This window comes from Rosa rugosa, chromosome 2, assembly GCF_958449725.1.
Source record: "Rosa rugosa chromosome 2, drRosRugo1.1, whole genome shotgun sequence".
Classification (NCBI taxonomy): domain Eukaryota; kingdom Viridiplantae; phylum Streptophyta; class Magnoliopsida; order Rosales; family Rosaceae; genus Rosa; species Rosa rugosa.
This window is the reverse complement of record NC_084821.1, coordinates 60,106,500-60,177,781: the sequence shown is the minus strand read 5'-3', so window position 1 is coordinate 60,177,781 and position 71,282 is coordinate 60,106,500. Positions and strand designations below refer to the sequence as shown.

Below are 71,282 nucleotides of genomic sequence, written 5' to 3'. Positions count from 1 at the left end.
TATGGTGTGATCTGTGCATCAGAGTATAGCAAGCTAAGCTGCTAATGTAATCAAATAGATGATAGTGGTAGTGCATCAAGTACCAAGGTATGTGTCAGGAGGTTATATACTTAACTAGTAGCATATGAAGACATATGGTGTAGAATTTGAGAAAGCTATAGTACGTGCAAATAACGGTGGCATCACATTGAAAGTTGAAAACTGAGACTCCTGCTTATGTTCACAAGGAAGCATGTGGTGTGCAACTGTGCATATCAGTAAAGATAGGATAAAGTATAGAGTGAAGGAAGACTCAGCTTTTTGACTGTTCTGACCACCACAGATCGCCGAAGCGCGAAGCCATGATTGAAGGGAGGTGCCCAGATGACCGCCAGTTGATTAATTTGAAGGAGAACATAGCTTGATGGCCAAATCAATTTCTCAGGTATCAAAGTAAAGTGAGCTCCAGAAGGCGAATTAGACAAGTTTAAGTGGGTGGAGATGATGAGTAGATATTGATGAGGGATGACGGTGAAGACCCCGTCGAGTTCAGTTGACCGTGGTGAACCCGTCAGGTTTAGTTGGCGGTGGCAACGCCGACAAGTTGGCGAGCCCGTCAAGTTTAGTTGACAGTGACGAGCCTCTTGGCGCAGTCAATTGGCGGGCACTCCTGGTGGAGCTTTGTTTAGCGGAGGTGCCAGACTTGGCGGAGTTTTGTCAGCGGAGCGGAGCCTTGGGCAAATCAACGGATCAGCGGTACTTGGCCAGCGGAGCTTTGGGACATCAGCGGTGACCTTGATGCTCCATCAAGATTTCTTTAGCGGTGGTACCTAGCTTAAGGTTGATTGATTGGCTGTTCAGTTGATGCTTGATCAAAGTTTCATGGGTAATGACTGAGCTTCATTCTCCTTGACGCTGATCGAAGAAGAAGATGGAAGTTGTCATGGGTGTCCAAAGTAATTAGCGGTTGACCCGACAAAGATGAACTGGATGTCGGCCGCGACAAGTTCTCATGGATAGCTACTGGCGGAGGCTCGTGGTCGGAAGCTCTTAGCGGAAGCTCAATCATGTCGGAATCTGTTTAGCGGAAGCTTGATCATGTCGGAAGCCGCTTTTTTTTTTCTCAGCGGAAGCTCGATCATGTCGGAAGCTTTTGCTCTTGTCGGTGCGATCTTGACGCTGGGCCTCCGGCGTTTGACGGTTTTTCTTGCCTAGCGGAGGTTGCCTTGGAAGATGACGGTCGACACTGTTGCTTGGTGTTTAGCGGTTGACGAGCCGCCAAGATTGCAAGGATTGATCAAACTTGACAGGTCGCCAAGGGACCTTGCTTGGTGGAGGTTGGCTTGGAAGATTACGGGTCGCCAAAGCCGCATTGGATTTTGGTATGGCGGTGGTTCTTGTTGGCGGTGCGACGAGAATCAAAGCTGCATCATATGTTAGGTGTTGACGCATCAAATGTTGGAGCGTCAATGCTGATGATGATGCGCAATGAGGAGAATGTGAAGCTTGGCGGACTAGGCCCATTGTAAGTTGAGCGGCATGTTGCTCGTTGAAAAGGGTTAACGAGGACAAGATTGAGCTTAGACATGTAACGCGAAATTTTTTTTTTTTTTTTTTTTTTTTTTTAGCGTTTAGTCAGTTGACTTGACACTGACCAAGTATTGTCTTGGCGTTGACTAGGCAGAATTGGCATTGACCAACCCATAGATTGGCGTTGACCAACTTGTCTTGAATCTTGACGCCTTGCGCTGAGAGATAATGAATGCTTTTGTGTGCCTTTTACCGCTAAGGATGGAATGGCGTTGACTGATTTTGAGTTGGCGTTGACCTAGCTCATGTGTGTGAAAAAGTGACGGAGCCTTTGTGTTGGTTTCCCACAGACGACGCCAATGTTAATGTTAGAAACCAAAGGCTCTAATTAACGTTAAAGAGAAAAAAGAGAGAGAGAGAGAGAGAGAGAGAGAGAGATAACGCCGACAAGTATAGTGGTTCGTCTCCCACTTTGGGGGAGACTACGTCCACTTAAAGCTTTACTATGTGTCGGGCCTTGAGGCTCAACAAGATTACAAGAGTTGTAATGGGATGGTGAGTAAGTGGGAAGGAGTCCCCTTTTATAGGGAAGGGAGGCTCCTTCCTTCACTTGTTTTCCAATGTGGGATACAAAAACAACTATTCTAGTCTAGAAAGCATGTTGTGAAGGCAACTTGGCAAGGTTGGGAACTTGGCTTCCCGACAAGCTCTTGAACACTTCCGACCATCGTGACATAGCTTGGACGTCGGGCTACGGGATGCATATCGTCGTTGGGTCCCACCATGGCTTGTGGGCCCCCCACGAGGGTGTTGTTTATGCTTGGTGACATAGGTACTAGCCTTGCAGTAGAGGTATCTACACTAATGGATCTCCCCGTGCTTCTTTTCCCCTGAAAGCCTATACATTCCATCCAGGCTGTCAAAGGTAAAAAACACGGGGTTGCCTAAGATTACACCATAAGGCCTAACCCAGGCTTGAGATTACGCCATAAAGCCTAAAATTTAGAGGCTAAAAGTCATTTCATGAGGGGAAGATTTGTGAAGAAGGAGAAAGAGAAGCAAGGACTGAAAGGCCATTTCTTGAATATTTCAGAAGATTTGTTGTGAGTATTCCCTGCCGAAAATACAACTATTTATAGGGACTTCAGGCAAATCCCCACCCTTGGATGAAGCTCAATTTCAAAACCAATGTCAGTAAATCGAGATTAGGGATTCCAAATCTCGAGAAAAAGGGACTAGTAGCATGTGAGAAGACCGAGCGGTTTTTGAGGAGTTAGCTATTATTAGGGGATTAGTAGCACGTGAGGAGACTGAACGGTTTTCGAGGAGGGTAGTCTATTTTCTGCGCAAACACGCCAAAGAAACTACTACTATACAAGGCTACAGAGGTTGGCCAGCGAAGCTCAATTTCAAGCAAAGTTCCTCCACGCGGAGGTTCGCTGCAATGGCACCAGCTTCTGCCTGAGTGGCCCGTTCTCTGACACGGGCCAGGTTGCGGCCCATTTCTTCAGAAGCAGCTAAAGGTTCATCGAGTTGGGCTTCTTCTGCAGCAGTCGCATTCTCAACAGAGAGCTAGTGAACAAGGCAGATACTTGCTGCTATACACATGGCGAAGCTACCACCAAGGAAGAGAATGATCCTCATTCGCGATCAAAAGCAATCTCCTTCGCATGGGGGGCACGCTAAAGTTCTGATCTCCTACTGTTTGACACAAAAACCAGTATGGTACAAACTGTCCCTTTTGAGTGCGCGAGCGTGCCAGCACCGTGGGGTGCAGTCGTCGGGGAGTCCCTTGACCTGACTTCTTGATCAAGCGTTGCGGACGAGGAGAGCACCAACCTCGTCACAAGGCTCTTTTCTCTGCCTTCCAAGAAAGGACTTCTTGCCTTACTGATAAGGGCTTTGGTTGTGATCTCTTCGCGTCACCGAATCGATACTTAGTGTTGTAGACTAAGCAGAGCAATCACTGGGAAGTTTGGAGAAAGCACAGGTTTTGCTAAAGCGTGACTTTAGCTTCCCTGGGTTGCGAGGGCGTTACCCTTGCTTCACTGGTAGTATCGGTGGCAGTAGCACTAACAGTCAGCTCTTGGAGAGACTGGGACTGGAAGTACGGTCGCCGGGTTTCAACTAGGTTGAAGGTTTGCTCCGGGGAGGCTTCACTACTATAATTTTGGCCTTAGACATCATGACAATTACATCGGTGAGGAATTCAAGCGATGTAAAAAAATGTCATTAACATCGATTCCTCAAATACCGATTTCTATGCATATTACTGACATCGATTTTTACTGTTGACCGATGTCTACGAATTGATTCTGTAAATTAAAAAAAACGCGGAAAAGACTAAGTTGAAAATTTCAACACGGGGGAACAAAATTTTCCTTTCCCTCACACTTAGGTCAGTTTTCCCACTCTCTCTGGCAGCCCATTTCATCCTCACTTTATCTCCGAAAGAACTGGTGACCCATCTCTCTGGCTCTTCCCCGAAACCCTAGCCCTCTCCTCCTTCCTCTCTCGCTCTCTTTTCACAGCCACCACCGCCTCCCTCTCCTCCGCTCACTCCCGCTACTGTCTCTCCTGCGCCATTGCCTCCGCAAGCAAGCTCTCTCTCTCTCTCTCTCACACACACACACACATACACTTTCTCTCTCTAAAACCCTCTCCGTTTGGTTTTAATTTGGGTTATTCATGGTTTGATAAATTAAGACCTGAATTTGGATGCAAATCCTTTCGGTGGGTATTTAGTTCCTTCTGATTTCTCCTGGTTGCCCAAAACCCCAATTCCTTCTTCTCAAATCCTAGCGAAATCCCATCAATCCCCACAACTTATGATAGTAAAACGGTGCCGTCTAGCTCCTCAAAGAAGAATCTTTCTCTATTCAGCCATTAGAGCTTCGAACGCAAGCACTGCCGCCGAGTCTTCTTCTGCTTCTCCGGGACTCTACTCGGCCAAGCAATTTGAGCTCACAGTTCCCAACATTGACTTGGTTCTCGAGGACGTCCGCCCCTAGCTCATCAACGATGGTGGAAACGTCGACATTGTGTCCGTCGAAGACGGCGTCGTTTCTCTCAAGCTCCAAGGTGGGATTTCATTTCTGTTTTGTTTTCCCAATTCTGAGTTTTGGGTTCTGTTAATTCCAAATCATACATGTAATTTGATCATGAAATAAAGTTAATGTTTTAGTTTTAGTTTGTGGTAATGAGAATCTGTAATTTAAAGGAATTGACCTGAAATGTTGAAACAGAGGCTTGTGGAAGCTGTCCTAGCTCAACAACCACCATGAAAATGGGGATTGAACGAGTGCTTAAAGAAAAGTTTGCAGATGCACTCAAGGATATTCAACAAGTCTTTGATGAAGAAAACAGAGAGACCACAGTTGAGGTGAGAGCTTTTGATTTCTCGACATGTTTATACAGTGTCGATGGATTTTCGTGAGGAGTGAGTTTATGATTGTAAGTGCAGGCAGTCTCGACATATTGAGGACGGCGAAGAATTTTGAACTATTGATGCTATATGGTAGCATGTTGCCAATTGCAATACGTGCAGTTTTTCTAACTCAAATAGGTAATCACCATGGAGAGTTGGTTTTCAGCGTTGTCAGATGTGCTTTTGTCCAAGTGTTAGTTTGGGTTATTGTATCTTCCCATTGTCTGGTAGAATGATAGAGGACTCAGCTGTATACTTTTTGGAAATTGATTTACATTTAATGTATTGCAGGAGAGGCACATTCCTTGAAGATAGAGAAAATTTTGTTTCAAGCCAAATCAGACTATCAGAATGTGATGGTCTTCCATGTAACTTGCACTTTTGAAGATGTTATTGGCACTTTGTTTCTAGTCATCTGAATATATTATTGATGATATATATTTTGTTTACAGTTATCAACCTATGGAAAGGTTCTCATCCTAGATAGGGTTATTCAGCTGACAGAAAGGGATGAATGTGCCTACCAGAAATGATTACTCATCTTCCTCTCTGCCCAATTCCAAACCCCAAGAAGGTAATATTATTATCTGGGAAACATAGGACTAAACTAGAAATATGCATTTCTTTCCTAAAGAGTAAAGACACACACTGACACAATTGTCAAATTATTTTGTTTTTAGAACATTACGAATGGGTTGAAGCTACTTTGGTGAACCCTGTTTCTATGTCTTTTCAAATATTCATTAAGAAGATGATGTGCGATATGGTGTAGTATCATTCATTTTAATTTCTTGTCAACTCATTATCTTTTTAAAAATTGGTGTTGTTCAGGTTTTGGTTATCGGTGAAGGAGATGGTGGTGTAATGAGGGAAGTGGCTCGTCATTCTTCTGTCAAGCAAATATATATATGTGAGATTGATAAGTTGGTTGTTGATGTAAGTAAAAAAAAACATAGAAACTTTTGGATTTATTCTTCGTTGGCTGTTAAAGAATCATATTATCCCCAGTAGCTGGTGGAATATTTCATGCATGCCTAGAGACGTCATATGTGTGTGTGTGTGTGTGTGTGTGTGTGTGTGTGTGTGTGTGTGTGTGTGTGTGTATTTATATGCACTGCTACATCACTTGCAGTAATTCAATTTGTCTAGAACATGCAAGTGATCATGTGATTCTCCTTTGAGGTACTAATGGACTGGGGAAATTGTAGGAGAAATAATAATTTATTGTTCTTGGGTCAGCTTGGACTGGGGATGTGGTGAGGGATGCCGGCGGAGAAGAAGTTGAGTCAGCTTGGGTTCCACGCCGGGGTTGATCGGTGTGTTGAATAGTGCACGGTTAACATTAACCGCTGGGTTAATGTTAATCGTTAGGTTGGTAGGGTGGGGGTTGGCGGATTGATCCGCTTGCTCCTCAGCGTTTCCCCCGCTACCGTTAGTCATGGTGGATGTTGTGGTGGGATGGCCTTTTGTTCAAGGATTCCCACAGACGGCGCCAATGTTAATGTCTAAGATTCAGCGGTAGCTAAATCTTAGTTAACGCTGGTCCGATGGGCAGACCGCTACTTGTGATATTCTCAGAGCTTCCGCTACCTGTCAAGTAAAATACACAGGGCGTCAGAGGGAGACCGCGTTGGGCGGTCTTCTCTTCTCCGATGCCTAAGTTAGTCAATTATTTATGTTGACAAAGTAATAGTAGGTAAGTAGTAAATGCGTAATTAATGAGGAGAGAAGAGAGAACCTTTTATAGGTGAAGAAAGAGCTGATCTTCTCCATGTTTTCGATGTGGGATTGATATGCTTCAGTCCCCAGCTTCTGATGCTGTCTTGGCGCGGCGCGTGGCTGCGCGTCAGCGGTGATCTGGGGGTAAGCCGGGGCTCAGGCGGTAGCCTGCCTGGCTGTGTTCCCGTAGGTCACACCTTTGGCGGGAGTTGGTACCGCTGGCAGTAGCATAAGCATGGCTCATTATGGCTAATTATGCTTGCAAATGCCTATGTAAGTACACTTAAACATATTATTTATTTTTTTATTATACTCTTTATAAAAAATAATTTAATCCACTTTTATTTATTTATGTTAGGGAATAAATATAATGCCATGTCATTCTCATACTTAATCTAAACCATTTAATATTTTAAAATCTAAGGGCTCATAAGGAGTGTAAAAAATTGTGTACAATTATATGTCCCTTGATCCGGACCCCTCAGTCTTACTTAATAAAACTTATCGTCTCTCTCTTAAAAAAAAAAAAAAAAGATTATAAATCTTGTGCAACTTGTAACCAAATTCAAAACAGATGAAATATATCCCGATTATTGATTTATCTTTTTATTTTTTGAGAAAAGAAAAAATCAGTTTATATAAAATGATATATAACTAAATGCATCTCCCAATAATAAAATAAAACTTGCAACAACGAATAGTGATGCCTCTAACCACTCGAATCAACCATGATAATGTGTATCTATAAATTAGTATTTAGTAATGGGGTCTTATTGGCTTCAAAGTAGACGAGTACAAGTCCCCTAGTCCTAGTGGGTTAAAATCGATTGTGTGACCCAGCCCCAACCAGCTCCCAAGTTCTAAATAGCGCTCCAGCTCCTCCAAACTCATCGTCTCCACCACTCCTCCGCCGCAAACCGACCAGCTCCTCACCGCCATCTCTCTCCTCTTCCGCAATTCCAAGCTCTCCGGCATCTTCAGTAACCGCACATCCAAGGTCAGCTCAATTGATCTTTCACACTCTCTCTCATAGTCTCATTCATATAATCAAAATACTTTTCCGTTGTTTTGCCCGGAAAATCTTTAACTCGGGAATCTCGGCATCGAGATTTTGACTCAAGGTTTTTCCGCAGCTGATTTTGCCGCGAAAAATGGGGACTGGCGGTTGTTTCTCTTCACTAAACCGACGTCTATTTCTCACCGTAATACCCCTCCTCTTCTCTCTTATTTACTGTTCTATGCTTTCTATATGTGGCGCTATTAGATGGCAGATTGGGAAAGTTAGATGATTACAAGGTTTATGATAAATGTTTAAGCGTTTAGATAAGAGGAGTCCGGCAATTAAGGCTTTCTAAACGGAAATCGATTTTCTATTAATAACCTAACTTGAAGCCCAAGAAACTCCAAGGCTCTATTCTCCTATATATTGGCCGCTATATCTCCTTTCTTTTTCAAAGAATACCTTCTTCTCCATTAGAAAACATCATGTCGTCTCAGGATGCATCTGCTCAAGTAAGTAGTTTTGTGATCTTTGCAACAAAAATTCTGGGTTTTAATGAGTTGTATAGATTAATTTTGGGTTTTGATGAATTTGCTATAGATTAATTGAAGTTTTGAGGTTTTTAAATTTTTATGATGAATACACTTCGATCTTAATATTTGTGAAGATTCACTAGACGTCTTCTCTTTTTTTTGTATACTGTTGCCCTAAATATGTCTATATACTTTGTTTTGGTTGGTACGAATTTTTCATACGTTTACAGTTCGGTTCGATTAAGTGACACTACCATGTTCATAACAACTTTTGAGTTTTGACTGAACTTAGACCGGAACTTTTTGTTATTAGATCGTGCATCCACAGTATCATGTTCAGTTTTGTCCATCAGGATCATGTTCATTCTTTTGTTGGGATCGGGGAAAAAAAAATTTCCAGTGATATCGAAGAATATTTACTGCTTAATTTGGCCTTTGCGTGATTGCTAATATTGTATTAAATTGTTGCTTTCGTGTACAGAAAAATTGCGCAATCTGCTGGAGTAACGTGACAACAGGGCAAGGCCAAGCCATCTTCACTGCTGAGTGCTCACACTCTTTCCACTACCCTTGCATTGCCAACAATGTCCAGCATGGAAATCTTTGCTGCCCCATCTGCCGAGCAAAATGGGATAAGAATAATGTTCCTTTCCAAGTTCCCCCGCTTCAACAAAACAACTTGGGTGCACATGGTGTCACGCCCCGAATTTTAAATACAATTAAAATCCGAAACATGAATTATACAACTTAATAGAATAAACGTCCTGAATTTTTTTCTCACAAACAACCACACTTCACACCTCTCAATATTACAATAAATCAAATCCTCAAGTTAATTATTACAACACACTCTCACCAAATCAAATTGTAAGGCTCAATGAGCTTAACTCACCTCACTATTACAAATGCTGTAAAACTATAACAAATACTCTAACCCGCTCGATCACCGCCCTGATTCTCCTGACCTGCAGGATTACCCGCTACACCGTTTGAATAGTGTACCGGGATTGCAACAATACAAACCCGGTAAGCTTTTTGCAAAGCTCGTATGAGTAAATGAAAGGATTGCACGATTTAAAGTAACCAAATCAACTCATGCATAAATTTAACTCAAGTATTTTCTTTGCATAATAATTGAAGTGTACAATGTCACTTCAAGCATCAATCAACTCACATCTCAACATGACTACTCAAAAACAAACAACTGTTTACTCAATATATACTCACAGGCTTATGATTTATTTATATAAATCATCCCATGCAGTATATTATACTTACAGGCTTATGATTAATTAGATTAATCACCCCATTCAGTATATCATACTTACAGGCTTATGATTAATTATATTAATCACCCCATTCAGTATGTCATGTCATACCCAAGGGCATATGATAACTCGTTTATCCCCCAAGCAGTATGATGGCAGACAGACTAGAGCTCTAACTGTATCGTAAAGTGTCACCTGGGCCAAGGTTCACCTTACGAATGACTGCTTTTCTCAATTCACTCGACTCCTCATTTAATTCATCTCAACGACTCAACTATCGCACTTTACTCAATTACCCATTATCATAGACAACACAACATCTAAGATAAATCACATATTCCAAGGGTAATGCTCAAAATATAACTCAGTAAATCACACCATCCAATATATATTCCACGTAAATATATATATACGTAGTCACCCACACAAGAGTGACCACTAATACCAACTATAGTTCACATGCAATAAAATCTAGAAATTCATTTTTATAGTTTAAATACATTTTACTTACCTATGGACCGTAGTCGATCAAGTCCATATAATTTAAAACAAATATTTATTTTCGTAAAACAATTTCCACAATTTCTCAATTAAATAAAATCACCGAATTTCGGTTCGTGAATGAACCATGTGCGATTTACTCACCTCGATATTCCCGCTGCGTCTTCAATTCAACACAATACACACCGAAATCGTTCACCCAAGGGAGACCGTCAATCACCTAATCACACATGACCTTAACTTAGCCAATAGCTCAAAAACATACTCAAACGACAATCCAACGGTCGGATCGAAATTAAATGATGATCCAACGGTCGGATCCTCACGGATCGCCTTTAGGATCACCCCCCAAAAATCATCACGAAGATCCAACGGTCAGATCTTCCTGAATCGTCCTTACTAACATCTTCACAAATTTATACAAAAATCCGACGGACGGATTCTCACGAATCGCCTCCCTAATCACCGTTTTGCATTTATACGAAGATCCAACGGTCGGATCTTCGCCCATGACCACACAAAGCCACTGGGACAGTCATAAGATCATCGTATCAAAACTACAAGTCCATCTGACGGTCCTAACTTCACATATCACAAATCTAACGATCGAAATCGATCGAAACTTAAAAATTCATAACTTCATCATACGATATCCAAAAATTATGAATTATATATGCAAACGATCGTATCGACACGTAGAACACAAAAATGGACAGAAACTGTCCTTGGGGTGTCCGGAGGTCGCCGGAAACCACCATCACAGTGGCGGCACAGCCACCCATCCGAAGTCAAAATTAGACAAAACTCCCAACATCAAAGTCCTTCAACTCAACTCCAATTTCACTTTTCATAACTACACCAAAGTCAGATTATAAGCCAAAAAGTAGAATTTTACCTCGCAAGTTTTGAAACCCGAAGAACCCTAGTTTCCCAATCTTCAAAATTCGATCACCCCGGATCAAATCGCTGCAAGCCTTCTTGGGGATAGCTTCTACTTCCTCTGGGCTAGAAAAGCCCTCAAAGAACTCGAGCTATAGTGGCCGGAGCTGGGAGAACCAAGGTGGCGAAGGAAGACGATTTCCAGCTCGGCTGTGCGGCTTCTCGGTCTTCTAGCGGCCACCACGATGGTTATCTCAAGTCGATGTCTTCTGGAAAGTTGTAGAAAACTTCACGGTGAGAAAAATTGCTTTTGGAATCAGGTCGATCGGAGGCTTGTAGAGGAAGATATGGCCAGACAAAGTAGAGCCCAGAAAAAGTGGGGAAGAGCGATTTCGTCTCCGACGAGGCTCTCTTCTCGACCTTGTAGAGCCTCATACAGCTCGTATTTCACTTCGATTTCTTCTACAAACTCGTAAAGGGGGTCGAGACCAGAAAAACCCACTTTGTTTCACATCAATCGGTGGCCGGATGAGGAAGAACGAAGGTGACGAAGGGAGGGGGTCGCGGCTGGGCTCGGGAGAGAAATGGGGAGAAATTTCTGGAGTTCCAGAAATTCTGTCCTCATTTGCAATATTCGGATTTTTTTTCATATTTATAGAAAATCCCAATTTTCAAATATTCGTAACTTATTCATACGAACTCCGAATATTACGTTCCATATGTCCACGAACTCGTATCGACGCGCTCTACAACTTTCATGAAGGAAGTTTTCCCAATTTCCCAATGTATAAAAAGTCAACTCCTTTGATCCCCCTAAAACGTTCAGTTTTCAAAATAAAATCGCTCGAACTAATTCCACACTCCTCTAAGCTTCGTACTCGTGTCCACGACCACGAAATCATTTCCAAAACGTCATCGGAAATTAACTTGAATTTTTCGGGTATTACACATGGCTTCGCTGATGATGAACCTCTCCCGTTCACCTCACCTGCTCAATCTTCTGGCCCCCAGAATGTCACAATCAAAACTCATACAGAGACCTCTGCTATCCCTGCTGCCGATTCACGCCCACAATATCCTGTTCTAGTCAGCATCTGTGCACCACCCCTTCAGGATCCTGATGGCGAAGTCCGTACACCGATTGACCTTGTAACAGTTCTAGACGTAAGTGGCAGCATGCAGGGCCAAAAGCTTGACCTTGTCAAGCAAGCTATCAAATTTGTCATAGAAAACATGGGGTCTTCAGATAGACTTTCTATAGTTTCATTCTCAACAAATTCTAGAAGAGTCCTTCCTCTTCGAAGAATGACAGTTGATGGCCGTGAAAGTGCAATTGAAGCTGTCGAATCTCTTGTAGCAGGTGGTGGAACTGACATTGCAGAAGGACTCAAAAAAGGAACACAAGTCCTTGAAGATCGGAGGCAAAGGAACCCAGTTGCTAGCATCATTCTCTTATCCGATGGCCAAGATAACTACTGTCGAAGCCCAAGCCAAATGTTGAAGAAATTGCCTGCTTCAATTCGTTCCAGCGACATGCAACATGAAATCCCTGTCCACACATTTGGGTTCGGCAACGACCATGATGCAAAGATTATGCATGCTATATCTGAGGAATCCCGGGGCACCTTTTCATACATTGAATCAGTTGGCATGATACAAGACGCCTTTGCTCTGTGCATTGGTGGTCTTCTCAGTGTTGTGGCTCAGGAACTTCGCCTCACAGTGAGGTCAGCATCACATGGAGCGAAGATTGTATCAATACCATCAGGGAGATATGTGAGTCAGATTTCTGATGACGGCTCGCAAGGTTTAGTTGATATTGGAAATATGTACGCAGAAGAGGTGAAACAATTTCTGGTGTATCTCTTAGTTCCACAATCCTCAGCTTCAGAGACCAAGACATCACTGATGGACGTCTTATGCGTGTACAGAGATCTAGCTTCAAATGAGTTTATCCAGCTCCAAAGTGAGAGAGTAGAGATATCAAGACCTGAGTTTTGTTCTCCTACAGAATTGGCTGTGTGTTTGGAGGTTGATCGCCAGCGGAACAGACTTTTGGTGGCTGATGCTATTGGAGAGGCTCAACGCTTGGCTGAAATGGGAAATTTGGAGGGTGCACGCGAAATTTTGACTCAACGAAGAGAAACTCTCTTAGCATCAGCAGCAGCCAAAGCTGGGGATAGTCTCAGTAATATGTTTGAAACTGAGCTTAAAGAAATCAGGGATAAAATGGCAAGTATGAAGTTGTACGAAGAGGCGGGGCGTGCTTATGCTCTGGCTGGAATGAGTTCACATTCACGCCAGAGGGCCTCTGCTAGGGGTAACGCAGAAGGCTCGTGCCTGGCCATGAAGGGTCGCAAACAACTTGCTACAAAAGCAGCGGGTCGTGCTTCCGGGGGTCGCAGTGGAGCAGCGACTCTTGCTGCCGGGGGTTTTGGTGGCAAGGGTGGTCCCAAAGGCAAACGCTCTGCAATGGATCACTTAGTGGCTGCTGCGGGAGACTCTGATGAAGCTGATGATATGAGCTTTGCTTTATTTGACGGAGGTTCATTTGACGGAGGCAATGATGTCCATCGAGGTGCTTTTGAAACACCAGCAATGGTAAGAATGGTACAGAAATCACAGCGGAAGAATCAATCTAAATAAGTCCAAGCTCTAGTCGTTTTGGCATTATACTAAGTATTAGCCTTGGGGCTACTTGTTGGTTCAAACCATGATTTGTTTTTGTTTTCCAGCTTATTATAGACTGAATTCATTGGGATTATTAATATTAATATTACTAGAAGTTCAATATTAAGACCCTGTGCTTGGATTGAGATGGTTTGCCAGTGCTGCTCCTTGCATACTTATTTGTTCATTTTTCTTTTGGCGTGCCTATATCTACTGTAATTTTGTTTGGGAGAAATGTCTTACATATTTTTAGTCACCTATTGTAATAACCTGTTTTTTTTATTCAAAACAATTTGGTGGCAAACACCTTTGTTAAAAGGTAAGGTGTACCTTGATTCAAGGCCGGTTGTTCTAATCATCATACATGTCTGCATAATTGAAAGAAGCAGACAATTCTCTCTCTCTCTCTCTCTCTCTCTCTCGCTCGACCGAAACCGAAAAACAGAGCAAAGGCTCTTCGGTCTCTCTCTACCTCCACCGGCCACCAAACGGCGTCGAACCACTTCCTTTTGCTTCGTCTCAGCCTTGCGCAGCTGCCAGAGGCAGCCTTGAACCGTGACACGGCCACCAGCGGCGGCGGGAAGCTCCGCCCGGTTTGAGCTCGTTTTGGAACCAAGCTTGATATCTCAAGCTACCGGTCACCAATCCTCACCAAAATCCATCCACAAGCTCGCCTCAACTTCCTGAAGCTCCCAGAAGCAGCCTCACACGGTGGCGTGGCCCGTAGCAGTGGCTGCAAGTCAAACCCAACCAAGAACGAAACCGGAGCTATCGATCCAGATATCTCGAGCTACAGACCATCATTTCTTGTGATTCTTGAGCTGGTGAACTCAGATTGAAGTTTTGAACAACTTTAATGAAGGGATCGAAGCGAGAAATTGAAGTTTTTACGTCGGAATTCAAGCTCGCCGGATTCTGGAAATTTTCCGGCCACCGACGCTTTCGATCAAGATATCTCGAGCTGTAGAGCTTCGTTTTGAGTGATTCTTGAACCAGTGAGTTCGTCTTTAAGTTCTGAACAAGTCTCCTGAAGGAATCGAAGCGAAAGGAGGACATTTTTACGTTGATCGGAGCTTCGCCGGTTTCTGCAAATTCTCGCCGGTTTCTGGAAAAATTCCGGCCACCTCGACTGTTTTAGGTAATTTCAACCACTTCCGGTCATTTTCAGCTTACATGGTAGTTATGAAAGTTGTTAAGCATGATGAGAGGAAGAAGAGCAGCCCGGCCCCGACACCATTGGTGGTGGTCGGCGGCGGCTCTGCCACTAACTCCGGCGGCCCTTTCCGGCCACCTCCGGGGATCAAAAATATGGTTTCTGTACATTTTCAGATTCTATATTTCAATACGATCATTTTGGTATATTACACGTAATTTTTGGATATCGTATGATTAAGTTATGAATTTTTAAGTTTCGATCGATTTCGATCGTTCGATTTGTGATCTGTGAAGATCAGACCGTCTGATGGAATTGTAGATTTGATATGTTGATCGTATGACTGTCCCGATGACTTTGTGTGGTCACGGACGAAGATCCGACCGTTGGATCTTCGTATAATTGAGAAATGGTGATTCGGGAGGCGATTTGTGAGAATCCATCCGTCGGATTTTTATATAAGTTAGAATCCGACCGTCAGATTCCCGTATATGTGTGCTTTTGAGTTGTTGGCTAAGTTAAGATCATTATTGGATTAGGTGATCGATGGATTTATTTGGCGGACGATTCGTGAGATTGTTAATTGAGCTGTTAAGAAGACGCAGCTAGATCAGAGGTGAGTAAACCTCACGTGGTTCATATTACGAACCGAATAAATTTAATTACTTTATTTTGTCGTAATTGTGTGAAAATATTTATGAAATAAATATTTGTTTTAAATCATATGGGCTTGATCAACTACGGTCCATAGGTAAGTAAAATGTATTTAAACTATAAAAATGAATTTCACGATTTTATTGTGTGGACTATAGTTGGTATTAGTGATTATCCCTGAGCGGATAATTACGTATATATATATATTTATGTGGAATATATATATGGATGGTGTGGCATTGTGGTATGTGGATTATTGAATTGAATATTTACATATGTCGGAAACATATATGTATTGGTAGAATTGTTGTGATGCAAACAATATTTGTGAGTGAGTTCATATATTGTTTTTGGGTATGACTTTTCGGGAAACAATATGTCGTGGGAAATAGTATTTCTATTGTTTTGAAAAGTGTTTGAGGATTTGGGGAGTTGCAGGTTGTGATTTCTCCTTTTGGGTTGGGAAACATTTTCAGGTCCGGTATGACCATTTTAAATGTTTTAATCTGACGACCGGTGGTCTGAGGATTTGAGAGTCACAGGTTGTGATTTCTCCGTTTGATTTGTTTTAACATTTTGGGTCCAGTGCGACTCGCTTAAATGTTTTGATCTAAGGGTCAGGTTGGCCTAAAGATCCGGGGTTTGCAGGTTGCATCCTCAGGCAATATATCGTAATTACGCCTTTGGCCCGGTCAGTGATTTCGATCAGTTAGAGCTCTAGTCTGTCTGCCAACGTGTCCAGGTTGGACCGGATTTTCATAATGATTTGTTAGGTTAACATTTCCTATGATTTTGTCACGATGTGACTTGTAAGTGTCCTTTTGGTAAAAGGTGTTGAGTTTTGGATGGATTTATTAGTGTGAGTTGATGATGTTTTTAATTAATTTCCTTGTTAATTCTTTTGTTTAAATTTCTATTCTTTTTCTCTTTTCTTCTTTTTCGGTTATATTGTTTATTATCTCTATTTATTTCCTTGATCATTTCTATGGTTCGATTTTCCGTTTATTTCTCGTTTTCATTTTATTGTTTGATTTTAATGTAATCTCCTGAACTAAATTATATGCAGGGATTACTATGACTTCTGATTTTATGCGTGTTGGTTATTTCCTGAATTAATTTTCTATGCATGATTAATGTTCTTATTAGTTTAATTGGGAAGTGCAGTGATGGATGAGACTTGTAGAAAGTTGAGAAATATTATTCCGTATTGTGGGGATAAAGACATCTTGTTAAGAGTAGAGATGAGTGATTCACTTGATTTCTTTGTGTGTGATTTCAAATGATTTGGAGTTAATGATTTTGGTGATCGATTATCGAGATTGTGGTTTTCTTTGTGGATGTTGAAATTGTTGGTTGTTACTTGAGTTAAAAGTACTGTGTTATAATAAATCAACCATTCTTTCTTTTACTCATACTGGCTGTCAAAAGCTTACCGAGTTTTGTGTTGTTGCAATCCCGGTACACTATTCAAACGGTGTAGCGGATAATCCTACAGGACTGGAGAATTCAGGAAGGTGATCGAACCGTGTAGAGTAGCTGCTTTGTAATACTCTGATTTTCAGTTGTGAGGTTTGTTATGCTCATTAGAGCTTTACAATTTACTTTGTACGAGTGAGTTGTAATAATTAACTCGAGGTCTTCGAGTTTTGAATTTGAGCGTGAGTGGCGAGGTTGTTTCTGAGAAAAAAAAATTCAGAACGTTTATTTGTTTAAGTTGTTTAATTCATGTTTCGGATTTGAATTTGTTATTCAAAATTCGGGGCGTGACACCTATATATATGACTAGCCTTCCTGGACCATGCTCGTACGTGCTATTAGGTGGTTTCTTATGAATACATTTATACCACAGAATGCTCATTTGAAGTTTATATATATACACACACATGCGCGCGCACACACGCACACTTAAAATGCGTAATACTTTGTGTGTACGTGCAACCTCTGTTTCAAACTGCAAAGAGTAATCATGTAATTCATGTTAAGAAAAAAGAAGGAGAAAACTATATTTTAGCACAAAATTGGATTCAAAGATGGAACAAACTCGGGATCAGTTTACAAACTGAATGACAAAAGAATATCAAACAAATTCGAAGACGTAAAACATTTACCCAGTTGCCGTAAGATAACATTGATCATATTGAATTATTGATCAATGATTTTAATTAAAAACATTCTTTCTTGCCTTTTATTCAAAAAAGAAATTGAAGGAATTACTTGAAGCGCACTACACAAAGAAGGAAGAGAGGAGTTAGTGATTCAGAACGGCCAAACTAATTTTTTGAGTTCTGAATAGTGCAGAGATTTCGATTTACCAAATTAAGTCAATTCATTAGCTTGTATGTGGGTACTGGATTAGATCTTGCTTATATCTGTGACAGATTACTTCCTACAGAAAAACAGAGCAACTTGAAGGAAAATTTAAAATACAAACTATAGCCATTGGCCCATTGCTCCAACTACTAAACCTGAAAAAAGAAAACCTCCGAAATCAATAACGACCTTCCCATAATCCTCGTCTTTGGGTGCAACTTGAAACTCTAAAATGGGCGAGAAGCGTAAAGCGAATCAGGGATTAAGATCGGCAAAAAATGAAATTCATAAACTCCCTTAAATTTCAAAAGCAAACCTCATCTTTCTTTCAGATTTCCAGTTCTCACTTTCTCCTTTAGTTCGGTTGCATTTTGAATGAAAAGAACCACTTCTGAAGGTGGGAGATGGCTGACTCAAACCATTGAATCACGTTTTGCCCTGGTCTTCTAGCTCCCACGTCTATTTTAATTTCTGAGTTGCTTTTGTTTGACATTGACATCAATAGCCTTCAAATTTGATTTGTTCTACTGTAGGCTTTCTAACCTATAGTAGGGTGTTAACTGTTAAGACATTCTGAAGCCTTTGACACCAACTCCTGACACCAAATAGAACGTCTGGCTTTACAGTAGATATAAATTTACAGGTGAAGTAAGAAATTGGTATACCACTGTACTAAATTGAAAGACAGCAATTAAAGTGATGGCCGGGTTGTGTGCCAGATACTTCTCAAAATGATGTGACAGCAGCCACATAATTAGTTAATTACCATATAATTTGTTTACATAATGACATGGAAGTCTTGGGTTGTTCAGAAAAACATCATATTGACTCTGATATCCTTATACTAATTTGATGAATAGAAAGAACAAATTCGATTCTCATATCACGGCCACCACCGTTATCACTAAATCCTCCTATTGTACGTACATACTACATATCATGATATCAAAAGAAAATCACGTTTGTGTTTATTTTTCTTTTTTGTACCCTGCATGACTCGTTCTTTCCAGCTTGGATTCTCAAGGGAATTAATGAAAAACTTATAAGCAATTCAGGACTTTTTCTTTCCCTTGCTAGACATAAATTACATATGAGAACAAATAAAACTGATACAAGAATCATGACTTATCTGGATGGCATAGATTTTGAAGTAACGAGGCTTGGTGCTTAATATTTACAACTAATTCATTGGCAAATTAAATTGATTTCTTTTCTCCTTTCAAAAAAAAATTGATTTCTTTTCTAGTTTTAGTTTTTATTTTTTGGCAAAAATAAAATAAAATAAAAATGATTCGCCTACTAGTTTAAGTCGGGAAACCCAAAGGCCAAGAAACAAAATCCAACAACTTGGAGGCCAAGAAAACCCAAACGCCTATTCTCCTTCTCCTAGTTAAGGCCAATATATCAATATATATACCTTCTTCAGAAAAGTATCTTGATACATTCATTCTATTCTAAAGAAGACGATAAAATCTGATGCCGAAGTTGTCACTATCCCTTCTTCTCCATCCTAATAAGCATCGACGCCAGGGTTCGGCCCCTCCAAACATGAAGTCCTCTGATGCCTCGTCTGAGGCTGCATCTGATGATCAAGTAAGGAAATTAGGTGATTTTTGGTCAATATATAATTTCGTACTGTTCAAAATCTAGCTCGTTTTAGGTTTTTGTTTCTGGGGTGGTAAAGGAGAACATATACAATCTTCCTTCCCGAAGATTGTGAACTTCAATTGTGTGACATTTTTTAATCTGTATGAGAATTAGTGAACTTTGATTTTATAGACCGATAAATATAGTAGTTTTGTGAGGTTTGTAAGTCTTTATACTAGACAATATTTTCATATTTTTATAGTTTGTTTTTGGTCTTTTGAAAAATTTGTATTTGGTATTGCGGTGTATGAATCTGACATATGAAAGTCTGTCGACCTAAGTATATATATGAATTAAGACTGGTAAAGGTTTCAAATTTCAAGTGAATTAAGACTGGTAAAGGTTTTCTTTTATACTACGTTTATTAGATCACATATCTAAGTTCCTTTGTGGCAAAGTTTTTATTTATAACCACTGCAAGTGGCCTAGTGGTTCTTGCCTAGTTGGGTGTGCTCCCCAACCTAGGTTCGAACCCCGAAGCTGTCAAAGTGGTCAGGCACTGTGCTGCAATGCACAGTTGGAGCATTTCACATACCCCAAAGGGGTTTATCTTGGGCCTAGGAAGCCTAGGAAGCATTTCACATGAATAAAAAAAAAAAGGTTTTTATTCATGAATTCAATCTGGTTGATTGATGAAGTCATTACTTCAGAAAACTGTCCACTCCGTCCAAATATATATCTGAACAGCTTTTGGATTTTTGTTTTTGCAGTTTTACCGAGTTCCCCCTCCACAACAAAACGACCTAGTTCGGAGGCTAGAGCCTTCTTGGTCAGGACCAGCTAAAGCCTTCGCTGACGATGAACCTCTCCCCTCCACCTCACCCACTCAAGCTTCTGGCTCCCAGCAGGTGACATTCAAGACTCAGACAGAGACCTCTGCTATCTGTGCTGCCGAATCACGCCCACAATTTCCTGTTCTTGTCAGCATTCGGGCACCACCTCTTCAAGATCCTGATGGCGAAGGCCGTACACCGATTGACCTTGTTATAGTTCTGGACGTAAGTTGCAGCATGGAAGGAAAAAAACTTGAACTTGTCAAGCAAGCTGTCAAATTTGTGATAGAAAACTTGGGGTCTTCAGACAGACTCTCGATAGTTACATTCTCAACAACTGCTAGAAGAGTATTTCCCCTCAGAAGAATGTCTGTTGAAGGCCGTGGAGATGCCATCCGAGCCGTCGACTCTCTTAGAACAGATTACATGACCAATATTGCGGCAGGCCTCAAGATAGGAGCTCAGATACTTGAAGAACGAAGGGAAAAGAACTCAGTTGCTAGCATCATCCTCTTATCTGATGGCCAAGATAACTGTTCAAGCCAAAGCGAAATGTTGAATAATTTGCCTTCTTCTAGCGACATGCAACAGGAAATTCCAGTCCACACATTTGGGTTTGGCAATGACCATGATCCAAAAACCATGCATGCTATATCTGTTGCATCAAGGGGTACCTTTTCGTACATTGAATCGGTTGGCATGATACAAGATGGTTTTGCTTTGTGCATTGGTGGTCTTCTCAGTGTTGTGGCTCAGGAAGTTCGCCTCACAGTAAGGTCAGCTTCAAGTGGGGTGAAGATTGTATCAATTCCATCGGGGAGACATGTGAATGAGATTTCGGATGAGGGTAAGCAAGGTGTTGTTAATGTAGGAAATATGTATGCAGAAGAGGTGAAACAATTTCTGGTGTATCTCTTAGTTCCACCATCCTCAGCTTCAGACACCAAAACATCATTGTTAGACGTGTCATGCGCATACAAAGATCTAGCTTCGGATGAGTTGATCCAGGTCCAAGGTGAAAGAGTAGAGATTTCGAGACCAGGGTCTTGTTCTTCTGCAGAATTGGCAGTGTCTTTGGAGGTTGATCGGCAGAGGAATAGACTTTTGGTGGCCGATGCTATTGGAGAGGCTCAGAGGTTGGCTGAAATGGGAAATCTGGAGGGTGCACGCGAGGTTTTGACTCAACGAAGAGAAACTCTCTTAACATCAGCAGCAGCCCAAGCTGGGGATAATCTCAGCCATTCATTTGAAATTGAGCTCAGAGAAGTCATGGACAAGATGGGGAGTAGGGAGTTGTACGAAGACGCAGGGCGTGCTTACGCTTATGCAGGAATGAGTTCCCATTCATGGCAGAGGGCTTCAGCTAGGGGTAACGCTAGAGGCTCATGTCTCGCTGCGGGTTTTAAAGCTGCCAAGGGAGGCGCCAAGGGTCACCGTTTTGGTGCCAGGGGTTGTGGTGGAGGTGGAGGTGGTCGTGGTCGTGGTGGCGGTGGTCGTGGTGGCGGTGGTCGTGGTGCCTCCGGGGGTCACACCAAAAGTAGGCTGTTAAATGATGCTTTGTTATACGGTGACGAAGACGAAGCTGATGAGTGTGCTGACGCTGTTGGTGCTTTTGAAACACCCGCCATGGTTAGAATGGTACAGATATCACAGAAGAGGAATCGATCTAATTAAGTCTAAGGTTGAGTTCGTTTTGGCATTAGTAATATTTGTGACAGCAGTAGCCTTCTGGCTGGTTGTTAGTTCAACGGTTTTTTTTTTTTTTTGTTTGAATAAGGGATTAGGCGATATTAGCTCTTCGGAGGCAAACGATGTAGGGAACAAGTCCCACCCTCAATCCCCGAGAATGGTTTAAACAACCATGATTTTAATTTTGTTTTCCTGCCTTTGAAAGATTTAATTCATTGGGATTATTAATATTATCATTATATTACTAGAAGTTTGCTATTAGATTCTGATTGAGATAGTTTAACTTCTCGTTTTATTCTTATAGCATTTCCCGTTCGATGAGTGATAAACTGATAACCATTCAGACAATCCATCGATAGACTTATATGCAAGTAGAGATACTGCTTCCCACTGAAGCTATAAGACACATGGATATATGGTAAAATATTGTTCAGAAAGGGTCCGACTCTTTTCTCAAAAAATAAAATACAAACTAGAAAGCATGGTTCCCTGAGGCATAGACTTTTGTGAAAAACAAGATGGCAATATGACAAATAACAACTAATGATTCCGCCACGACATAATGAAGTAAAGTTTTAACGAAATAAAAACTAATATATTCCATGATTTTGAACATACTGTTGTAAAATGGAAATGTTTCAGAAAATGGAGAGAGTTTTGCTTCAAAGAACTTGAGAGAGAGAGAGAGAGAGAGTTTTGATGCAGAGAGGGAGTGTAGTATTTTCTGTTTTCTCTATCATCCATGGATGAGAAATGGATTACATATATAGTGGAAGGCAAGGAACATATAGCCTAAAATCCTCCATAAAACAAGGACCCTTAAAGTCCTCCTTAAAACATGGATCCCCTAAAACTAGGAAAGAGGAAAGCATCTTCTAATATACAATAATTTACATGATATATCCATAATAATTTACAACACTCCCCCTTGGATATTTCATGTCAATAGTGTTGCCTAGGCTGTGCGCTTTTAAGTTGTCTCGTCAAAAACCTTGCCAAGTAATAAAAACCCTGTGGGAAAAAACAACCTTGGTCGAAGGAGAAAAAGAGCACAACGCGCATGAGTGTAAAGTAGTAATATCACAGCTTCGGAGATAAGTGGAGTCTTCTTATCAGCATCAGAAGTAAGTAGCATGTCTACGAGAGGGATGCATTTAGAGTTGCTACACCAAAACCTTGCCCGGTAAACCCAGTGGGAAAAACCCGTGGTCGAAGGGAAAAGATGAGCAAATGCATATATGTTGAATCAAAAACATCTTCAGGATGGAGCGACCATACTAAAAATGTGCCTCGTTAAAACCTTGCCAGGTAATAAAACCCAGTGGGACAAAATAACCCTGGACGAAGGACAAAAGAGTACACGATGGTCAAGTGGGTATGCTTCTGGATACTCCCCCTGATTCAACTCCTCCTGAAAATTACATGTTAGGTAATTCAGATAATTTACGTAGACCAATACCTTGTACATGCTTCTGGAATGTAGATTTTGGTAGTGACTTAGTGAAGAGGTCTGCACGATTGTCTTCAGATCGAATCTGCTTGACCTCAATCTTCTGATGCTCCTGTTGTTGCTGATTGAAGAAAAACTTTGGTGCAATATGTTTTGTGTTGTCTCCTTTGATGAAACCTGTCTTCATTTGCTCGATGCAAGCAGCATTATCCTCATGGATAGTGGTTGGTTCATCAGTGGTGGAATGCAGTCCACATGTGCTTTGAACATGCTTTGTGATGGCTCTCAACCATATACATTCATGTACTGCTTCGTGAAGAGCTAGAATCTCAGCATGATTCGAAGAGGTAGCAACAAGGGTCTGTTTTGTAGACCTCCAAGAAATTGCCGTATTCCCAATGGTAAAGACATAACCAGTTTGGGAACGTGCCTTGTGTGGGTCTGATAGATAGCCTGCATCAGCATATCCAACAAGGCGAGCATCATTCTGAGGATCAAGGGGGTTTGATCCATTTCTTGATGCATAGGGATAAAATAAGCCCATATCAATCGTACCTCTAAGATAACGAAAAATATCTTTTATACCATTCCAGTGGCGGCGTGTTGGTGCAGAGCTATATCTAGCTAACAAGTTCACAGAAAATGAAATGTCTGGTCTAGTGCATTGAGTCAAGTACAATAATGCGCCTATTGCACTTAGATATGGGACTTCTGGTGCCAATATCTCTTCGTTATTATCTGCGGGACGAAACGGATCTTTCTTAGGATCTAGACTTCGGATGACCATGGGTGTGCTTGAAGGTTTCGCTTTATCCTCATTAAAGCGTCTTAACATCTTCTGGATGTAGTTTGATTGATGAAGCAGAATCCCATCAGCACGGTGCTCAAGCTCCAGGCCGAGGCAGTAATTCGTTCTCCCAAGATCTTTCATTTCGAATTCAGACTTCAGGTGCTTGGCGGTTTCTTTGATCTCTTCAGGAGTACCAATCAGATTCATGTCATCGACATAAACTGCCACAATTACAAATCCAGAACTTGTTTTCTTAATAAACACGCATGGGCATAGTTCATTGTTTACATATCCCATCCCAATCAAATATTCACTTAGACGGTTGTACCACATCCGTCCAGATTGTTTCAATCCATAAAGTGAACGCCTCAAACGAATGGAGAGGGTGTTCCGTGGTCTAGAACTATTTGTATCGGGTATCTTAAGTCCTTCAGGAACTTTCATGTATATCTCTGTATCAAGATCCCCATAGAGATAAGCTGTGACCACATCCATTAGCTGCATATTCAGTTTTTCGGAAATTGCCAAACTGATGAGGTAGCGGAACGTTATAACATCCATTACAGGAGAATATGTCTCATCGTAATCAATCCCAGGGCGTTGAGAGAATCCTTGCGCCACTAGACGAGCCTTGTATCTTACAATCTCGTTTTCCTCATTACGCTTCCTTACAAATACCCATTTAAATCCTACAGGTTTAACATGGTGAGGTGTGGGAACGACAGGTCCGAACACTTTTCTCTTTGTCAAGGAATCTATTTCGACCTGGATTGCTTCTTTCCATTTTGGCCAGTCGTCTCTACGTTGACATTCATCAACAGAGCGAGGTTCGACATCATCGCTAGTTATAATTTCAGTAGCTACTGCGAATACAAATATATCATCGATGATAATCTCATTTCGATTCCAAATCTCACTTAAGCATGCATAATTTATCGAGATTTCTCTATTCTCGAGAGTGGGTTCAAACGTTGGAGCGTCCCCCAACGTTGTCTCTTCTAGGACGGACCCATAATCTGGAATTATCTCGTGAGATGGATCAGTTGAGATCGCGATGTCTAGTGGATTCGTTTGTGCTGGTTTTACCCTCTTCCGGGGATAGGAATCCTTCGAACCTAGTGGTCTACCTCGCTTCTGGGCAGGGACATGTGACTGGTTAGCCGCCATGGTCGTACCTCGTCCATCCGGGACAACGCGTCCTACAGGGACATCTATTCTTGCAGGCACATTTGCAGCAGGTATATGTGATCTCGTCACTTTAGCTAGATCAGAGAAAGCGTCTGGCATATTTTGGGCTACACTCTGTAGATCTAGAATTCTTCGCACTTCATTATCGCATTGTGCGGTTCGGGGATCAAGATGAGACATAGTGGGGACATTCCACGTCAATTCACGTCGTTCATCAGGAACGGTAACGTTCTTATCTCCCCCTAACGGCGGGAAGACTGTCTCATCAAAGTGACAATCCGCGAATCTAGCGGTAAAGAGATCGCCTGTCAAGGGCTCTAAAAAGCGTATAATGGATGGGGATTCATAACCGACATATATGCCCATCCTTCGTTGAGGACCCATTTTTATACGTTGTGGCGGCGCAATTGGCACAAAAACTACACACCCAAATACACGTAAGTGCGAAACATCAGGTTCGTACCCAGTCACCAACTGTAACGCGGAATAAGGTTGGGTGGCAATGGGCCTTAGTCGGACCAACATGGCTGCATGCAAAATTGCATAGCCCCACGCAGATACTGGAAGCTTGGTGCGCATTACCAAGGTCCGTGCGATCATTTGTAATCTTTTAATGAACGCTTCTGCGAGACCATTCTGGGTGTGAACATAGGGAACTGGATGCTCAACATTAATCCCGAGGGACATGCAATAATCATCAAAAGATTTTGATATAAACTCTCCGGCATTATCAAGTCTTATGGACTTGATTGGATAATCCGGGTGGTGAGCCCTTAATTTAATGATCTGGGCAAGGAGTTTAGCAAAAGCAGCATTTCTTGTGGACAATAGTGTAACATGTGACCACCTTGTCGATGCATCAACCAAAACCATGAAATATTTAAATGGTCCGCATGGTGGTTGGATAGGTCCACATATATCCCCTTGTATCCGTTGTAGAAAAAGGTTGGAGTCTTTTTCAGTCTTTGCATATGATGGTCTTATATTTAATTTTCCCAATGAGCAAGCTTGGCATAATGTGTTACTGTACACAAGATCCTTATTGGTAAGGGGATGCCCGTGGGATGAATTTAGGATACGGCGCATCATACTTTGACCTGGGTGTCCCAAACGGTCATGCCAAAGCAAGTAGTTGCTCGAATTGGTTAGCTTCTGGCTGGTTATGTGATTCGCCTCAATCGATCTAATGGTAGCCATGTAGAGACCACTCGAGAGGCATTTTAGCTTCTCCAATGTCCGCTTCCGGCCATACAAATTGGAGGTTATGCAAAGATATTCCACTCCTTTTTCCTCAGTGGTTTCAACGTGATAACCATTGGCTCGAATATCCTTAAAACTCAATAACGTTCTTCTGGAACGTGGAGAGTATAGGGCCTCATTAATGGTAAATTCAGTACCATTGGACAACATAAATTGGGCTTTGCCATGGCCCTCTATCAGGTTGGATTGTCCTGATATAGTTGTCACAGAGGTATGAGTAGGCAATAAGTTTAAAAAAAACTTCCTATCTTGGAGTATGGTGTGCGTAGTAGCACTATCAGCCAGACAACAAATTTCTCCACAAGACATGCCTATTCATATATTTAATTCAATGGATCACATGTATGAAAATAAATAATTTTATTGAATTAAACATCCAAACATAACAAAATTATGCAAAACTAATATTCCAAAGATCACCAAAGATAAACTGAAAAATAGAAAGCATTATTCATAACAATAACATAGATATGGCACAAGTGCCTATTATGTCCATGTCCTCGAGTTTTCAATCCTCGATGTATCCATTAGCTGCTTGGAAATCAGTAATTTCCAAGGTGGTATCCATAGGGAAATCAGTAATCTCCAAGGTGGTATCCATAGCTGCTTGGAAATCAGTAATCTCCAAGGTGGTATCCATAGGGACTGACTCTTCCACAAGGTTGGCCTCTTGAGTTCCGCGTCTGGCGTGATACTCTCCTATCTCTTCATCTGTTGCACGACAGGTGCGGGACCAATGGTCAGTGCCTCCACATCTATAACATAGATTATGCTGATTTTGAGGGCGACGGGCCGGACCAGGGTTCTCTCTAATTTGAGCCTGTCGGACTTGGGCATTTCGGTTTCCACCACGTGGGCCTTGTCCACGTCCTCCTCGACCCCTTGGGCCATTGCCTGGGTGGTCGCGGTCATATGGGCCATTTCTGGGTCCATTTCTTCGTCCATGCCTTGGACGTTCAGACCTTCTTCCCCTTCCACGGCCCCGGTTCCTCCTTCCACGATTATTTTCGTGATGGGCAATAATATTTGCTTCAGGCAAAGGAATTGCTCTAGTACCGGTAGGCCTTGCTTGATCATTCCTCAAAAGTAGGTTGTTGTTCTTTTCAGCGAGCAACAGGATGGTGATTAATTCAGAGAATCTAGCAAAGTTTCTTTCCCTGTATTGTTGCTGCAGGACCATACAGGAAGGAGGGAAGGTGGAGAAAGTTTTCTCCAGTAGGTCAGCTTCTGTGAGCTCTTCTCCACAGAATTTTAGGAGTGACCGAATCCGGCAGATTTCAGAGTTATACTCATTGACAGTCTTGAAATCCTGGAAGCGTATGTTCTGCCAATCGTGTCTTGCTTCCGGCAAGTAGATGGCTCTTTGATGGTTGAATCGCTCTTCTAGAGCGACCCAAAGAGATCGTGGGTCCTCTTCAGCTAAATATTCCACCTTGAGTGCTTCTTCCATATGTTTCCTGATGAAAATCATAGCCCTTGCCTTCATGTCTTCAGGGGTGATGTTGTCAGCAATAATCGTTGATCTCATCTTATTTGCAGTCAGATGAAGCTTGACATCTTGGGTCCACTTGAGATAGTTCCTTCCGGAAACTTCCAAAGCGACAAAGTCAAGCTTGTTGAGATTTGACATTCTCTACAAGGATTTAAAGGACAATAGTTAGTGCTATGGGTAATAACTTCCATAAGCAATCAATAAGAACTTCAGGTTCCATAACATGATACTAAAAATCGGATTAAACATGTATAGTGAATTTGTGAAGGAAACTTCAAGTTCCTTTTATGATACATGTGAACTTCTGGTTCAATATTTATGTATGAATTTTTTGGTTCAATGTTTATGTGTGAACTTCCGGTTCATTAAGTACCTACATTCCTCACATATATATTCTTAATGCAAAGAATTTAAGCGGGTAAAATATTTAAATTTAATATGAGCAGGTAACACCACAAAACATTATCATAATAAATAATGAAGGAAAGATGTATCATTATCACAAAGTCCAAACAAGTATATATAGATATTCGTCACAATATACATGAATTGATAGCTAAATTAAAAGCTATTGATTTTCCTCTTTCTTTCCCTTTTTTTTCAATCATGCCAATTATAATGCAAGAGAAATAAGTGTCTCTCATAGAGGATTAAGTTAAACTAGATGCTTCAACAAAAGTCATAAACTGTGACTGCAGTTCCTACTGAACAACAGTCAAAAAACGAACTGAAACACTAAGCAAAACTACCCAGAAAAATATGAAAATTTACAGAGATGTACTAAACATATAAGGACTCCAGCATACAAAATTTGGTGAATTTTGGAGTTGAATTACTATTTTAAATAAATACTGGAACACAGACATCAGAAGGTAAAATGAAACAGCGAAATTGGTTTTTGTTTGGAAAAACCTACTTGGTTGTAGAGCTTGTAGACTGATGTTGATTGAATGATGAACTACCTCTTCTCTGCAACCCAAGAGTTATTCACCTCTTCTCTTGTCAATCTGCAATCCGAATCCTAGAGCTATTCGTGCTGATAACGTGTTGTAAAATGGAAATGTTTCAGAAAATGGAGAGAGTTTTGCTTCAAAGAACTTGAGAGAGAGAGAGAGAGAGTTTTGATGCAGAGAGGGAGTGTAGTATTTTCTGTTTTCTCTATCATCCATGGATGAGAAATGGATTACATATATAGTGGAAGGCAAGGAACATATAGCCTAAAATCCTCCATAAAACAAGGACCCTTAAAGTCCTCCTTAAAACATGGATCCCCTAAAACTAGGAAAGAGGAAAGCATCTTCTAATATACAATAATTTACATGATATATCCATAATAATTTACAACACATACTAACTTGTAAGTTGCAATAGCTACTAGCTAGTATATATATTGTTTTATTCCTGTTATAGTTTTCACAAGATTGAGAACATGAGATCGAACTAAGCAGGCTCCTCAACTTGTATTTTGTTTGCGGTGACAGAGGGTTATCATGTTTGCGGTGATAGTCGCCGTTGCCGTTATAAGTGCACATAATCTCATGGGTTGTGTTTATGGGCAAATAGTTGCGACAGATAGAAAATGCAAGGTTGAATTTCAATTTTGGAAAGATTGCCTTTCTACGCTTCAGTTACGACGACCAATATTAAGAGACTAAAAAGAAATAACTATAAGTCATGTGAATCAATAGCATTAACCCGAATTATCACGCGTACCATGATCCTACCATGATCCTGCAGGATCATGTTATAATTTCCTCTGGTGGGGTAGAAATTATTAAATGAATACTGCTAAGGCACCAAAAACTTAAAACAAATGATTTTTAGATATAAAATGTTTATTTTTCAGAAAAGATACTTGGGCTATAGCCTCGGTAACCAGTTCATAGATCTACCATTGACTCCTGTCGGACTCCATCTTCTACTAGTGTTCATGACTCCATGTATAGAACTGATTTGACTTGAGATTTTCATAACCGGTTTAGTTTTCACCTACTTTTTAAAGGTTAGTTCGCAAAAAATTAGTTTTGCCCATAGTAAATATTTAGCCATTCAAAATATGCAAACAAACATAATCAAAATATGGGGTTCAGGCTTTATGCCCCCCCTGCATTCTGCAGTTTCATTAATCAAGACTTGAGGGCAGCCGCACAGCCTCATTTCAAATATATATATATATATATATATATATATATATATATATATATGCAAACAAACATAATCATTTGTCACGGATATGTGAAATGTTCATAATGATATCAACAACAAAAAAACAAAAAAAACAAATTGATCACTAAATGTTTCGATCATGTACATTATCAAGAAGGATTTAAAATATTATTGATTTTATCATGATCGTGAACTATAATTTGAGGGGGGAACTTGAGAAGCTTCCTTTTGATGACCCGGATGGCGAGAACCAGAGAAAGCGAAGGAGGCTAAAACATGAGTTGTCGCAGTATGTTACCTTTAATGATGAGATTTGGAGACAAAGATCACAGGTTGAGTGGTTAAAAGATGGAGATAATAATACTAAGTTCTTTCATAACTATGCTAGGGCAAGAGGCTGGAGGAATGCCATTTCAGGGGTTAGTGACGTAAGGGGACAGTGGCATGAGGAGATTGGAGGTATTCAGGATGCATTTGAGGAGTACTTTCAGTCTTTGTTTACTTCTAAAGGAAGTGCTCATGAAGACTTGATTCTAGATGAGGTACCGGGAGTGGTGACCGTGGAGATGAATGAGTTCCTTACTGCACCATTTAGCAGAGTGGAAGTTGAACAAGCTTTAAAGCAAATGGCTCCAAACAAATCCCCGGGGATAGATGGCTTATCTGCATTATTTTATCAGGAATATTGGAGTACGTTGGGGGATGATATTACTGATTTTTGTCTGAGTGTTCTCAATGATGGTGCAGAGGTGTCCTTGCTGAACCACACACTCATTGCTCTTATTCCCAAGTTGGAAACTCCCTGTAGTGTTACAAATTACAGGCCAATAAGTTTATGTAATGTGGTGTACAAGCTGATCTCCAAAACTACTGTGAACAGGCTGAAAGTTGTGCTGCCAAAGATTATTTCTCCTTATCAGAGTGCTTTTGTCAAAGGCAGGCAGATCCATGACAACATTATTTCGGCTTTCGAGATGGTACACACTATTAGAGCAAACAAAAGGACGGAGGAACCTAAGCTCGTGCTCAAGCTTGACATTAGCAAAGCATTGATAGAGTAGAATGAAGCTTCCTGGAAAAGATGATGTTGAAGCTGGGTTTCGAAGTGCAATGGGTGAATCTGATTATGAGGTGTGTCTGCTCAGTGAGGTTTTCAATTCTTTGGCAAGGACAGCCGATGGGAAACTTCGTGCCTACTCAAGGGCTGCGACAAGGGGATCTGCTCTCACCCTTTCTTTTCCTAATCTGCTCAGAGGGTTTGTCTACTTTATTACATAAGGCTGGGCAGGAAGGTATAATTACTGGAGTTAGAACTGGACCTGGAGCACCGGACATCTCCCATCTACTTTTTGCAGATGATAGTCTCATTTTTTCTAATGCCAATATGGAGGAAGTGACTTCTATGAAGCAATGTTTATTACTCTATGAGAGAGCAGCAGGACAGCGGATCAATTTTCAGAAGTCAGCTATCTCATTTGGTCTTGGAGTTTCAACTGAGATGCAGCAAAACATTCAAGATTTCTTAGGAGTTTCGTGTGTTCCTTTCCATGAAAGATATCTTGGACTTCCTACGGTGGCAGGTAAAAGCAAAAAACAGATGTTCAAGAGAATAAGTGATAGATTGGATGAACACATGTGTGGGTGGCAAAGCAAGTTTCTATCGAAGGCTGGAAAGTTGGTTTTGGTGAAGGCTGTTGCACAGGCAATCCCAACATATGCTATGAATGTCTTCAGATTGCCAAAAGGTGTGTGTCGCTCAATTCAATCCAAAGTCTCGAAATACTGGTGGGGTGATGGCAAAGGGAAGAGAAGTATTCATTGGGGAAGCTGGGGCTTGTTGTGTAAGAGTAAAAAGAGAGGTGGTTTGGGGTTCTGGGATGTTCAAGGATTTAATCAGGCTTTGTTAGCGAAAATAGTGTGGCGTATTGCCACCAACCCGGATTCTCTGGTTCACCGGGTATTACAAGCAAAGTATTTCCCGGATGTGAATTGGGTAGGTGCAAGAGCTAGTAGTGGAGATTCCATGGTCTGGAGTAGCTTACTTTGGGGTCGGGATTTACTGTGTCAGGGCTTGAGATGGAGAGTGGGGAATGGGGAAAGTATTAAGGTGTGGAAGCAGGATAAATGGGTTCCGGTACCGTGGAGCTTCAAGGTGGTCTCTCCTAGATCGGGTAAGCATGACATGAAAGTCAGTGAGTTGCTTGATCAGTGTGGTATGTGGAATGTACCACTTATTCAATCTCTCTTTCTTCCCCACGAAGCTGAAACTATTCTCTCTATTCCATTGGCGGGTCCAAGGCAGCCTGACTCAATTATGTGGCATTATGGGAAGAATGGCATTTATTCAATGAAGTCAGGGGCTTGGTTGGCTATGGAGTTGCAAAACAAGGGGAGTGGGAGTCCGGGAAGCAGCGCGGATGGGGGCAAGGGTGTGATAGTTTGGGACAAGTTGTGGAAGTTACAGGTCGCTCCCAAGGTGAAGATTTTTCTGTGGAGAGCTTTCCATGATTTCCTTCCGTGTACCTATAATTTGAAAAAGAGGCATATGAAGGTAGAGGATAAGTGTTGCAGGTGTGGAGCTATGCAGGAAAGCATGATGCACTGTCTGTGGGAGTGCAAATATGCGAAGTAGGTTTGGAAATATAGCTTTCTTGCGAAGGTATATAAGCATTGGAATGAACCAAGTTTTATTGGACTCTTTGACCATGTTACCAATATGGCGTCTTCTTATGAGCAGGCCTTGTTTGGAGTGATAGCATGGATGATTTGGAAGAATATGAATGCTTGTAGATTTGGTGAAACAGTTTCTTCTGGTGAACATATATTATCCAAGCTGGTGAGTGGATGAGTAACTTTTGCAAAGTGAGTTCCAGGTCAGCTTCCTCTCTTCAAGGTGGGACAACTGAGAGGTGGAAGCCACCAAGAAGTGGTTGCCTTAAACTCAATGTCGATGCAGCATGTGACCATAAGAATGGTAAAGTGGGTATGGGAGTGGTGGTGCGAGATGACCAAGGAAACTTAAAAGGAGCAGTGGAGCATACTCTACATGGGGGATTGTTTGTTCATGCTAGTGAGGCTCTGGCCGTTCTTTTTGGGCTGCGATTTTGCATTATGGAAGGTTTTACTATGATAGAAGTGGAGTCAGATGCATTGAATGTTATCATGGCAATCAACTGTGAGGATAGTGATCTGAGTATGGAGGGTGCAGTTTTTGATGATTTTGGAAAGAAGTTGGGTCTCCATGGCTTATTGATATTGTAATGGCAGAAAAGTCTAGTGGATTGTAGGGGTGTGGCTCTCATATTTGAGGCCACTATAGCCCTTGGGATGTATTGTCCAAAAGTATGAATAAAATCATTATTTAATAAAAAAAAATAAAAAAAAGGAAATGTATGTACACTCAACATTTTTCAAACTTTAGTAATAGTAGTTATATACTTATATGTGATAGAAAATTATAATTAAAACGTACTAAGTAAGGGTCATCATGGGCCGGGCCTAGTCAAAGTCAACAAAATTTAGGGTCGAGGCTTAAATATGCTAACCCTTACCCGCCCGAAAGGCCCGAGCCACTAAGGCCGAAATGGCCGGGTCGGGCCGACCTTCCGAATAAGGCCGAAATGGGCCTAAAAGGGCCTTAATTTGTTTAACAAAAAGAAATATATTATTTTTATTTTTTATCTCAAAATGTGGCTCAATGGTTATATATGTAATACAAGACTCATTGTTTTTTGTTGATCATATTTAATATATATATATATTGGAATTAACTTATAAGTTATAACATTTATAAATATTAGTTAAGATGGTTATATTCAATTAACTATCTCTCTAAATCTCCCAAAATTAATTGTTGTTTAACAAAGGAAACAAAAATTAAAGAAAATAAAGCTTAGGAAATCAATTACAAAAAAGAGATAATTAAGTTGTATGTTATAGACTAAAGAGAAACATATTTAAAAAATAGAAAATTATTAGGACTTAATTGGGCGGGTTTAAAGGGTCGGGCAGGGCTTGGCCCTAACGGGCTCAAACGGGCCGAGCCGTAGGGTAGGGCCGGGCTTCATTTGCATGACCCTTACCCTACCCTATTTGAGAAAGGGTAGGGCCGGCCCGCCCTAATGCAAGGGCCGGGTCGGGCTTCGGCCCTACGGGCCGGGCGGGCTTAGGGCCGAAAGGCTAAATGATGAGGCCTAGTACTAAGCCTAAAACGTCATATCTAGCAAGCAAAAGTTTGCGAATTTGGATTGTAATCGGATTATCGGGGTAAACAGCTAAAACCCAATCCATTTCCTCTTTTAATTGGTAAAATCAAAGAATTAGTGAAGTTCTTGCCAAAAGAAAAAATAAAAAATAGTGAACTGGTGGTATATGGGCTTCAAGGTTCGATCCAATATAACGAATACTAATGGGTAGATGGGTTTCAAGTACAGAAGATTAGAAGCAGTAGTGGGTAAGTGGGTTCATCCAACTCCGATGAGTCTCAGTTTCGAAGCTCTCGCCGCTCCAAAGTCAGTTTTATCACTTATCAGTTATCAGTTAGTCAGGACTGAGCACTTTGTTTTTGCTTTGGAAAATCATTTGTCTGATTCATACATAAAATATATGTATATGTGAATATGATTGATCAATTTTTCCGTCGTTGTTTGTATCATATATCATATCTTCATTTTGCTGCCGCTGAGGTTTCAGCTGTGAAACACTTGGAGGCAATATACTAATGTTCATTTTGACCAGGATACTTTACCCTTGTGTTTTATTTACAGTTCATATGCTCTGGATTTCTCGCAAAGACTAAGAATGTCTCTTTCGGTTTACATGTGTATAGATGAGAATTCCCAATCGGTTGATTATTATATTTTACATTCTTATTTTAATGGGAGATTATTTCTATGGGAAATGATCATATCTTGGGGGTGAAGGAAACCCAAAGGCTACCTGGTCTCTTATATAAAGGCTCATTTCTTCAAAGAATTGGTACAGTACACTTTGAGGCGGCTGAAGTTTTCTTTGTTCTGAAAATTTTAGCTGATAATCAATCACATAGCCCTTGTTCTCTCTTCTGGTGTTTGGTGTTTGAAGACTTGTTTGATCACTCATTCACTCCAAACATGAATTCGTCTGAGGCTGCATCTGATCAAGTCAGTAATTTTGTGATTTTTTGGGTCGAAGTTTTTTAATTATGAGAAATATGCTGGAGTTGGTAGACTAAAACGTACTAGTATCGCAAGGCTTTTTCATCTTTTGGGATGAGGCACACAAGAAATCCCCTTTTATATCTATATTGGTTTGTTTTTCAGTTGACAACACGATTCTATACCGCTCTACCTTCTTTATACTACCTTCTAGCCATATTTAGTTCATTTGAGATTTTGTTCTTTTGAGACATGCTTATGTCTTGTATATATTAGTAAACATTTTGTAAACAGTACTTTGTTTTGGTTATGACTTTTGAATCTTGACTGAATTAAGACTAATTATTTGTGTGGTAATATTCCTTTGTTGTTGTAGGGATGTCAAAAAGTTCGTTTCTTCATTCAATGTAGTTGATAAAGCCTTTTCTTTTTTGTTATTCCTGAGAAAACTAACCAAATATATATGTGAACAACTTATTGATTTTTGTTTTTGAGCAAGTCTTACTGGTCTGGTCATCTGCTGACTGACTGATTATTGTTTTAAATTGTTGTTTTCGTATACAGAACAATTGCGGCATTTGCAGGAGTAGCCTGACAACAGAGCAAGGCCAAGCCATCTTCACTGCTGAGTGCTCACACTGTTTCCACTACCCTTGTATAGCCAACAATGTCCAGCATGGAAATCTTTGCTGCCCCATCTGCCGAGCAAAGTGGAATAAGGATAATGTGCCTTTCCAAGTTCCTCCTCCTCAAAACAATAACTCGGCTGCGATCCCTCCTCACATCCCATTCCCATCGCAGCAGCAACCCCGTTGGTATCAGTACCCATCCATGCAGGAACCCGAGTACCCTCCTGAGCCACCTACCTTCTCTGATGATGAACCCCTCCAATCGTCAACCTCACCTATTCAATCCCTTGTCCCCCAGAAAATAACACTTAAGACTCATACAGAGTCCCCTGCTATCTCTGCGGCACAGTTAAGCTCAAATTTTCCTGTCCTTGTCAGCATTTGTGCACCACCCCTTAATGATTCTGAAGGTCATGGTCGTACGCCCATTGACCTTGTAACAGTTCTAGACGTAAGTGGCAGCATGCAAGGCACAAAGATTTCCCTTCTCAAGCAAGCTGTCACATTTGTCATAGAAAACTTGGGGCCTTCGGATAGACTTTCTATTGTTTCGTTCTCATCAGGTTCTAGAAGAGTCTTTCCTCTCCAGAGAATGTCCGTTGATGGTCGTGAAAGTGCCATCCTAGCCATTGAGTCTCTTAGAGCAGGTGGTGCAACTAACATTGCAGAAGGACTCAAGAAAGGAACTAAGGTCCTTGAAGATCGAAGGGAAAGAAACCCAGTTTCCAGCATCATCCTCTTATCTGATGGCAAAGATACATACAATACAACTGCAAACCGACTGTTGAACCAGTTGCCTGATTCGATTCGTTCTAGCGACATGCAACAGGAAACCCCAGTCCACACATTTGGATTTGGCTACGATCATGATCCCAACATTATGCATGCTATATCTGATGTGTCAGGTGGCACCTTTTCGTTCATTGAATCAGTTGAAATGATACAAGACTCCTTTGCTCTGTGTATTGGGGGTCTTCTCAGTGTTGTGGCTCAGGAAGTTCGCCTAACAGTAAGGTCAGCGTCACCTGGGGTGAAGATTTTAGCAATACCATCAGGGAGACATGTGAATGAGATTTCTACTGAGGGTCAGCAAGGTGTTGTTCATGTTGGAAATATGTATGCTGAAGAGGAAAAACAATTTCTGGTCTACCTAACAGTTCCAGAATCGTCAGCTCCACATACTAAGACGTCATTGTTAGAGGTGTTATGCATGTACAAAGATCTAGCTTCAAATGAGTTGATGGAGGTGCAAGGTGAGAAAATAGAGATACTGAGACCTGAGGTTTGTTCCCCTGCTGAAAAGACAGTTTCTTTGGAGGTTGATCGGCAGCGGAACAGAATATTGGTGGCTGAAGCTATAGCTGAGGCACAAAGGTTGGCTGAGATTGGAAATCTGGAGGGTGCACAGGCTCTTTTGGCTCAACGGAAAGAAATTCTCTCAACATCAACAGCAGCCCAAGCAGGGGATTTTCACAGTAATTTGTTTGAAACTGAGCTTAGAGAAATGATGGATAGAATGGCAAGTATGAAGTTGTATAAACGAACTGGGCGTGCTTACGCTCTCTCAGGACTCAGTTCCCATATGTTGCAAAGGGCCACAGCTAGGGGTGACACAGGATTTGCGTGTTGTCGCATGGTTGCCCCTAGGGGGGGCTTTGGAGGTGGCAAAGCCAAAGCCGCCATTGCTTCATCAGGTGATGCTCCAGGTGAATTGCCTGCCGCCGTTGGGGCTTTTGAAATACCTGCTATGGTCAGAATGGTAGAAAAATCACAGAAGATGAATCAGCCTGCGCAAGACCAAGTCTAAATCCACTCCATTCTGGCAGAAATAGCCTTCAGCCTGCTTGTTCTATTTTGGTCTGGTATGCGTGTGTGATCGAATTTGTATACTGTAAATAGTTTGTCATAAATATGATATTCCGTGTTGTTTGGGTTTCGTTATTTGCTCTTTCTGTAGCTGGCTTTTGGTAGTTAGAAAATCTCAAAATCTTGCTGCGTATGGAAGAGCGTGGATTTTCTTAGTATTTCTATACCTAAGCTCTTTCCAGAAGATCATGGCTTTGCTGCCTTGCGATAAAAAATAAAATCGAAACTTTGTCTTACTTCGGTTCCCTACAGGCCATGAACATTCATAATAGACTTAAACTAATGAAAAACAAAATGGTCTTATCAAAAAAATGAAAAACAAAATGGGATTTTGACGAATAACAACTATGTATTCCATGATTTTGAACATACCAACTTGGTAATTTGCAATAGCTATTCATATTCCATGATTAGTAATGTTATATAACGTACCTTTGTGCTAATAAAGTACATCTAAAATGTCACATCTAACGAGTAACATACAAGTTAGGAAATTTTGAATTATATGATTTGATTATAGGAGTGAACTACTAAATCCATTTCTCAACTATTATTATCATTTTTTAGGGCAACGGAAGACAATCCATTGATATAAATCATACGACCTCACTCGTTCAAGCTTGAGAGGTCTGAAGACCCCTCTTATTACATATCAATGCTCAATTATTAAAAAGACTAAACTTCGAAGAATCAGAGCCTCCTAAAACCTAAAATTTAAAAAGAAAATGCAAGAAAGAAAATGCGAAAATAAAGGAAATCCCTACTCCTATACAACCCTAAATCAAAGCAACTGTCTTGACTCCTAAGACCTATCTGGTGTACATCTCCACTCATCAATCCAGCAAGCAGCTTCAACTTAGCAACTGTATAGGATTAAGAGCAGGATACCCCTGAAAGGCCCAGACACAGCCCAACCCACATGAGGGAGAGAAGGGGAAACGATCTAGCCCTAGGCCTAGCGCAAGAGGCGAAGGCCCAACGCCAAAAGCCTTAACCCTTCATCTCCCCCACCCACGCCAGCCTGATCTGAGCCTGCAAAGAAACAACCCCTGCCCATCATTGCTCCGATGGCCGCCACGGCCTTCCCCATCAGGACAGTTGGAAAGGACACCGCCTTGCTACTCGAAACCTTTAGGTTTCGATATTCTCAGCTCAGAGTTTTTCGGAGAAACTCTCAAGTCTCAACTATAATATGCTCTCGAATAACAATTCAAATTATTTCATCTTCAAAATAAAATTATTAAAAAATATCTTAAAAAATGTAAACTTTGTTAATAAATAATAACAATTTAGAATGTGTTATTGCCGGTCTTGGGCACTCCTCCAACACGCCGATCACTTGGTCCAACAAGCTCCCTCTTACTGCTCTTTCTGCTTTTAATTTTGACAAGTTTAGGTCGGGTTGTTCTAGAGGTTTCTGTTTGTAATCTTCTTTTCCTCCAAAAAAAAAAAAATTAGAATGTGTTAATAACGATTCAAAGTCCCATAAACCGTATATGTTCAGTATTAATGGGTATATGGGCTTTAAAGTGTATAAACAGTAATGGGTTAAACCATCGAAGTTTGATCTCCTCTCTCAATTTCGAAGCTCTCCCCGCCTCTCATCACTGGTAAAGAACAATTCTTAAAAGAAAACTTTACCTCCTTCCAAGCTGAAAGATTCAGACTTGAGCCATTTTCAAGAGCCGAAATTAGTCCAAAAATAAAGAATCGGGCTGTTTTAGTTGCTTCAGAAATGGAAAACCAGAGAAATTGTGGTTATCTGAGAAAACTCAGAAGAGATCAGGAAATACATAGTATCCAGCCATCAAGGTCAATCTTATCCCCTTAATTATTATCACAATGGTTGCCATTGTTTACCATCTTTTGTCCTTTGGAAGATCACTTTCTCTTGTTCATATATAAATATGATTGATCAATTTTTCCGTCGTTGTTGTTTGTATTATATCATATCTTCATTTTGTTCGCGCTGAGGTTTTAGCTATGAACAACTTGGAGGCACCTGCCAGTTGTTTTCACTTAGAAACCCATCATCACACTTTGACGAAGATACCCCTGGCTCTACATCTTATTTATAGTTCATATGCTCTGGTTCCTTACAAAGATTAAGAACGTCTCTTTCAGTTTACGTATGTATGTATAGACGTATAGTTAAGAAAAAATTGGGAATTGAGCTTAATCGGTTGATTATTATATTTTGCATTATTGTTTTAATAGGCGATGATTTCTATGGGAAATGATCAATCATATCTTGGGGGTGAAGGAAACTCTCAAAGGCTCACATATAAAGACTCATTTCTTCAAAGAATGCAATACCTTGTGAAGCTGTAGTTAATATAAAACTCTAGCTAGCTTATAATCACAGAACCCTTGTTCTCTATTCTAGTGTTTGGTGCTTAAAGGCTTGTTAGACCAGTCCAAACATGAATTCGTCTGAGGCTGCATCTGATCATCAAGTCAGTAACTTTGTGATATTTTGGGTCAAAGTTTTGGTATCTATTAGTAATATTATTAAAGAACCAATCTTTTCTCCCACACTTCCCCAGAGAGATTGTGAATTCTATAGGTTAAGGTTTTAGGGATGTTATCAATCATTAATTTAGTTTTGTGAGGTTTCTGAATCTTTCTTATGTGAAATTTTCTGGGTATTTTATGTACAAAAAATATAGTATTGCAACTTAGCAAGGCTTTCTCATCTTTTGGGATGAGGCACACTTGAAATCCCTTTCCATGTATATCGGTTTCTTTACACTACCTTCCAGCCGTATTTAGTTCATTTGGAAATTTGTTCTTAGTTTGAGACACTCTTATGCCTTGTAATTAGTAAACATATTCTAAATGTCACGCCCCGAATTTTGAATAATCAATTCAAATCCGAAACATGAATAATAACAAATTACAACTAACATCCTGAATTTTTTTCTCACAAACAACCACACTTTACAACTCTCAAATTTACAATAACCCAAATCCTCAAGTTATTTATTACAGCACACTCCCACCAAATTAAATTTTAAGGCTCAAATGAGCTTAACTCGCCTCACTATTACAATTGCTGTAAAACTATAACCATTGCTCTAACCGCACGATCACCGTCCTGGTTCTCCTGTCCTGTAGGATTACCCGCTACACAATTTGAATAGTGTACCGGGAGTTGCAACAACACAAAACCCGGTAAGCTTTTTACAGCCAGTATGAGTAAACAAGAAAGAACTGTTGATTTATTAAATTACAATTCAAGTAAAATTCAACAGTATTACGTCTGCAAAGAGACATCAACCCACTCATGGAAAACCACAAGGAATACATTTTCACAATCCTCAAATCACAATACACCACACTGGTCCTGTAAACACCCAACCCACATAACACCACTCTGGTCCATCCCAATAACACGTTAGAGCTCTAACTGCCTCGTTACCTCTGACACCTTGGCCTAGGGTCAAGCAACGGCAAAATACTTCGGTTAACACTATAACCGTCGCGCTTTGGACATCCCCGTCCTCAGCACCATATACTTCGGTTAATAATAAACCGTCGCACTTTGGACATCCCCGTCCTCGGTACACAACTTCGGTTAATAATAAACCGTCGCACTTTGGACATCCCCGTCCTCAGTACACAACTTCGGTTAATAATAAACCGTCGCACTTTGGACATCCCCGTCCTCAGTACACAAACACTCCGGTTATCCATAACCGTCAAACTTCGGACACCTCGTCCTCAGAATCCTACATTCTCCAACTCTATACATACTCCAATGTAAATCATGAATATTAACAAGAACTCATCAATCATGATCATCACATATAAATATGATAAGTCAAATTTCAATTCATAGTATTTTAATCATCCCAAATTCCTTACTCTTCAATGTCACACCATTCCACATATAATCACGTAAATATATATATACGTAATCACCCACTCAGGAATGACCACTAATACCAACTATAGTTCACACAAGAAAATCGTGAAATTCATTTTGTATAATAAAAATCATTTTACTTACCCATGGACCGTAATTGATCAAGTCCATATGATTTTAAAACAAATATTTATTTCATAAATATTTTCACGCAATTACGACAAAATAAGGTAATTAAATTTATTCGGTTCGTAATATGAACCACGTGAGGTTTACTCACCTCTAAATTCCCGCTGCGTCTTCTTAACAGCTCAAAAACAACGATCCGAAATCGTTCACCAATCAATCCATCAACCACCTAGTCAAACACGATCTTAACTTAGAAATCATTCATAGACCACACATATACAGAAATCCAACGGTCGGATTCTAATTTAATGATGATCCAACGGTCAGATCAAATTTATATGATGATCCAACGGTCAGATCCTCACGGATCGCCCTTAGGATCATCCTCCAAAATTATCACGAAGATCCAACGGTCAGATCTTCCTGAATCGCCCTTACTAACATCTCCACAAAATTATATGAAAATCCGACGGTCGGATTCTCACGAATCGCCTTCCGAATCACTATTTCTCAAATATACGAAGATCCAACGGTCGGATCTTCGCCCGTGACCTCACAAAGTCACCGGGACAGTCATACGATCAACATATTAAAATTTGAAGTAAAACCGATGGTCTGATCTTCGTAGATCGTAAACCGAAGATAAAACGTAAAAACCGTAAATAGTAACGTAAAAACGTAAATCCACTATTTACCAACTTTTTCTAACATGACCATGTTATATATCAAAACGCTCGTATGGATGCATAGATCATCGCCTAGATAATGAAAACTCGAAATATGGTCTGATGCGCCGCCACAAGCGGTGGTCAGTGGGCGGTCAACGCGGCGGTCAACGCCGGTCAACCACCTCAGATGGCAAAGTGACCAACTACAAACTGGTTCAAAATGAAAGGGTGGTCGACTTCCATACCTGGAGCTAAGCCTGGTTCGGCCTAGATTGTCCTAGATCAAGCGTTGAAGTTGGATTAATCCTGTGCGTCCGATCAGATTTCAGATTAAATCAGGGACGTCGAAAAAGTCAAACCATGATCTAGCGTTCTAGACACAAAATCGTGATGAAAGGCTTACATGGGGATGATCAGCATGAAGAGGAGATCACGAAAATGGGAACGATCGGCCCATGCAACGCCGGAATCGGGGATTTCCGGCCGGGTCGGGTTTGCATGGCTGGGTGTCTTCGATCTCCATCTGGGAGCAGCGGCGATGCAAGGGGAGGCCAGAGGGAGGCTGTGCGTGCGACGGCGAGCTCGGGGAAGGCCGGGTCGTGGCCGGAGGATGCCGGAGGAGAGAGAAAAGTCCGGGTCGGGTCGGAGAAAACCCGCCGGGTCTGACGAGAAACAGAGGAGAGAGAACGGAGAGGGCTGGGGGCTTTTCCGCAAAAAGAACTTTTTTTCGTCCTTAAAATGAAAATAAAATCAGAAAATTTCCTATTTATAGAAAATTCCCAATTTTCAAAAATTCATAACTTATTCATACGAACTCCAAATATTGCGTTCCACATGTCCACGAACTCGTATCGACGAGCTCTACAACTTTCATGAAGGAAGTTTTCCCAAATTTTGAACGTATAAAAAGTCAACTTTGTTGACCCCCTAAAAACGTTCGTTTTCGAAAATAAAATCGTTCGAACTAATTCCACAACTTCTCCAAGCTTCGTACTCTCTCCTACTATCGTGAAATCATTTCTAAAAATCCATGGAATTTAATTTGGATTTTTCGGGGTATTACAATCTACCCTCCTTAAAGAAATTTCGTCCCGAAATTTGAGCGTAAGTCAATTCCTCTCGATTAAGGTTGACCTAACCATAGAATCTCCATCTCTTCCAAATCTGTAGTAATCTACAGAGCCTCAGCTCTTTGTATAAAAATACATTCCTATGGCCACTAAATCCTTTCATCACAAACGTAAACTCACACAACAACTGCTCAACAACACTCCACATCACATACACAAAATCGTCACATGGATCATCTCATAGATCCTCACATAGATCTTCACATAGATCATCACTCTGTACTGGCATACAAGCACAGTAAACACTCCCACAAAGTGTTTCGCTACTCAATTAGCATCACTTAAAACAAATCATCCCCAAAAGCACGCCAATAAAATATGTCACCCAGTGACGATGACTTGGGCTTGCTCAATCCTTGGCTAAGCATTAGGGCTGGCTAATTGAGCCGAAGAAACCGAACCATCCACATTTCGAACCGGCCCGAACCAATTTGGGTTTGACATTTGGGCCTACCATTCGGGCCGAACAATTGGGCTCACTATTTAGGCCTACAAATCGGGCCTAACATTTGGGCTTACTATTTGGCCCACAACTTTTTAGCTCGGCTACGGTATGAAATTGTACATACCGTAGGTATACCGTATATACGTATGCATACCATACAGACTGTATATACGTATGCATACTGTACAACTGTATATACGTATGCATACCGTACAGACCGTATATACGTATGTATACCGTACATACCGTATATACGTCCGTATATCAAGCATATACGAGATCCAAAAATATTTGTAAGAGGTAAGGTTCGAACTCCCGACCTCGAACACGAAGGTTTTGCTCCCAACCACTGAAGCAAGAGCTGCCTTCATTAATATATGCTCACGTGTTATATTTATTATGTCATAAGCGACATAAATAAAATAACGGGGAAGGCAAGGTTCGAAACCTCAACCTGCCGCACGAAACCTTTTTCCCCCAACCACTGGAGCACAAGCTGTGCTTAATATAATGTGTACAAATGTTATACTTATTATGTCATAAGCGAACATAATAAAAATAAACGAGAGGCAAGGTTCGAACCTCTGACCTCTTGTACAAGAGCCTTGCTCTTCAACCACTAGAGCACCAGCTGCTCTCGTTACTATCCATGCAACTTCTTTTATTTATTCTATCATAAGCGATAGAATAACAACAAACTGTCGGTACACTCCACGTGCCACGACACGTCTCTTCCGTGATTTACGGAAAGCAAATCACTTTCGGCTAAAGCTGTCTGCCACAGCGTCTCGAGGTTCGGCCTGTCCCCTTACACGCTCTCCACGCGCCAACAACTTTTCCGGGTTTTCGGATGACTTTAATCCAACGCGTAGATTGAATCTCAGAGATCGTCCATCCAACGGTGGAGATCTGCTCACCTCGTTCTATAAATAGGTGCATCCTGGAGAAAAACTGTTCACACCAAAGAAAAGAAATTTTCCCCAGCCATTCTCTCTCAAACTCTGCAGCCTTCCTCTCGAAACTCAAATCCTTTCTTCATCAATTTCAATCCTTCTCTTCTGATCTTCTCTCCCATCTAGTTGATTCAATCCCATCTTTCCTCTGAACTTTCAGATCTTCAATCTTTTCCTCCAAATCTTCAATCCTTTTTTCTCAGATCTTTTCTTCCATTTGAAGATTCGATCTCATCTTTCCTCTGAGAATCTCAGATCTCCAATCACCAGTTCAACAACTCCAATCCTTCTAACAAAATCTCCCTCAAACACTAAACCATGTATTCCTCGATATTCACATCCTCTCACCTCATGACCCAAGAGCCACGAACTCTGCAACTAATGGAGCTCCAAACCCCGCAACAAATGGAACCACAACAACAGCAACCAACAGAGGAGGGAGGAAACACCCAAGCAGCTGGAAGTAGTGCCAACATGGATTTCTGGCGAAGCCGTACCAGATGGATTCCTACTCCAGAACAAATAAGAATCCTCAAGGATCTTTACTACGTCAAGGGATTCAAGTGCCCATCTACAGAGCACATTCACGAGATCTGCCTCCAGCTGAACCAGTATGGACATGTTGAGGGTAAGAACATTTACTTTTGGTTCCAGAACGTCAGGGCTCGAGAGAAGCAGATGAATAGGTGTAATCAGGCTGCTCCAGTGCCCATGGGAACTAGTTCTCTTGGTACTGGTGGATCCATCGATCTCAATTTTGGGTCCACTGGTTCTACTGGTGCTGGTGGATCCATCGACATCAATTTTGGGCCGGCTGGTGGATCCATTGACATCAATTTTGGGTCCACTAGTTCTACTGATGATGGTAGATCCATTGATCTCAACTTTGGTTCCACCTATTCTACTGGTAATGAAGGATTTCTTGATTTAAATTTTGTTTCATATTCTTCCTCACACTTCAACACTAATACCAGTACAACTCTTTTGGCACAACAGGAGGACAAACATCCCTGCAACAACGAGGAGGAGATCACCAGGAGGTTCAAACTCTTCCTCTGTTCCCCGTGCACGGCGAGGACGTCTTTGGTAACCTGAAGGCTACTTCCGAGGAAGGTAGCGCTTTTGGTTACTATTCTGGTGGCTCAGGCGGTTACCACAGTGGCTCAAACGTTTCTCTTGAGCTCAGCCTCAATCCATCCGGAGCTGCTGACTAGGCTTAGTATAGCATAGTCCTCGTTTTCCTTTTTTTTTTTTTTTTTTTTTTTTTTTTGTAATGTAAAATCAATAAGATGGTGTGCATGTTTTCTTTTCTTTTTGTTTAACCAACAACAACACCAAGGATCGAACCTTGGTCACCCAATACTATTTTCAAAACCATAAACAACTCTACTGCACACATCTTTCAAAATGATTTATCACAAACAATCATTCTAAACCTAGCAATCAATTAAGTCACACAGAGGTCAAGCTAGTATCCTCTGAGTCAAACCAAACACAATAATTTCGTCGCTAGAATTAGGGATTAATAAAGCTAAACACTTCCTGAGTTAGCTAGGAAAAACCCATGTCTTTAGAGTTACTCTTACAACTCTTATAGAATCTCGATAATTCCATCTATCAATCGCTTCAACAAAAACTCACCACAATTCAATCCCTAACATTTAGCGATTCAGAAATCGAATCAAACTCCATATCACATAGTAATTCACTTGAACCACTATGGATACCTAACAAAGTCACTAAAATCAATATCTGAAATTGCGTTTAACTATATCACTTAAAATCAATCACCAAAGGCACACACTCTCATCCAACATCATTCACAAGAACTGATTCAAACTCTCCCAATTAATTACACCAAAATCAACTCCATTGCAAAACTTTAAGTGTCCCGCCTACTTAAACTTAAAACACACAACAACTTCAAATTCACTGCAGTCCATCTCCATACTACGATCCAAAACTCAAGAAAACTAGTTCACCACACAAAGGCCACAAAATTCAATTTCATTCACTTGAACAAGACTATATTCACAAGTCACGGTCAGGTCATCAACCCATGGTGTTCAAATGAATAAATTTCAAATCCAGTTTTCCTTGTGAATCGTAACGTATCGTTCCAAAATGATGCAAGCAACATCAACCACGTATATAAGACACATCTCGCGAACTCAATTCAAATTCCGAATCATCAAAACTACTACTAATTCCAATTCTACCAACAATCCTGATTCTGAAGGAATTATAGTACTCAACGACAACCCAAAACAATGGTCTCTCATCTCTAACCATCGAGCACAAAATAAAATTCTTGTCTCGCACCTTAAATCCTGCTTAACAACTTACAAGCACAAGGAAGAAGTAACCACAATAATTTCTTCCCTAACCTCAACCCTACTAACAAACTCCACAAGGACATCTCAATACAAAACAAGGTATTTAATCCTTGATACGTACATCCCATCCAAACATCTGTATGTCCAACTTAAGAAGACAAAATTTATAACAATTCATACCCGTATCCACACTAGGTACGTGCATAGGTCAACATCATGCCTTCAACCAACACTTCAACATCCAAAAGGACCTCACTTCCATAAAACAAATCTCACCGACTCATCAGAGTTAAATCTAGAGGTCTCTATTCCTCGAAGATTACAACCTGCGGAAACTAAACTTATTCTAATACGAACTTAGAAGACAACTCTACCGTCCTACAGACATACACGCTGTCTAGACCCCATACTAAGACATACCCAATGATTATACCAGTACCGAAGAGTATATGATGGGGATCCGCTGCAGACGGGCCATCACTCGGGGAGTACTGATTATCACCAAATATGTACCTTACGCTCTGATACCAAACTGTCACGCCCCGAATTTTGAATAATCAATTCAAATCCGAAACATGAATAATAACAAATTACAACTAACATCCTGAATTTTTTTCTCACAAACAACCACACTTTACAACTCTCAAATTTACAATAACCCAAATCCTCAAGTTATTTATTACAGCACACTCCCACCAAATTAAATTTTAAGGCTCAAATGAGCTTAACTCGCCTCACTATTACAATTGCTGTAAAACTATAACCATTGCTCTAACCGCACGATCACCGTCCTGGTTCTCCTGTCCTGTAGGATTACCCGCTACACAATTTGAATAGTGTACCGGGAGTTGCAACAACACAAAACCCGGTAAGCTTTTTACAGCCAGTATGAGTAAACAAGAAAGAACTGTTGATTTATTAAATTACAATTCAAGTAAAATTCAACAGTATTACGTCTGCAAAGAGACATCAACCCACTCATGGAAAACCACAAGGAATACATTTTCACAATCCTCAAATCACAATACACCACACTGGTCCTGTAAACACCCAACCCACATAACACCACTCTGGTCCATCCCAATAACACGTTAGAGCTCTAACTGCCTCGTTACCTCTGACACCTTGGCCTAGGGTCAAGCAACGGCAAAATACTTCGGTTAACACTATAACCGTCGCGCTTTGGACATCCCCGTCCTCAGCACCATATACTTCGGTTAATAATAAACCGTCGCACTTTGGACATCCCCGTCCTCAGTACACAACTTCGGTTAATAATAAACCGTCGCACTTTGGACATCCCCGTCCTCAGTACACAAACACTCCGGTTATCCATAACCGTCAAACTTCGGACACCTCGTCCTCAGAATCCTACATTCTCCAACTCTATACATACTCCAATGTAAATCATGAATATTAACAAGAACTCATCAATCATGATCATCACATATAAATATGATAAGTCAAATTTCAATTCATAGTATTTTAATCATCCCAAATTCCTTACTCTTCAATGTCACACCATTCCACATATAATCACGTAAATATATATATACGTAATCACCCACTCAGGAATGACCACTAATACCAACTATAGTTCACACAAGAAAATCGTGAAATTCATTTTGTATAATAAAAATCATTTTACTTACCCATGGACCGTAATTGATCAAGTCCATATGATTTTAAAACAAATATTTATTTCATAAATATTTTCACGCAATTACGACAAAATAAGGTAATTAAATTTATTCGGTTCGTAATATGAACCACGTGAGGTTTACTCACCTCTAAATTCCCGCTGCGTCTTCTTAACAGCTCAAAAACAACGATCCGAAATCGTTCACCAATCAATCCATCAACCACCTAGTCAAACACGATCTTAACTTAGAAATCATTCATAGACCACACATATACAGAAATCCAACGGTCGGATTCTAATTTAATGATGATCCAACGGTCAGATCAAATTTATATGATGATCCAACGGTCAGATCCTCACGGATCGCCCTTAGGATCATCCTCCAAAATTATCACGAAGATCCAACGGTCAGATCTTCCTGAATCGCCCTTACTAACATCTCCACAAAATTATATGAAAATCCGACGGTCGGATTCTCACGAATCGCCTTCCGAATCACTATTTCTCAAATATACGAAGATCCAACGGTCGGATCTTCGCCCGTGACCTCACAAAGTCACCGGGACAGTCATACGATCAACATATTAAAATTTGAAGTAAAACCGATGGTCTGATCTTCGTAGATCGTAAACCGAAGATAAAACGTAAAAACCGTAAATAGTAACGTAAAAACGTAAATCCACTATTTACCAACTTTTTCTAACATGACCATGTTATATATCAAAACGCTCGTATGGATGCATAGATCATCGCCTAGATAATGAAAACTCGAAATATGGTCTGATGCGCCGCCACAAGCGGTGGTCAGTGGGCGGTCAACGCGGCGGTCAACGCCGGTCAACCACCTCAGATGGCAAAGTGACCAACTACAAACTGGTTCAAAATGAAAGGGTGGTCGACTTCCATACCTGGAGCTAAGCCTGGTTCGGCCTAGATTGTCCTAGATCAAGCGTTGAAGTTGGATTAATCCTGTGCGTCCGATCAGATTTCAGATTAAATCAGGGACGTCGAAAAAGTCAAACCATGATCTAGCGTTCTAGACACAAAATCGTGATGAAAGGCTTACATGGGGATGATCAGCATGAAGAGGAGATCACGAAAATGGGAACGATCGGCCCATGCAACGCCGGAATCGGGGATTTCCGGCCGGGTCGGGTTTGCATGGCTGGGTGTCTTCGATCTCCATCTGGGAGCAGCGGCGATGCAAGGGGAGGCCAGAGGGAGGCTGTGCGTGCGACGGCGAGCTCGGGGAAGGCCGGGTCGTGGCCGGAGGATGCCGGAGGAGAGAGAAAAGTCCGGGTCGGGTCGGAGAAAACCCGCCGGGTCTGACGAGAAACAGAGGAGAGAGAACGGAGAGGGCTGGGGGCTTTTCCGCAAAAAGAACTTTTTTTCGTCCTTAAAATGAAAATAAAATCAGAAAATTTCCTATTTATAGAAAATTCCCAATTTTCAAAAATTCATAACTTATTCATACGAACTCCAAATATTGCGTTCCACATGTCCACGAACTCGTATCGACGAGCTCTACAACTTTCATGAAGGAAGTTTTCCCAAATTTTGAACGTATAAAAAGTCAACTTTGTTGACCCCCTAAAAACGTTCGTTTTCGAAAATAAAATCGTTCGAACTAATTCCACAACTTCTCCAAGCTTCGTACTCTCTCCTACTATCGTGAAATCATTTCTAAAAATCCATGGAATTTAATTTGGATTTTTCGGGGTATTACACTAAACACCACTTTTCTTTGGTTAGTGCGGTGTATTTTTACAGTTTAGTTCAGTTAGCTCACAGAATCATTTTCATGTTGCAAAAATATGCATGTAGTTAATCATGACTTTTGAATCTTGACTGAATTAAGACTAATCATTTACGTGGTAAAATTCCTTTATTTTTGTAGGGATGTCACAAAGTTCGTTTCTTCGTTCAATGTTGTTGATGAAACCTTTCCTTTTATGTTATTCCTGAGAAAACTATCAAAATATGTGTGAAAAGCTTTTAGATTTTTGTTTTGAGTAATTTTACTGGTCTGGCCTTCTCATGACCGACTGATTATTCTTTTCACTTGTTGTTTTCCTATACAGAACAATTGCGGAATTTGCAGGAGTAGCCTGACAAGAGGGCTAAGCGAAGCCATCTTCACTGCCGAGTGCTCGCACGTTTTCCACTACCATTGCATTCTCAAAAATGTCCAGCATGGAAATCTTTGCTGCCCTGTCTGCCAAGCAAATTGGAATAAGGATAATGTACCTTTCCAGGTTCCCCCTCCTCAGAACAACAACTTGGGCACAATCCCTTGTCACTTCACATTCCCATCACAGCAGCCACCCCATTGGTATCCTCAGTACCCATCCATGCCAAAAGCCGAGTACCCTCCTGAGCCACCTACCTTTTGTGACGATGAACCTCTCCCATCGTGCACCTCATCCATTCAATCCTCTGCCCCTCAGAATATAACAGTCAAGACTCATACAGAGTCCTCTGCTATCTCTTCTGCAGAATCAATCCCAAATTTTCCCGTCCTTGTCAGCATTCTTGCACCGCCCATGCAGGATTCTGAGGGACATGGTCGTACACCCATTGACCTTGTAACAGTTCTAGACGTAAGTGGCAGCATGGAAGGCACAAAGCTTTCCCTTCTCAAGCAAGCTGTCACATTTGTCATAGAAAACTTGGGGCCTTCGGATAGACTTTCTATAGTTTCGTTCTCATCAAGTTCTAGAAGAGTCTTTCCTCTCCAGAGAATGTCTGTTGATGGCCGTGAAAGTGCTGTCCTAGCCATTGAGTCTCTTGGAGCAGGTGGTGCAACTAACATTGCAGAAGGACTGAAGAAAGGAACTAAGGTCCTTGAAGATCGTAGGGAAAGAAACCCAGTTTCCAGTATCATCCTCTTATCTGATGGCATAGATACATACAATAGAACTGCAAACCGACTGTTGAACCAGTTGCCTGATTCAATTCGTTCTAGCAACATGCAACATGAAATCCCAGTCCACACATTTGGATTTGGCTATGACCATGATCCCAACATTATGCATGCTATATCTGATCTGTCAGGCGGCACCTTTTCGTTCATTGAATCAGTTGGAATGATACAAGACTCCTTTGCTCTGTGTATTGGTGGTCTTCTCAGTGTTGTGGCTCAGGAAGTTCGCCTAACAGTAAGGTCAGCATCGCCTGGGGTGAAGATTTTAGCAATACCATCAGGGAGACACGTGAATGAGATTTCTGATGAGGGTCAACAAGGAGTTGTTCACGTTGGAAATATGTATGCAGAAGAGGAGAAACAATTTCTGGTCTACCTCTTAGTTCCAGAATCCTCAGGTCCGTATACTAAGATGTCATTGTTAGATGTGTTATGCATGTACAAAGATCTAGCTTCCAATGAACTCATCCAGGTGCAAGGTGCGGAAATAGAGATACTGAGACCCGAGGTTTGTTCCCCTGCTGAAAAGGCAGTGTCTTTGGAGGTTGATCGGCAGCGGAACAGAATTTTGGTGGCTGAAGCTATTGCTGAGGCACAAAGGTTGGCTGAGATGGGAAATATTGAGGGTGCACAGGCTCTATTGGCTCAACGGAAAGAAATTCTCTTAACATCTCCAGCATCCCAAGCTGGGGATTATCACAGTAATTTGTTTGAAACTGAGCTTAGAGAAATCATGGATAGAATGGCATCTATGAAGTTGTATGAACAAACCGGGCGTGCTTACGCTCTTGCAGGAATCAGTTCCCATAGGTCACAAAGGGCCAGTGCTAGGGGTGACACAAGAGCCTCCTGTCTCAATTCGGGTTCAGTTGTCTCCAGGAGGAGGGGTCTCCGTAGCCGCAAAAGTACCTACAGTTTTGCTCCAGGTGAGTTGGGTCAACCACCTGCCGCAGTTGGTGCTTTCGAAACACCTGCTATGGTCAGAATGGTAAGAAAATCACAGAATAGAAATCAACCTGGGCCATACTAAGTCAGTCTAAGGTTCTAAGCTGCACTCCGTTTTGGCACTAGTAATAATTCTGGCAGAAGTAGTCTTCAGCCTGGCGTGTGTAATATGTTGTAAATAGTTCAAGTTAAAATGCCTTCTGTTTGTGCTGTTTGGATTACCTTTGTTTGAAGCTGTGTCTTATTACCTTTGTAAGACTAGAAAAGTCTTCTTTTAATCGGAAGATTGTGAATTTTTTTACAATAATGATTCTGCATGTTTCTGTCATCCAAAACTCGCCAAAGTTTAGAGATTTTTTCCAGTCTAGAAATGCAGGCCTGAGTTGAAATTTTGAAGCCAAGAGTGAACAGTGGCACATGACATGGTCTTTTCTCACTTATTATGGGAGAAGTTTATAAACAAGAAAGGTATAAACAAAGACTTTAGGAATAAAGAACAAATTGTAATTATTATAAACTAGAAAAACTACAAGAACAAAATGAATCAAAGTGGGTTGTTCAACACTTCAACCTATAAAAACAGAATGTGACCGACATGATTTTAAGGAGGACACCGTCGAGATTGGCGTGTTTGTGATGAAAATCAATTGGGGTCTATTTTATGCCTTATGAATTCAATATGTGCAGCACTGGAGTGGTTTTTCACTTTTTTTTTTTTTTTTTTTTTGTGTATTTCACTACTGTAGATTCATCAGTAGCCATGTGGACAATTAGACTGTGTTTCTGGGAGGAAAGAAGATTGGATGATGCATTATTTATCTGCAATTTTGTTTAGACCTGGGGTCAAAAAAAAAAAAAAAAAATGAGGTTTAACTTCTGACATTAATAAATCTGTTCCACCAAAAGAACAACATACTGCGTATATTAGTAAATTTTACTGCATATGAAGTACTCATGCGTAAGTTAATACTATACGCGTTAAAATTTCGAAGCTCTCACTCATCGTCGTCCCTCCAATTCCTCCATTCTGCTTCTCGCACAATTTCGAAGCTCTGGCAACTCAAAGGTCACGCTCATCCCTCATCACTCACCACTTTGTCCTTTTTTAATTTTTTTTTTTTCTTTGGAAGATCACTTTCTCTGATCCATTTTTTCACTTTCTCTGAACGAATGCAACTTCGTTCTCCATTCTTTCAAACCTGAAATGTGGATCAGAACTTCATATATAACTAATCAGTTATTTCTGTAAATTCAAACCAAGTTGAAATTAATTTAAAGCATTCTAATATCACCGTGACTTGGACGAAATTATTGTGTGATTGCTCAATTTTTTCTGTCGTTCTTGTTTGTACTATATATATCGATCATATCTCCATTTTGTTTGCTTGCCGCTGAGATTAGCTTTGAAAAACTTGGAGGCTGCCAGTTGTTTTCCCCTAGAAACCCACTATCAGTTTTTGACCGAGACACCCCTTTGCTGTTATATACGGTTCATATGCTCTGGATTTCTTGCTTAGATTAAGCAGGTCTCTTTCTGTATAGGTGTGTACAGTTAACAAATTGGCAATTAAGGCTTTATTTGTGGATTATTTTATCGATATTATTGTTATTTTAACCAGCGATGACTTCTATGGTAATGTTGATGTCTTGGAGGTCAAGGAAACCTAAGGGCTCCCTATTCCCTGTATTAAGAAAACTATGCCTCGTGGAGCCGTACTTCCATTAGTTCTGCAAAACTTAGCTGATAATCTCAAATTCCCTTGTCTCTCGTCTAGTGTTTAGTGCTTAAAAAGTTAAAAGCTTGTTTCACCACTCCAAACGTGGCTGCACTTGCTCAAGTCAGTAATTTTCTGATTTTGCATGTTTTTGGTCAAAGTTTTGGTACCTATTAGGAATATTGTTAAAATTCCATCTTTCCTTTCCCTAGTGCTCAGAAAGATTGTGAGTTCTATAGTTTAAGGTTTTATGAACCGTATGAATCATTAATTTAATCTTGTCAGGTTTTTAAGTCTTTCTAAATACACTAAGAATTTTACACAATAAGGTACTAGCAGTATACTGCTATTACTAAGAAACTTTCTTCGTTTTTCTTTTTGGGCCTCTTTGGGCTCCTATTGTAACCAAAAAAAATAAAAAATAATAAAGTACTATGGTGAGGTTTTTACTTGTTTTGGAATGAGATATGGTAGAACTCTTTTTTCACGTGTATCAGCCAATCTGTTTTCAAGTTGACAGCGTTCTTTACCTTTTCTTTACGCTACCTTCTTGCCACATTCAGTTCTTTAAGTCTTTTCTTCGTTTGGACAGTTCCTATATCCTGTAATTAGTAAACATCTTCTGAACAATACTTTGTTTTGGTTGTTGCCGTGTATGAATTCTCCATACGCTTACAGTTTTGTTGATTCAGATACAGTTTTCTTGCCCTTTTCCATGTTTCCAAAAGTATGTTTGTATTGAATCTTGACTGAAGTAGGCTGTATACTTACGTAGTAAAATTCATGTTTTTGTTTTGTAGGGATGTGGCAAAGTTCGTTTCTTCATTCAATGTGGTTAATGAAGTCTTTATTCTTGAGAAAACTGTGCAAAATTAAACTAGTTTCTTCATTCAATCTGGTTGATGAGGTCTTTTACTTTTGTATTATTCTTGAGAGAAGAGTCAAACTTTATATAATGTATATGCAAGTCCTTTTCTTCTTGTAGGGATGTCGCGAAGTTCGTTTCTTCATTCAATATGGTTATGAAGTCTTTTCAGAGCAAATTTTAGTACTGCTTTGGTCTTTGCATGACTGACTGATTATTATTTTTCAATCCATTGTTTTCCTGTACAGAAAAAATTGCGGCATTTGCAATAGTAGCCTGACAAGAGGACTAAGCAAATCTATCTACACAGCTGAGTGCTATGATGTTTTCCATTACCGTTGCATTGTCAACAATGTCCAGCATGGAAATCTTCACTGCCCCGTCTGCCGAGCAAAGTGGGATAAGAATAATGTACCTTTCCAAGTTCTCCCTCCACAGCAAAACAACTCGGGTGGTATCCCTCCTCACTTCTCATTTCCATCGCAGCAGCTACCGATTTGGCCTTACCAATCCATGGAGGAACTTGAGTACCCTCCTGAGCCACCTACCTTCTCTGATGATGAACCTCTCCCATCCTTCACCTCACCTGTTCAATCCTCTTCCCACCAGAATATAACACTCAAGACTCATACAGAGTCCTCTGTTGGCTGCTGCAGAATCAAGCCCAAATTTTTCTGTCCTTGTCAGAATCGGTGCACCACCCCTTCAGGATTCTGAGGCCTGAGGGCCATGGTCGTACACCCATTGACCTTGTGACAGTTCTGGATGTCAGTGGCAGCATGGAAGGCACAAAGCTTTCCCTTCTCAAGCAAGCTGTCACGTTTGTCGTAGAAAACTTGGGGCCTTCGGATAGACTTTCTATAGTTTCATTCTCATCAAGTTCTAGAAGAGTCTTTCCTCTCCAAAGAATGTCACATGATGGTCGTGAAAATGCCATTCTAGCCATTGAGTCTCTTGGAGCAGATGGTGGAACTAACACTGCAGAAGGACTCAAGAAAGGATGTCGAGTCCTTAAAGATCAAAGGGAAAGGAACCCAGTTGCTAGCATCATCCTTTTATCCGATGGCGAAGACACATATAATAGAGGCAGAAGCCTACTGTTGAACCAATTGCCTGATTCACTTCGTTCTAGCGACATGAAGCATGAAACCCCAGTGCACACATTTGGATTTGGCTATGACGGTATGACCATGATGCAAACATTATGCATGCTATATCTGATGCATCAGGTGGCACATTTTCATTCATCGAATCAGTTGGAATGATACAAGACTCCTTTGCTCTGTGTATTGGTGGTCTTCTCAGTGTTGTGGCTCAGGAAGTTCGCCTAACAGTAAGGTCAGCATCACCTGGGGTGAAGATTTTAGCAATACCATCAGGGAGACATGTGAATGAGATTTCTGATGAGGGTCAGAAAGGTGTTGTTCATCTTGGAAATATGTACGCTGAAGAGGAGAAACAATTTCTGGTGTACCTCTTAGTTCCACAATCCTCAACTCCACATAATAAGACGTCATTATTAGAGGTGTTATGCACGTACAAAGATCTAGCTTCAAATGAGCTGATGCAAGTGCAATGTGAGAAAGTAGAGATACTGAGACCTGAGGTTTGTTCCCCTGCTGAAAAGGCAGTGTCTAGCTTTGGAGGTTGATCGGCAGCGGAGCAGAGTTTTGGTGGCTGAATCCATTGCAGAGGCACAAAGGTTGGCTGAGATGGGAAATCTGCAGGGTGCACAGGCTCTTTTGGCTCAACGAAAGGCAATTATATTAGCATCACCAGCGGCCCAAGCCGGAGATTTTCACAGTAATTTGTTTGAAACTGAGCTAAGATAGAGAAATCATTGATAGAATGGCATCTATGGAATTGTATACACAAACTGGGCGTGCTTATGCTCTTGCAGGAATGAGTTCCCACATGTCGCAAAGGGGACAACTAGAGGTAACAGAAGAGCCTCCTGTCTCTCTGCTGATTTAGTTGCTTCCATGAGGGGTGTCCATTCCTCTGTTGGTCATGATGCCTCCGGGGCCAGCGCTTCATCAGTTGACGCTCCAGGTGATTCTTCTGCCCCAGTTGGTGCTTTTGAAACACCTGCTATGGTCAGAATGGTACTAAAATCACAGAAGAAGAATCAATCTGGTCCATTCTAAGTAAGTTTGTGCTTCACTCCATTTTGGCACAAGTACTAATTCTGGCAGGAGTTGCCTTAAGCTTGCTTGCTCTATTATGGTCTAGTATGTATGTGAATTTGTATAACTTTAAGTCATATTGTCTTCTCTTTTGGTATTCTGTTCTCTTTGGATTACCTTATTTGCTCAAGTCATTATATATTCTGTCTGAGGCTGTGTTTTATTAGAATTGTGTGGATTAGAAAATCTTGCTCTAAACGGAAGATTGTGGATTTTTATTTGTCTTATCGTCTGAAGCTGTATTTTGTTAGTTTTGCATGATGGAAATTGAATCATTTGAAATTTTGGAAGCGAAGAGTAAACACTGGCACACAATATGGTATTTTCTCACTAATTCTGGGAGAAAAGTTCATAAGCAAAAGGGTACCAATGGAAACTATCACAATGACAATATTTTTTTATAAGAAATATGCATCAAAGTGGGAGTGTTGAGCCTATAAAAATGAAATTTGTTACCAGCAAAACAGAGTTCTTTATACATGAGTTGAGGAGGACACCTTCCAGATAGGTTTCTTGTTGATCTTTATCAAGAAGCAAAAACTGAATTGAATTTGCTGATTCAAATAATTTTATGGTCTATTTTGTTGCCTAATGAATTGAATTAGTGCTGCAGTGGAATGGTGTTTGTGTATCTCAGTACTGTAGATTCATCAATGTGTGCCTTAGTAGTTTCCTTCTGAGAGGAAAGAAGATTGGGTGATGCTCTTATTTAGATTGCTGTTTATCAGTGTATTGCCTTTTGATGATTTTTTTAATAATTGTAGTGATACTTTATACTACCTTTCTTTTACTATAGCTCTCTGGTGCAGTCCATATCAGCATTCTTATTTTTCTTCATGATGAGCATCAGTTCAACTTTTCCTTTCAATTAAATCTTGCTGGTAAGGATCAACATGTTATGATAAGAAAATGACTGATGATCAATTGGTAAAAAAAAAAAACAGGAAGGTTCTTGAAAATTGGCTGTTTTGGGGGAAATTTGAGTCTGCTTTCATATTGCTAGCAATACATATAGGTCCCTTCATGTATATTTTGTTACTTTAATATTGCTGTCTTGTATGTTAAGTATTTAACCTGTGTATTGTCACTATTGTGTATTAGTGTTTCATGAAGAAAATTTACAAGAATCTAATCCGAAGGGGAGAGTGTTAGAGTTTCATTGTAAAGAATTGAAACAGCTGTTTGGTGTCATATATATCTATATATATGACTAGGAAAATTGTGCTTGGTTCTCAAGATCCAAAACAAAAGGAATGCAATTCGGATATAGTAAAGAAAGCACCCCAAATAAATAATGAAATCCGCAAGGTACTATACTACGGTATCATTCCATGATTGAAGCAAGGATGGTCGAGATATTCATACTAGTACAGAAATCGATCTTCTATATTTATATAATTATATATCTCTACAACAAATCCAAAATTTGCATAGAGAATTAAGGATATATAAAAGACTAAAAGCACAATAGAAAATCAAGAACTAGTCTTTTATCATCTCTCAATACAACTACTGGCCGGAGATACAGCCTAGCTCCACCTTCCTGCACTCACTGCTTGTCTTCTATGATTGATGATCACTTGCATTGTAGAGTTTTGACCGTCTTCGTAGACAGATCAAATGCTATTGTGCAGTCCATTGCTGCATTCTTGTTTTTCTTCATTATGAGCATCAATTCAACTTTTCCTTTCAATTGAACTTGGCTGGTCAGCGTCAACACCCCACTGCTCAATTCACTGCCAAGTGTAGAACTACTTGGCAGTGCATTAGTATTCACAGCCACCTCGACGTTGAGCTTCTTGGTTGAACGCATTTTGGCCTTGCTCTTAGGAATAACAACTTGCCCAATAGTCGCACCTTGGTAGAGAAACGTAGCAGTACCTGCATTGAACTTATATGGACCCCAATTTGTGTTCTTGATCCTGATTTGGGTGGTGAAGGTTGCGTCGAATGAAGGTGTTGCAGGGACAGAGTTGAGACTTTGGATGTTGATTTCACTCAACCTGGCCTTGGGGGTCTTAACCTTCATCACAGTAAGACCAAATACTGTCATCACTATGATCTGAAACACAATGAAGATGCCAATATAAGTAAACAACTTGATTCTCTTCTTGCGTTTGAGCTCATCTTCGGATACCAAAGACTCTCCATCACTTCTTGCGTAACCATTTGCTGGGGCAATAGGATATGCCTGGTGGGTCTCCTCAGCCATCTCTCAATATAAGTGACAAGAAGATCTCTCTGCTTTTCTGTATTTGTTTTGAAAGGATGTATGAAAAGAAACTATAGGAGATCGATTAAGGAACTGTAATGATGGAATGATCGAAAGAGTAGAAGTGTGTGTATATATAGTGTTTGGAGTTTTGAAGAATTTGAAAAAATTACACGGTAATAAGCTAGCTTCCTGGAACGTCTTGTATTAGCGTTTTTGATTTGATCAGGAGACGACGCTATTTCTTCTATCAAATTAACGCGTCCAAAGCTAAGGGCTGGAATTATTGACTTCTAGATCATCCACTTCTAGAAGATTAGTTACCGGTGAGGACCTTTTAGGCTTTTGCTATAGGAAATGGGGGCTAAATATTGATGACAAGTGAGGCTAGCGATATCCACGTTCATGTCATGTGAGCGAGGCTAACGATTTCTATGCATGGTAATTGAGGCTAATGATCGATGCCCATGCTCATGCAAATGCCAAGACCTATGTCCACACAAGTGAGGCTATCGATGCCTATATATGCAAGCAAGGCTAAACGCACTGAAAGATTTGGTATGCTATCCTAACCCTGCGATAACCGATTAATCTCGGAAGTTTCTCACAAGGTCCAAAATCATGATTTCCACCCAAACTGTAAACTATAGCACACGGTCTTTGGTCAAAAATCACGTGTTCTTATTTTCTCACCAAAATTTTCTCATCCTAAATCATGTTTTGTAACTTCGACAAAAAGAAAAAAAAATCATGTTTCGTAAGAAATTCTAGAACTAAGACCTGAAAAATCTCGACCTGATTTTTTTACGACTTTATAGAGTTGAAATAACACAGAGAATTTCAAGAAAATGATTTTAAAAATTTTTAACATGTTACAAGTTGATACGCTCAAAGAAAGCGCATAATTTAACCCTGAAAACATCGTTAGTAGTATAAGCAAATAGGGATCGTTCTATTCCGGGGATTGAGGGTACACCTGTCATTGTCAAAAACAAATAAAGAATTAAAATAATAAAGTAAAAAGTATTATGTACAAAAATAAAATAAAGAATAAAAATATATACAAGTTAATATAAAAAGGGGGGTTTTGAGATTATAGAATTGGAATTAAAATTAAATGAAATAAAGAAAGTGTAAAAACACATATACAAGGGTGGAACACAAGAAACAAAGATCAAAACTACAATCATATGAATGAAATCCAATTACAATTCCTATAGTTGATTATCTATGTCATGAGAAATAAGTTGACCATGTGAAACATTCGAAGCAAATGATTTCCCATATTTTACTTTCCTTGAATATTTAATCTAAGTGAAAGCACCTAAATTAAACCTATTGAACATGCAATCATAGTCTAGAAAACTAGCTAATCAAGAACACATTCAATGCATGAAGAACAAAGAAAGGATGTCAACCAAAGTGCACAACCTAGTATGAAAAAGTCCATCTATTTGCAATCCTCCTTAATTGATTTCGACTTTTGTCCAAAGCCTTTACTACTTAAATCTAGCACCAATTACATGCATATATCCTAAGTTGGCCATCAAAGAACACATACATATAAAAGTTTTCCATAATCCAAAATCAATTAAGCAATCTCACATAAGCAACATAAAAATCAACATAAAGAAATCACAATTTTTATTCAATCATAGAAATTGGGCTTAAACTTTGCCCTTAATGTTATTGTTAACTAGAAACAAATTCCTACGAAATTAAATAAGGAAAAAGAATGAATTACACCGTGAGTTGGAGATGGAGATGGAGTGCTTGAAACGTTGAAATCTTGAATCTTGGAAGCAAGCCTTCAAGGTGGACGATGGAGGATATGATATTCCCGGCTCCTTCTTCTTCTTCTTCTTCTTACTTGAAAACGCAGAATTTTGCAACTAGAGAATGGAGAGAAAAATGGAATGGAAATGGAGAGACAAAGAAGATGAAATGGATGAAGGAATGTTTTTTAGAGTGAGAGGAGAAGGTGTTTATATAGGGAAGAAAAAGAAGAGTGAAATGATAAATGGAAGAAAAATAATGAAAGTGGTTTGTAAAATATGGAAAAGATGGAGTAATGATGAAATGAAAGCAAGGCATGAAGGTGTAGAAGTATGGAAGTGATGATGATCTATTGGAGCAGAAAAATATATCCAAGGAAAAAGAGAAAAGCATCTAGCTTTCTTCATGTGGGTAGGAAACTTGAACATGTGGTGTTGAGCTGTTTTTAGATCAGTTTCTGCCCCTTTATTCCTTCAATTATTTCTCCAACAAGCATTCCCAATTTCACTATGACCTCTTCATAAAAAATGTTCCATTATGAGTGTAGATCACCCTGGTAAAATTTCAGATTTTTATTCCATGTGGTTGGGCCGAAAATGCTGCTGGACCTCTTACAGGTCCAGTTTTCCAGTTTTGCTTCTGCAGGAAATTGGGCTGACTGTTTGAAGGCCTTCCGCTCAATTCTAGCTCTGGCACTCTTCATAAGAAATGATCCTTAGGGTGTCTAGAATGGATCTGGAAAGTTTCAGCTCATTTGAAGTTCATTTGGTCCGGCGGCCGCTCCTTCTTCCTTGCTTGGCTTGGTTTCTCCTAGCCGGAGTAGGAAAATGTGTAAAATTGACATTTTAGTACATTTCCATTTTTCTCCACCATTTATAGGTAAGTGTGGACCTAATGCTCATTTCACCATCATTTACTCCAATGTACCTAAGAAAATAGAAATTGAGTTAAAAATCGATTCGTTAAGGAATTAACTAAGCAAAATGTGAGGAATTAACTATTAAAATACCACATTAAAATGCTCCTATCAAATTCCCCCACACTTAGCTTTTGCTAGTCCCTTAGCAAAATCAAAAACTAACAAACCAAAAAGACTATGACACAAAACAAAGAAACCAACGAAAAAAATGACTAAGTATGGAAACAAAAACACAAAGACTCAAAGAAACCAAAAACGTAAAACACAAAGCAAAACACAAAGAAAAAAAAAAAAAAAAAAAAAACGTCACACATAAAAGAGTAAATTCAAAGACAAAGACCAAGATGTTGACATCACAAAGACCTCTATTGCCCTTTAACATATTGTCTCAGAAATCTCTTACTTTCACAACACCAAGATTAGCACTCAATCAAGAATCAATGTTAAGCATTCGAGAGTTAATTAAAACATATGATCCACACATACACAAGTAGGACTTGGTTGTAATAATGGTGATTGGGGTTTAGCTTAGCATGCTTCAGACAAGTATGATTCATATCCTCACAAGGTATATCCACTCTTTCTTCTCTCAGATCAAGGCAATGCTTAAAAGCTTATAATCACTCATTTATATGTGAGAGAACATATTTTAAGGCAGTCAAATAGCTCACATATATAAGAAACGAAAAGCACTTTGTGAATATAATTTTTTTCAAAAGATCTCATGAAGGATATCAACTACTTGCACGAATGGACCCAAGCCATAGGTTCAACTCTTGTAACTCATCTCCACATCAAAGGCTGTCCCATCTTAAGGATCAAGAAGGTCCTCTCAAAGGTTGTAATGGGGCTACGGCTCAAGGTTTAAAGAAATGAAAGGTAAGGATTATCAAAGTGTCCTAAAAACCTAGTAGAGCTCATATGAATGTAGAGATCTCGAAATATTTCACCAAGGCATTGCAAAAACGTCACTTCTCCATAGAGGTAATATAAGAGGGCCAAATGTCTTCATGTTGGGCCCAATCTTCAATATAAACTTCCCTTGAACTCTAGTGAAATGGACAAAGGCCAAATTTTTCTGTAGTGGGCCTTCAATTCAAAGCAAACTCCAAAATCACTAAGTATGGGGGATGAAAGTCCATAAACATATATTTTTTTTTTCTTTTTTTTCTTTTTAGCCGTACACAATTTTTCTCTTTTCTTTTCATTTTTCACGGCTTCAACATATCTTTTTCTTTATGGACAAGTCTATCCCCACACTTGAACTTTCACCTCTTCTCAATCTTCATCCTTAGCACCAAACCCATGTAGTATGTCTCAAAAGATAGCTCCACTAAGTCCTTAGAACAAAGGGTAGGGTTGTAACTATACTAAGCTTCATGGTTAAGGATTTTAAGGGTGATGAACGAAAAGGCTTAATGTAGGCTCAAAGGGGCTTATCTAGGGGGGTCCCACGACGGGCACAAATGGGGACACAAGTTTATTTGGCAATGGTGGTAATTCCTAGAGAACCTCTATCCCTTCCAGAATCAGGGCCATGTATTGATATCACGTCTCAACAAGCACAAGAGCGAATTCTAGCATTCTCTAGTCCATTAAACTTAATCTATGGCAAGCAGTCAATCAAGATGAAAGAATAATGAGATCATCAAAACATCGCCAAGAAATTAAGAATATATTTTTCATTTCACTCCAAGAAAAAGGGACATGGTTCAATTATCTCACATGGCTTTATGAATCACAACTCATCTTAACATGCTCATATTCTGTACCAAGGTCATGCAATCCATATCCACTACAAGGCACACATTTTTCATATATCTCAATTAACCAAAGAATACCATGTTTAAAATCATCTCAATGTTGTGATCCTCTTTTAGTCATGATTTCAGAGATATAGAATCATCCCAGACAGTTGAAAGGCATCCTAAGACTCAAAACAAAAACAAAAGCAACGAAATTTTTTATATTTCTGACATTTTTCGATTTTTTTGTTTTGTTTTCTTTTTATGACAAAAAATAACTACAAGCATTAATCCTTCCCCCCACACTTAAATCATACATTGTCCTCAATGTTAAACAAGTTAGAGCATGCAATGAACAATTATCATGTGAATGGAATGATTAACTCAAGAAAACCTAAAAACAAAAACTAAAAACGCAAATAACAAAGATACAATCAGAAAATAGTAATAGAGGAGATAGAGTTTAAGAGAGCAAATCTGCGTTGATGGCTCCTCCACAGCTACGGTTGAAATGGGTTGCCTCCCATGCAGCGCTTAATGTTTAAAGTCTTTCAGCCTAGACTTGTACCTCCATTTACTCCTTTGGAGGAGCGGTATGCGGGCGAGTGGCAGCCTTCTTGCTGGTTTCAGCCTTCGGAGGAGGGTTCTGATGGAGTGACATAAATAAAAAAAACGGGGGAGGCAAGGTTCGAAACCTTAACCTGCTGCACGAAACCTTTGTCCCCAACCACTGGAGCACAAGCTGTGCTTAATATAATGTGTACAAATTTTATACTTATTATGTCATAAACGAACATAATAAAAATAAACGAGAGGCGAGGTTCGAACCTCAGACCTCTTGTACACGAACTTTACACTCAACCACTCGAGCACGGCTGCTCACGTTATTATCCATACCAATCCTTTTATTTAAACCAACTGTTTCAACTGTTTCAACAATTCGGCACAAAACATCCAAGACTGTTGCAGAAACCCAGCCCAACTCATCCAAAACTGTTTCAGAAACTCGGCCCATCAGGCCTCCACCCACAGCTACAGTGATGCCTTGATCCGAGACAGGCCCAAGTACGGCCCACTTGTGTCACGGCTTATCCCTTCCGTGATTTACGGCAGTCAAATCTGCTTTCGGCTACAGCTGTCTGCCACAGCGCCTCGAGATTCCCTCGGTCCCCTTACACGCTCTCCACGCGCCAACAACTTTTCCGGGTTTCAGGGCGACTTTAATCCAACGCGTAGAATGAATCACAGGAATCGTCCATCCAACGGTGGAGATCTGCTCACCTCGCTCTATAAATAGGTGCATTCTGAGGGCGCAACTGTTCACTCCAAAGGAACGAAAATCTCTCCTGAGTTCCAGCCCCTCTCTCCCAACTCTTCAGCTTTCCTCTTCTTTCAAAACTCAAAATATTTCTTCTTCGATTCAATCCTTCTCTTCTGATCTTTTCTCCCATCTAGTTGATTCAATCCCATCTTTCCTCTGAACTTTCAGATCTCCAACACACCATCATCATCCTTAATCCCTTTAACAACAACTCCTTCAAACACTCGACAACTTTACTCTTCGATCTTCACATCCCCTCAACCCATCACCATGGAACCACGAACTCTGCAACTGATGGAGCTACAAACCCAGCAACAAATCGAGGATGGAGGAAACAACCAAGCAGCCGGGAGTAGTGCCAACACAGATTTCTGGCGAAGCCGTGCCAGGTGGGTTCCTACTCCAGATCAAATAAGGATCCTCAAGGATCTTTACTACGACAAGGGAGTTACGTGCCCAACTACAGAGCATATTCACGAGATCTGTCTCCAGCTGAACCAGTATGGACATGTTGAGGGCAAGAACATTTATTTTTGGTTCCAGAATGTCAGGGCTCGAGAGAAGCAGATGAAGAGGTGCAATCAGGCTGCTCAAGTGCCCATGGGAACTAGTTCTCCTGGTACTGGTGGATCCATTGATCTCAATTTTGGGCCAGCTGGTTCTACTGGTGCTGGTGGATCCATCGACATCAATTTTGGGCCAGCTGGTGGATCCATTGACATCAATTTTGGGTCCACTAGTTCTACTGATGATGGTAGATCCATTAATCTCAACTTTGGTTCCACCGATTCTACTGGTAATGAAGGATTTCTTGATTTAAATTTTGTTTCATATTCTTCCTCACACTTCAACACTAATACCAGTACAACTCTTTTGGCACAACAGGAGGACAAACATCCCTGCAACAACGAGGAGGAGATCACCAGGAGATTGAAACCCTTCCATTGTTCCCCATGCATGGTGAGGACATCTTGGGCATCATGAAGACTACTTCCGAGAGAGGTAGCGGTTATGGCGGTGGCTCTCACATTTCCCTTGAGCTCAGCCTCAACTCCTACAGAGATGCAGACATGGCTTAGTATAGAGTATTATTATTATTATTATTATTATTTTTTTTTTTTTTTAATTTTTTTTTTTTTTTTTTTTTTGTAAATAGCTGAATTTAATAAGACTGAATGAATGCATTTTTTTTTTTTTATTATTATTTTTTTTAATTTTATTTTATTATTATTTTATTATTTATTAATTTTATTATTATTATTTTTTAAAAAAAATATAGGACTCAAAAATATTTATAGGACTCAAAATGAAAGACAAAAATATTTATAGGATTCAAAATGAAAGACAAAAATATAAATCCCTTCCCCCACACTTAAATATTGCATTATCCTCAATGTAATCAATTAAAAGCATGCAATGAAATAAGTAAGCATATAGGGATGGAATTTACGAAAATAACTACTAAAACAAAAAGAAAATGGAGGAGTAAAAGGGGAAGAGAAAGCAAATCTGATTATATTCTGAATTGGGTTGCCTCCCAAGCAGCGCTTGTATTTTACGTCTTGCAGCCAGACGGTACCTACATTAAATAAAGTTAGTAACTTAATATTAACAAAGAAATACAAAAAAAATAAACAAGTAACTATGAATTACAAACTACAAGTATAATTAACAAGTATTTTGTACATAAGACACAAGTTAAGTACACAAGTGAGTATAAAACGTAAAAAGTATTTTTACAAGTATAAAGTGTGAAACAACAAAATAATTTACACGTAAAGAGTATGCACAAGTATTTCTTTTGTTATAAACATTATTGATATCAAATCTAATTCCAAGCGGTAAATCAAGTGGACGTGCGGCCCAAGTATAGTCGTCTAGACACAAAGTCCCTCCTACATCCGTTGGGCAACCTTACTGAAATGGCCAGGTAGGGGAGGGTGAACACGAGAGGAAAAATCCATTTTGGCATGAGCTAAGCCCATTTATAAGCACTTCTGGATTCAAAAACCCGTCATGAACGTTATCCCCTTCCTAGACACCATCTCACATAGGATATTCTTACTAGGATGTAAAAGGTCCTAAGTGTGTTAGACAGTTCAATGAATGTTAATAAAGGCCGCCCTCAACCTTAAGGGACTTGAACTAGGTACCAATAAGGGGTTTAGGCCAATATTAATAAACACGACTTCACCTATTCCTTCTTTAATTTACAACTCACAATTAAACTCGTATTCAACAAAAAAAAAAAAAAACAACCTAGTTAATTTAAACTAAGTATCAAACAGTTTATATACAACAATTATAAACAAAAACAAGTGATTTTTCAATTCCCCGGCAACGGCGCCAAAAATTGATACGCTCAAAGAAAGCGCATAATTTAACCCTGAAAACATCGTTAGTAGTATAAGCAAATAGGGATCGTTCTATTCCGGGGATTGAGGGTACACCTGTCATTGTCAAAAACAAATAAAGAATTAAAATAATAAAGTAAAAAGTATTATGTACAAAAATAAAATAAAGAATAAAAATATATACAAGTTAATATAAAAAGGGGGGTTTTGAGATTATAGAATTGGAATTAAAATTAAATGAAATAAAGAAAGTGTAAAAACACATATACAAGGGTGGAACACAAGAAACAAAGATCAAAACTACAATCATATGAATGAAATCCAATTACAATTCCTATAGTTGATTATCTATGTCATGAGAAATAAGTTGACCATGTGAAACATTCGAAGCAAATGATTTCCCATATTTTACTTTCCTTGAATATTTAATCTAAGTGAAAGCACCTAAATTAAACCTATTGAACATGCAATCATAGTCTAGAAAACTAGCTAATCAAGAACACATTCAATGCATGAAGAACAAAGAAAGGATGTCAACCAAAGTGCACAACCTAGTATGAAAAAGTCCATCTATTTGCAATCCTCCTTAATTGATTTCGACTTTTGTCCAAAGCCTTTACTACTTAAATCTAGCACCAATTACATGCATATATCTTAAGTTGGCCATCAAAGAACACATACATATAAAAGTTTTCCATAATCCAAAATCAATTAAGCAATCTCACATAAGCAACATAAAAATCAACATAAAGAAATCACAATTTTTATTCAATCATAGAAATTGGGCTTAAACTTTGCCCTTAATGTTATTGTTAACTAGAAACAAATTCCTACGAAATTAAATAAGGAAAAAGAATGAATTACACCGTGAGTTGGAGATGGAGATGGAGTGCTTGAAACGTTGAAATCTTGAATCTTGGAAGCAAGCCTTCAAGGTGGACGATGGAGGATATGATATTCCCGGCTCCTTCTTCTTCTTCTTCTTCTTACTTGAAAACGCAGAATTTTGCAACTAGAGAATGGAGAGAAAAATGGAATGGAAATGGAGAGACAAAGAAGATGAAATGGATGAAGGAATGTTTTTTAGAGTGAGAGGAGAAGGTGTTTATATAGGGAAGAAAAAGAAGAGTGAAATGATAAATGGAAGAAAAATAATGAAAGTGGTTTGTAAAATATGGAAAAGATGGAGTAATGATGAAATGAAAGCAAGGCATGAAGGTGTAGAAGTATGGAAGTGATGATGATCTATTGGAGCAGAAAAATATATCCAAGGAAAAAGAGAAAAGCATCTAGCTTTCTTCATGTGGGTAGGAAACTTGAACATGTGGTGTTGAGCTGTTTTTAGATCAGTTTCTGCCCCTTTATTCCTTCAATTATTTCTCCAACAAGCATTCCCAATTTCACTATGACCTCTTCATAAAAAATGTTCCATTATGAGTGTAGATCACCCTGGTAAAATTTCAGATTTTTATTCCATGTGGTTGGGCCGAAAATGCTGCTGGACCTCTTACAGGTCCAGTTTTCCAGTTTTGCTTCTGCAGGAAATTGGGCTGACTGTTTGAAGGCCTTCCGCTCAATTCTAGCTCTGGCACTCTTCATAAGAAACGATCCTTAGGGTGTCTAGAATGGATCTGGAAAGTTTCAGCTCATTTGAAGTTCATTTGGTCCGGCGGCCGCTCCTTCTTCCTTGCTTGGCTTGGTTTCTCCTAGCCGGAGTAGGAAAATGTGTAAAATTGACATTTTAGTACATTTCCATTTTTCTCCACCATTTATAGGTAAGTGTGGACCTAATGCTCATTTCACCATCATTTACTCCAATGTACCTAAGAAAATAGAAATTGAGTTAAAAATCGATTCGTTAAGGAATTAACTAAGCAAAATGTGAGGAATTAACTATTAAAATACCACATTAAAATGCTCCTATCAAATTCCCCCACACTTAGCTTTTGCTAGTCCCTTAGCAAAATCAAAAACTAACAAACCAAAAAGACTATGACACAAAACAAAGAAACCAACGAAAAAAATGACTAAGTATGGAAACAAAAACACAAAGACTCAAAGAAACCAAAAACGTAAAACACAAAGCAAAACACAAAGAAAAAAAAAAAAAAAAAAAAAACGTCACACATAAAAGAGTAAATTCAAAGACAAAGACCAAGATGTTGACATCACAAAGACCTCTATTGCCCTTTAACATATTGTCTCAGAAATCTCTTACTTTCACAACACCAAGATTAGCACTCAATCAAGAATCAATGTTAAGCATTCGAGAGTTAATTAAAACATATGATCCACACATACACAAGTAGGACTTGGTTGTAATAATGGTGATTGGGGTTTAGCTTAGCATGCTTCAGACAAGTATGATTCATATCCTCACAAGGTATATCCACTCTTTCTTCTCTCAGATCAAGGCAATGCTTAAAAGCTTATAATCACTCATTTATATGTGAGAGAACATATTTTAAGGCAGTCAAATAGCTCACATATATAAGAAACGAAAAGCACTTTGTGAATATAATTTTTTTCAAAAGATCTCATGAAGGATATCAACTACTTGCACGAATGGACCCAAGCCATAGGTTCAACTCTTGTAACTCATCTCCACATCAAAGGCTGTCCCATCTTAAGGATCAAGAAGGTCCTCTCAAAGGTTGTAATGGGGCTACGGCTCAAGGTTTAAAGAAATGAAAGGTAAGGATTATCAAAGTGTCCTAAAAACCTAGTAGAGCTCATATGAATGTAGAGATCTCGAAATATTTCACCAAGGCATTGCAAAAACGTCACTTCTCCATAGAGGTAATATAAGAGGGCCAAATGTCTTCATGTTGGGCCCAATCTTCAATATAAACTTCCCTTGAACTCTAGTGAAATGGACAAAGGCCAAATTTTTCTGTAGTGGGCCTTCAATTCAAAGCAAACTCCAAAATCACTAAGTATGGGGGATGAAAGTCCATAAACATATATTTTTTTTTTCTTTTTTTTCTTTTTAGCCGTACACAATTTTTCTCTTTTCTTTTCATTTTTCACGGCTTCAACATATCTTTTTCTTTATGGACAAGTCTATCCCCACACTTGAACTTTCACCTCTTCTCAATCTTCATCCTTAGCACCAAACCCATGTAGTATGTCTCAAAAGATAGCTCCACTAAGTCCTTAGAACAAAGGGTAGGGTTGTAACTATACTAAGCTTCATGGTTAAGGATTTTAAGGGTGATGAACGAAAAGGCTTAATGTAGGCTCAAAGGGGCTTATCTAGGGGGGTCCCACGACGGGCACAAATGGGGACACAAGTTTATTTGGCAATGGTGGTAATTCCTAGAGAACCTCTATCCCTTCCAGAATCAGGGCCATATATTGATATCACGTCTCAACAAGCACAAGAGCGAATTCTAGCATTCTCTAGTCCATTAAACTTAATCTATGGCAAGCAGTCAATCAA

General features: G+C 40.0%; 6 protein-coding genes, 1 long non-coding RNA gene and 1 pseudogene across 7 annotated transcripts; 5 read left to right on the top strand and 3 right to left on the bottom strand.

The window, feature by feature from the left end:
• Nucleotides 1-5,083: 5,083 nt before the first annotated feature.
• On the top strand, nt 5,084-13,595 carry LOC133731179 (E3 ubiquitin-protein ligase WAV3-like). Its single transcript, XM_062158616.1, has 6 exons — nt 5,084-5,090; nt 5,228-5,304; nt 5,768-5,872; nt 7,524-7,652; nt 8,670-8,843; nt 11,770-13,595. Exons 1-6 carry the CDS (start codon nt 5,084-5,086, stop codon nt 13,480-13,482), a joined length of 2,205 nt encoding a protein of 734 aa, XP_062014600.1. The 3' UTR covers nt 13,483-13,595.
• Nucleotides 8,940-11,367, bottom strand: LOC133733820 (uncharacterized). Its single transcript, XR_009857920.1, has 3 exons — nt 10,853-11,367; nt 10,102-10,177; nt 8,940-9,168 (listed from the first exon to the last, which is right to left on the bottom strand). It is a non-coding gene; the product is annotated as an uncharacterized LOC133733820 (long non-coding RNA).
• A 5,576-nt stretch (nt 13,596-19,171) lies between the features above and the next one.
• LOC133731178 (E3 ubiquitin-protein ligase WAV3-like) lies at nt 19,172-22,057 on the top strand. Its single transcript, XM_062158615.1, has 3 exons — nt 19,172-19,216; nt 19,981-21,681; nt 22,037-22,057. The coding sequence occupies exons 1-3, from the start codon at nt 19,172-19,174 to the stop codon at nt 22,055-22,057; spliced, it is 1,767 nt and encodes a 588-aa protein (XP_062014599.1).
• A 4,871-nt stretch (nt 22,058-26,928) lies between these two features.
• On the bottom strand, nt 26,929-28,050 carry LOC133731177 (uncharacterized). Its single transcript, XM_062158614.1, has one exon. It carries the CDS (start codon nt 28,048-28,050, stop codon nt 26,929-26,931), a length of 1,122 nt encoding a protein of 373 aa, XP_062014598.1.
• A 6,903-nt stretch (nt 28,051-34,953) lies between these two features.
• On the top strand, nt 34,954-37,682 carry LOC133732643 (E3 ubiquitin-protein ligase WAV3-like). Its single transcript, XM_062160230.1, has 2 exons — nt 34,954-35,219; nt 35,778-37,682. The coding sequence occupies exons 1-2, from the start codon at nt 34,971-34,973 to the stop codon at nt 37,647-37,649; spliced, it is 2,121 nt and encodes a 706-aa protein (XP_062016214.1). The 5' UTR covers nt 34,954-34,970; the 3' UTR covers nt 37,650-37,682.
• Nucleotides 37,683-40,038: 2,356 nt separating this feature from the next.
• On the top strand, nt 40,039-53,075 carry LOC133732642 (E3 ubiquitin-protein ligase WAV3-like). Its single transcript, XM_062160229.1, has 2 exons — nt 40,039-40,164; nt 50,961-53,075. The coding sequence occupies exons 1-2, from the start codon at nt 40,132-40,134 to the stop codon at nt 52,830-52,832; spliced, it is 1,905 nt and encodes a 634-aa protein (XP_062016213.1). The 5' UTR covers nt 40,039-40,131; the 3' UTR covers nt 52,833-53,075.
• A 2,480-nt stretch (nt 53,076-55,555) lies between these two features.
• LOC133731176 (E3 ubiquitin-protein ligase WAV3-like) lies at nt 55,556-57,610 on the top strand (annotated as a pseudogene).
• A 1,268-nt stretch (nt 57,611-58,878) lies between these two features.
• LOC133728961 (late embryogenesis abundant protein At1g64065-like) lies at nt 58,879-59,842 on the bottom strand. The gene has a single exon (XM_062156423.1). The coding sequence runs from the start codon at nt 59,723-59,725 to the stop codon at nt 59,090-59,092; it is 636 nt and encodes a 211-aa protein (XP_062012407.1). The 5' UTR covers nt 59,726-59,842; the 3' UTR covers nt 58,879-59,089.
• Nucleotides 59,843-71,282: the final 11,440 nt, after the last annotated feature.

What these genes read in the sequence shown, in the direction of transcription:
- LOC133731179 (XM_062158616.1), top strand. An exon ending in AGAATGTGATGGTCTTCCAT is followed by an intron (nt 5,305 to 5,767) that starts GTAACTTGCACT and finishes GGTGTTGTTCAG; the next exon opens with GTTTTGGTTATCGGTGAAGG. An exon ending in AGAATAATGTTCCTTTCCAA is followed by an intron (nt 8,844 to 11,769) that starts GTTCCCCCGCTT and finishes ATTAACTTGAAT; the next exon opens with TTTTCGGGTATTACACATGG.
- LOC133731178 (XM_062158615.1), top strand. Translation starts at nt 19,172, where the DNA reads ATGAAGTCCTCTGATGCCTCGTCTGAGGCTGCATCTGATGATCAA. An exon ending in AGGCTGCATCTGATGATCAA is followed by an intron (nt 19,217 to 19,980) that starts GTAAGGAAATTA and finishes TTGTTTTTGCAG; the next exon opens with TTTTACCGAGTTCCCCCTCC. An exon ending in CACCCGCCATGGTTAGAATG is followed by an intron (nt 21,682 to 22,036) that starts GTACAGATATCA and finishes TTATTCTTATAG; the next exon opens with CATTTCCCGTTCGATGAGTG.
- LOC133731177 (XM_062158614.1), bottom strand. Translation starts at nt 28,050, where the DNA reads ATGTCAAATCTCAACAAGCTTGACTTTGTCGCTTTGGAAGTTTCCGGA.
- LOC133732643 (XM_062160230.1), top strand. Translation starts at nt 34,971, where the DNA reads ATGGGAAATGATCATATCTTGGGGGTGAAGGAAACCCAAAGGCTACCT. An exon ending in CTGAGGCTGCATCTGATCAA is followed by an intron (nt 35,220 to 35,777) that starts GTCAGTAATTTT and finishes TTTCGTATACAG; the next exon opens with AACAATTGCGGCATTTGCAG.
- LOC133732642 (XM_062160229.1), top strand. Translation starts at nt 40,132, where the DNA reads ATGAATTCGTCTGAGGCTGCATCTGATCATCAA. An exon ending in AGGCTGCATCTGATCATCAA is followed by an intron (nt 40,165 to 50,960) that starts GTCAGTAACTTT and finishes TTTCCTATACAG; the next exon opens with AACAATTGCGGAATTTGCAG.
- LOC133728961 (XM_062156423.1), bottom strand. Translation starts at nt 59,725, where the DNA reads ATGGCTGAGGAGACCCACCAGGCATATCCTATTGCCCCAGCAAATGGT.